Genomic DNA, 72089 nt, shown 5'->3' with positions numbered 1-72089 from the left:
GTATTCAACTTTATCTTCTATGAAAAAACACTTCGCCATCTTGGCAACGAGTGTGTGTATTTTTAGGGTATCAAAGGCCTCCCATACATGCTTCAAATGCTCATCCTTGGACTTGCTGTAGATAAGGATATCATCAAAGAATACAAGGACTATTTTGAATAAGAATGCCTACAATATTTTGATCATAAGGGCTTGAAAAGTAGCAAGTACATTGAAAAGCCCAAAAATCATAACCAAGAAGTGATATAATAATCTTCTTTTAGTCCAAAAGACTATTTTGAACTCATCTCATTTCTTCATTCCACTTTGATGGTAACCCGAATAGATATCTATTTTAGTGAAGACTTTTGTATCCTTAAGATCATCCAAAAGATCGTCCATGAGGGGAATAAGATACATATCCTTAACCATGTACTTGGTTCAAATCCTTATAATCCGTACACATATAAAATGATCCATCTTTCTTCTTTACCAAGAGCACGAGAGAGGAAAATGCTGATTGACTTGGTTGAATTTTTGAGCATCTTTTTCCAATTGTAAAACATTTCTTGTTTGAGGTTTCCACCTCCCACCATCCATTAAGGGTGCGTACTCTTTGGCCACCATGGCATTGGGTGGATGTTAACCCTCAAACGAACGAAGGTGGAAAATCTGGAAAAGCTAAAGCAGAAGACAAAGACAAAGGCCAAGGCAAAGAGAAACGGAAGACAAAGACGCACAAGGAGAAGAGTCCTAAATAAGGGAGAAATGCGCACAAGGAAAAGCGCAAGTCAAAACTTTTGTAAAAGAGCGCAAGCGCATCATGGTTTAATTCAAGGAGCGCGGGCTCTCACCCGTGCAAATTGTAAATATAGACGGGCGGTGGAAAGGAATCTAGGAAGATAGAAGGACAATGGGAAAAATAGCCTAGGCTACGGCCGGCCATGTAAAAAGGGGAAAAGGGGATGACCGCCCAAAAGGGATTTAGGGTTTTGTATATAAAGTTGAAAAGTGAATGAGGAGCTCATTCTTGTGTGTGGCCAAAAGTAGCTCTCCTCTTCTTCTTCTTCTTCTTGTTCTTGCTTGCTTGAGCTTGTGCTTGAGAGAGGGAGTGTGAGAGTGTGAAAGAGTGAGTGTGTGAGGGTGAGGGATCGAGGAGGAGAAGCTCTCCATCTTCTCCTCTCTTCTTCTCTTCTTTTCTCTTCTCTTGTCTTGCTCGTGGACATGGAGCTTGAAGTGTGGAGCTTGAGGATGGAGCTTGCTTGAAGCTTGCACTTGGATCGTGGAGCTACCGGAGTGCGCGGGAGAGGAGGTAACTCGAATGGCATCAAAGTAAGCTCACTACACCCCTAAGGTAGGCATTGCGCATTGGCTATGTGAGAGGTAGCCATTAGTGCTCGGCTTGGAACGCTTGAAACAATAAGCGGTCCGAGGGTCTTGGTGGTTGAGTGAAAGCTCCCACATTTTGGTTCCGTTGCCGGGACCAACGGATTCAAGCCTTGAGCATTTGCGCGCTTCGAATCGAGCATTGGAGTAGGGTTTTCCCCGAACCGGTGCTTGAGGTAGATAGGTAGGAAGTGAGGGGGTTGAAGAGGGTATTCGATCTCCTTGGCAAGTAGGTTTTTTACTTTCTTGAGATTTATGTTGTGGAATGAAGTAGTGTAGGTATTTACTTTGTGATTTGTATGCATTTAAGGTAGGAAAAAAAACAAAGAAAAAGAAGCAAATAGTAGGGTTTTTTGTTGCTGTATAACAGGCTGAACAGGAAAATAGGGGCAGAGATCCTTGGAGTGCCGCTCGATTCGAGCACCATAGTGATTCCAGGCCTGTCTGGCACTTCCTGGTAGTGTTTTGTACATATCTAGAAGGCACTAGCCGATTCGGTGTAGTAGATGTTAGTCTACAAGCATCGCGTGCAACTCGCGGGCCGTTGGCCGCGTCGTAAGACTTTGCTGTTCGAGTCCCAGAATCGGACCACTCAAAATCGAACCAGGCCTTCCAAGCCCCACAATCGGACCAGTTCAGAATCAGACCAGTCCAAGAATCGGACAATCCGATCGAATGTACCACGTGGCACTCGGACCAACCATGATTGGACCACCTAGAATCGGACCAGGCCATTCGAACCCCAAAATCGGACCAGGCCGTCCGAGTCCCAGAATTGGACCACTCAGAATCAGACTAGGCCGTCCGAGTCCCAGAATCGGACCACTTTTTTGATCCGATTTCCAGAATCAGACCACTGGGCCGATCGGACACCCAGAATCGGGCGTCTGATTTTGATAATTGGACTCCTAAAAATCAGACATCTGAGAATTAGACAGAAAACTGTCAAAATCGGACAGATATCTAGAACACAAATTCTGATGCTTTTAAACCCCAAGATTGACCCTAAAGGCTACGTAGAGCTAAAGGCACATCACAGATCCATCACTGGGCTAAAATTTAGAGCACGTGGCTCAAAATTTGGCTATAAATGGTCCTCCAAATTGTGCATGGCTTTTACCGTAACGGCCCTGCGGGCCGGGGGGGACTGCCCCCCCTGGACCCCCCCGCAGAGGGGGCTCTGCCCCCTCTGCACCTCCCCCAAGTAGGTTGGAGGGAAAATGCACGTCATGATAGGTCCTCCAAATTAGACCCTAGTGTAGTAATGGCTCTACATGAGCATGGATCCTCACTTGTAAAAGAGCAACCAAAAGCCCATACTCGAACAGAGAGAAACAGAGACCCTAGAACCTCAATGGGCCAATCTAGCCATCTAGGGCAAAGAGGCCACACCACAAGAACACATGTACATTGTGTTCAAACTGCATCTAGTCAAAGCAGAATGCAACATCATCAAGATATCAATGCAAGGATGACTAGACATGACAGTCCTGATGATAGATGTACCTTGAGCAGTGCTGCACAAACGACCCAATACCTCAGTAGCGAATCCACGTCTGACTATGCAGTTAGGGACTCAAAGGCATCCGTCAGAAGGCTTAAATTTACAAGCCAAGACCCGGAAGATGAAGACATAATACCACATGCTTATCTTAGGGTCAAACTCACCGCTAAAAGAGAGCATATTATTGATGCTCTGATTGATGAAGAAGGATATTTCAATATCTTGACCTATGAATCATGGACCATGCTAGGCCAACCAGAGCTCACACCGACTAGTGCAACTCTTAGCCCTTATGGGGGACACCCACAAGCACTCATAGGGAAGTGCAAAATCCTTCCGACAATTGAAACGGAAAGCTTGCCTATCCTATTTCATGTTCCCCCAAACAGTGCTAGCTGCGGGAAAGAAACCCTTCTAGGAAGGCCTTTCAAAAGGGCGACCAAATGTGAGGCTGACTATGTAGCACAGAGGATACACCTGACACTACCGGGTGTGAGGATAGTCATGACCTTTAGCAAGGGTGACCTCATCGAACCTCGAGGGAAAGGCAAGCAAGGTGCTGACATAACAGTCAAGCCTACGGACGAGAGCAAGGACTTGTTGAAAGAGTTAATACAAGCGTAGGTCAAACAACGAGAACTAGTGAGTGAGGCCATGCCGGAAACAAGAAGGTCAGGAGACAATGCCAAGGACGGCCTTTTGACTTACAAATATCGTAGAAGACCCCAAAAGAAGCCCAAGCCTTATAGACGAAGGCATCGATGGAGGGTCAGCACAACGTTGCAATGGATATCCAAAGCGTTGCTACGTGCTCAAGGGTATTATGCAGGCAACTGATGGATTTGGGTACCAAAACCCCCTATTAAACCTCCTTTGTCGACTGAAGGCCAGGACGTACCAAGAGCAAAGAAGTGTAGGAGGACATCTAAACGAAAAACCAAGTCCCAAGCCAAAAACAGTGGAGAGACCAAGCCTCTCATGGTCAAAATCAAGAAACCCAATGGGAATAATTGGAGGGTAGATCCTCAGCCTAGTGTGCTTGACAAGCAGACATCAGATGTAATCGTTGAGGATACGCAAAAGCCACTAGTGCCCAAGGAGCCTTTGATTCCCCAAGAGGATAGCAGGCATCATAGGCACAACATTGCTCATAGCAAGGTTAAATGCTCAACAAAGCAAATAGCAAAATCATCTAACAGCCACGAGCAAATCGCCCAGCCAGAGTCAAAACCACTTAGGAGTCCCAAGTCTCCTACACCCTCTTCTCCTAAACGGACACAAGAAGCACAACAAGTGTCAAGTGTAGCTACTCGATCCCAATCTCTACCTACATCAAAGCTTCCAAATGTCCAAGAGGTAGGACATGACACTAGCCATAGCTCTCGGCCCAAGGATATGCATGTGCAACCTAATGCGACTAGATCAACTCATGCTAGATCTACACAAATGAATGCTCAAAGGGCAACAAAAGACACGACCACTTTTGATCGCCCCAGGGACCTCACACCACAATCCACTAAGAGTAGCCAGCCCACTGGACTAGCCGCTACTACTTCCACTCAGGGATCCCAGCAGTCACAGCCCTTGGCTATGACAATGCCCCTTGCAGAACATGTCCTTAGTAGTCTACCTGTGGAGGAGGTGTTGCAACTGGCTTCCTTGACAACTCCAGCACTTCCAAAGTGCCTAAATCCTAGGCTGGAGGAGTTAAACTCAAGGGAGTTGGCTGAAAAGCTAGACTCTTCGAAAAGGGAGGTAGTTGTGCTCTCACGATCTAGCGACGCTATTCAGCATGCCACGACTAGGTCCCATGAGGACCCCTAGGGAAGGGGAATGCTGAAGCCCAACCAAGCACATCAATGGGTGACCTAGCCCAAGGTCTTGAGTCGCTGAGAGATGCACCTTCACTGATCAAGAAAAAGAGGAGAAAACAACGAAGACAACAGCAATCATAGGTGGTTGTAGACCCCAAGAGCATTGAGACCAAGAGTGAGGGAGAGCTAATGAATAAAGCATCAAGTCCATCCACCAATGAACCCATAGATGTCTCCCCTAATAGCGGTGAAACCTCAGACACATCCGTGTGCTCTGAAAAATCAAAGCAGTTGTTGCCATCAACAGTTGCTTTCAACGCTCAATCCACTGATAATAAAACCCACATCGACCAATCAAGAGTGGATACAACACGGTCACAACAAGGCGATGAACTCACACTAGTCACATCTAAGAAGAACCATAACACAACAACAAAGCCCCTAGAGAAACATGGAAACCCCAAGGGCATGAGCAATCCCAATGTTGACCAATCTTGCTCATCTAGGCCTGCGCCCCCAGCTATGCTAAAGCCCAGACAAACTCCTAGAACCTTGCATGAGATGGCAATCGAGCAAGCCCTCACTGAACATAGAAGTGTCGTAGAATGCTTAACTGAGTTGGATGCTAAGCTCAAAGTGTTCGCACGTATCTACGTCCTTGCGGACATGGGCACATGCCCTAAGGAACAACTTGAAGAATACTTGCCATTCCCCTTATCTTGGGAAGAGCAAGAACATCTTGACGAGCACTATAACAAGCTCTTACATGAACGCATGCAACTCATCTCTGATGAGGAGGCTAACACACTGCGCTTAACCGTCACATTCAATGAAGTGCTCTGCCGACCGAATCTCATAGACATAGAGCAACTAAAGAGACTAATAGAGGGCCAAAGTCAATTTGAACAGCGTTGGTGTGAACGCTGCGTTGCAATGACCGAACTAGGGGCTCAGATCATGACAATCTCTGAGGAGCGATTGGCCAAATGGCGATCCCAAAGGGACCCAACATATGTGGCACCAACTTCCCTTCGAGTGCTGACTGCCATTCGGGGTACGGACTTAGCTAGAACTAGCCCAGAGAGCCCTTTGCGTGATAAGGTTCTCACTGAGGAGGAGTTACATGTTGCCAGTAGACTCGGACAAGGGTCCATGCTGCTCGATGTGGCAAAATATCTATTGGTACTAAGTAAGCTACCACGAGTGCTGGATGCATGTGCCACGCTCCAGTACAATCCTGAGTTCTACAATTGGTTTTTATCGTCACGGAGTGACATGGTTTCATGAACATGTACATAAATAAACAACGTGTTTTGTGACTGTGTAAATAATACCAAAAGAAGCAAAGGCCAACACACCCCATGAGCGATGATGACCAAGTGCAGGCGATATGCATCAAGTCAAAACTAAGGGATTCGGGTTGGCGATGTCTTGTTTAGCTAGACATTTTCATTATGGTTGAAGCATGTGACTTCCATGTACTCTCACGCCTTTCCAAGTGAATGCAGAATGACACAGGTCAATGTTTAGAGGCGTTTAAGATCCAAGTCACCACAAGACCACCAACCCCATAAAGAACCATTATGGAGGAAGTGATAGGAATACCAAAAAAACAAAAGCCATGATGGAAATGCCACTAGATGAGAACCCAAGGACACCTCTGCAGAAAGCACATATTGCAACTGAGCATGGTCGAAGCATAATCATCGATTACCTCCTCCTTCTTGGCCAAACTCTATGTTCGGGCACGAGCCACGCTCTCAACAAGGGCTAACGTCTCTTCATCATCCAGGATTCAATTCACAAGATGCTCTGCCCTTGTCCATGTGCAGCTCACTCCAAGTGCTACCTCGATTGTTCGAAGTCTCACATGTTACAAAGGGGATTGTAAATCTCTAGTGTATCTCTTCATCTCGACAATAGTTCCTCTAGCATCAAGGCTGGTGACACAATCATCTCTGTAATATCCATTCTTCATAGCCTTTGGATCCCAACATTTCTCAATCCAAATGAAAGGCTAACAGTCTCAATGTATGGCATTGATTGTATTCACTTTTCCCACAAAAAAAAAGGAAAAAAGAAAAGAAACGAAAAGAAAAAAGAAAGAAAGAAAGAAAGAAAGAAAAAGAAAAAGAAAAAGAAAAAAGAAAAAAAAAAGCACACACGATCACAGCACTGCACCTAGGGGTCCTCAAATTAGGTACGTTCAGTGACCTTGGTCGGCTGGCTCCGTCCCTAATCCCCTAGCCCTTTGTATGTCCCCCACAATTGTTCAGGGCACATTAAGGGCAGGACATACCTAGGGAGCTCGCCTCGCCTATGGTTAGGCCTGTCACCCTGAACCACTTGCACAATTCTTTTGCACTTATCTCAATGCCATTACAATCAACAGTGGTAAGCAAGGCATGAAAGACACTGGAAAAGTACACCATACTTTTCAAGCACTATGAGTAGCCACTAGCTACCAAAAGCTAAGACATCACAGAGCTTAATTGTCTTGCATTGCCTTGACAAGACCATAATGATTCTCAAGCAATCTTCAAGTGTACTCCTCGTCTTCATCGACAAATTTTTCCATCAACTAAGCCCTTGCTTCACTGACCCATTGCTATACAAGGAACCAGGCCGACAGTCTTCTAACTAAGTAATATCTAAGTATACACAAGCACTCACATAATATCTGCACCAAAGTATATACACAGTTTGGGTCCTCAAGTGCAGGACAATACTCTTAGCTTGCTTAGAGTTCGACCTGTCTCCCAAACTAATTGCACTATCTCTTGTGCACAATAGAGAAGACTAGCACTACCCTTAGGGAGAGACCACATGAGAGGTTTTCAATTGCAGGTGTTGAAGAATCCAATGAAAGTGTCGTTCGCTCTTTATCAACACCCAACTCTGAATGCTTATCCCTTACCATCCGACAAGTCCGCAAAGAATCGTCCTGTGCAGAATCCCTAACGAACCAACACTTGTGCTGGCCATCAATGCAATCCCCAACACAGAATAGCCCTACCACCAACTCCAACAACCTTCCACCAACCACCTTGGCCACCAACAGGCCCCCAGGACCTTCTGCCACACTACCACCAACACTGCTCCACGTAAACCACAGGTATCCTTGTCACCCACGTCTTCAGTGCATGCTACAGCCTGCTACCTACGACGGTGAGTGCCATGGGACTAGCACTCGTCTAGGAGGGGGGTAATGTTAACCCTCAAATGAACGAAGGTGGAAAATCCGGAAAAGCTAAAGCAGAAGACAAAGACAAAGGCCAAGGCAAAGAGAAACGGAAGACAAAGACGCACAAGGAGAAGAGTCCTAAATAAGGGAGAAAGGCGCACAAGGAAAAGCGCAAGCCAAAACTTTTGTAAAAGAGCGCAAGCGCATCATGGTTTAATTCAAGGAGCACCGGGCTCTCACCCGTGCAAATTGTAAATATAGACGGGTGGTGGAAAGGAATCTAGGAAGATAGAAGGACAATGGGAAAAATGGCGCCGGCCATGTAAAAAGGGGAAAAGGGGATGACCGCCCAAAAGGGATTTAGGGTTTTGTATATAAAGTTGAAAAGTGAATGAGGAGCTCATTCTTGTGTGTGGCCAAAAGTAGCTCTTCTCTTCTTCTTCTTCTTCTTGTTCTTGCTTGCTTGAGCTTGTGCTTGAGAGAGGGAGTGTGAGAGTGTGAAAGAGTGAGTGTGTGAGGGTGAGGGACCGAGGAGGAGAAGCTCTCCATCTTCTCCTCTCTTCTTCTCTTCTCTTCTCTTGTCTTGTCTTGCTCGCGGACATGGAGCTTGAAGTGTGGAGCTTGAGGATGCACTTGGATCGTGGAGCTATCGGAGTGCGCGGGAGAGGAGGTAACTCGAACGGCATCAAGGTAAGCTCACTACACCCGTAAGGTAGGCATTGCGCGTCGGCTATGTGAGAGGTAGCCATTAGTGCTCGGCTTGGAATGCTTGAAACAATAAGCGGTCCGAGGGTCTCAACGGTTGAGTGAAAGCTCCCACAGTGGATTTCATGCCCCTCCATAGCATGATGAGGGTTTTATGTTGTAGCCTCTTATGAATGATTCTCAGCCTTTGTATCGAGTAGTAACATGATTCATGGTAGCCTAGCTACTTTAGCTATGGCTTTCTTGGTATTTTAGTGTATTTATTTTATTTTCAGTATTTTAGCTTGCTATGGAAAATACATTCTTATAGCTTCTTTACAATGACTTGCAATAAAGCAAAATAATACGTTAGCTAATATTTAGCCTTAGGTAGATCTAGGGTTAGATATAAAAGGCTAAGTTGTAACTTGCCAAGAATCTTTTGTCAATTGTAAAACATTTATTATTTGAGGTTTCCACCTCCCACTATCCATTGAGGGTGCATAATCTTCGGCCACCATGGCATTGGGGTGGATTCCATGCCTCTCTATAGCATGAGGAGAATATCATACTATAGCCTCTCATGAATGATTCTCAGCCTTTGTGTCAAGAGGTAATATGATTCATGGCAACCTAGCTGCCTTGGCTATGGCTTTCTTGGCATTTTAGTGTATTTCCTTTATTTTTAGTATTTTAGCTTGCTATGGGAAATAACTTCTTATAGCTTCTTTACAATGGTATCATAGCCTTGAATTTGATTCTTGGCAAGTTTTTTTTTCAAGTCTAGATCTAGTTACTAGCACCATTCCGAGTAATTGAGTTTAATAATATTTGGTTACACGACTTGGTACAATACAATTTGTGACTAGTTGAGATTTCCTACAATTAGTATTGACTAATTTTAGAGCTCTTGGAGAATATCTGAAGAAGAAATGGCAAATTATTGGACATTTTGGCAGCTCTTGATCAAGAAGAGGCCCATTTTGGAGGTTTTTTGTATAACTGGGGTTCATAAAGATTAGGAAAAAGCTTAAACAAGGATTACTTTTATTCAATCAAGGATTTTTCTTCTTTCTCTTAGCTTGTTCTCAAGCTTCTATTGAGCAATATCCTGATCATATCTTCTTTTCTTGGCTTTTAGCATCAAAGAGGCTTACCTAGCTTGATTCTTGACCTTCTTCCCAACACAACAAGCACCATACTATGGGGGATTGATGCCATGTGGACCCTAGGCTGATCAATGTGAATTACACCACAAATCTTGAGTTGTTTACTACTCAACTTCTCAAGGTTTGATCTCACTCTTGGTGACTAATAATTGTCCTTGGGGACTTTCTAAAGATTCTTTCATAGGTAAATGATATTCTTCCAAGAGTTCCTCAAGTTTCAAGGTTAGCCATGGATTCTCTCTCCTCTTCTTTGTTGAATACTTAGGACAACATTGAATTTCTTCAATATTATATGGGGCTTTTACTCTTTTAAGCTCCCAAAAGCATTCTCTTAATCTTGTAGAGATTGAATCATTCCTTCTCATCAAGCTTCTTCAAAACCCTAGCTATAACATATTCAAGACAACAAGTATATGTTGACCATATCTTGACGATTTGAGAGGGCTTTTGTACTCCTTGCCTTAGGACGTTGAAGACAAGCATGTAATTCATCATGGAATTGAGATTGGAGCTTCTTGGTAGGATCTAAAGCAATTTATTCATTCCAATTCGGGAAAAAATAGGGCAGCCACAAAATTCTTCAAATTATAGCTTCAATGAGGCTCAATCCATGGAGCTTATGATATATTCAACTCAAGAAAGGTAGGAGCAAAGCTATACCATCAAGATTTGATCAACATTGAAGCATATAATCAAGATTGGTAGCATTTTCACTCTCTTGGATACTTGAATGTATGGTATCTTCATCAATTCTTGATCTCCATCAAGAATTAGTGATTCTTTATTGCTTAAAGGGCTCTTCTCCTATAGTGATTGAAGTCTTTTACTTAAGCATGAATTTTTATTGGAGCACTCTTTATTACTAGAAGCTGAAGACATATTTGGGAAAGCATTATGGGATCAAATTTTGATTAAAGCTAAAACTGTGGCACTCAATCTTGATCAGTTTGAGGATGAATTATGTGGGGATTGATCAATTGAAGCCCATTCAATACTCTTCATCAGCACAACAAGAGGTATTCTTATTACTTAATGCTTTTAATCTCTCTTATTATCCCATTGTAAAGCTAATCCTATTGCTAAAAGAGGAAGATTAAGAGAAATTGATAATCAAGCTTGATATTGAAGAGCATATAAAGCCTAACATAGGGCTAATTGTGAGACTGTTTTATATTTCTTTATCCTATGTACTCAAGATTAGTGTCAAAATTGGTTTGCAAGCATTGATTCATTGCCTACATTTTGTACCTAACATAGAATTTGATTTGTTGGCTAATCATTGATGCTACATGACTAAAAATATTAGTGAAAATGGTAAGTGGGATACATGTAATGTAGTGAGTCATTGCAAGGGATAATACTCTATCCTTAACTAATGTCAATTTAGTCAATTCCTATTTCCACTTGCATTTCATTAAAGGATTCAAAGAGTTTTTCAGTCAATGCATAGCATCACTATTTTCTTAGCCAAGTAGCATTCCAATGCTCATTCATACGAGGAAAAAGAAGATGCTAGGCGAGTCAAGAAGACAATAGAGAGGTGACCCTCCCTTCTTAATTATGACATTGAAGGGGTGCATCAACCGGCTTGAGGAGAGACTTGGCACACCCATCAAGTCTCATAACCCATATAAATTTCATGTTTAGGTGTAGGTACATCATCTTTGGTAGTGGTTGATAGTTGTACAACAATATCTCAACCCATTTAGACATTACAACAAATAGGGGAAGAGGAGCAGGGTATTTCTTGCTCGCTTAACACCTACAAGTTCCTATAGGTCTTATAGATTTATACAATAGGTGTACCCATTATTTTACAAGTCTAATTTGATCCCCACAGGTGCCCCATAACCCTTTTCAAGCTCCTACATGTGTTTGAAGGATGTGTTGTATCCAAGGAGTTCTTACAGGTCCAAATAGGGCATTTACAAATAGTAGATAGGGTGCAGAAAGGAATATCTTATTATAATTTTTTTTTTGTTGTATTAATCCATAAATGGATCTTGATAGCTTGATATGTAAAGGGGATACTCAAATCCATTTTGAGTCAAAAATCTCATCGATCTGATATTGGGAGCTCAAGATATTTCAGCTTTACTGTTGATAGGAGGTACAATGGGACAACACCTGGACAACATAACATGATAACACCATTTGACATTATTTCACCTAGGCCTTCGAAGATGAAACCTCTTTAAATCTGCTATATCCCCACCTCATAAGCTTCCCATTGAGCTATAGTGTACTTGGATTGGGGCTATACTTAAGGTTTTATTGATAGGCAGTCCACTATTACAACACTCTTCTTTCAATGGCCAAGAATAAGAAGGATCTTGTTTTAGAAGCAATGAATGATGATATTGGAGAGTTTCATGAGGGAGACTCAAAATCATGAGCAAGAGGATAAAGACATTAGTGTAGGACGAGTTGCATACAACATGCATCAAAGGATTAAAGCTACTCATGAGCCACATGCAATCAATAAAGACTTGTTATTATCCAAAGAGTTGGGCCATATGAATGAAGGTATTTCTAATGACTTGAATAAATTAAATGAAGGTTTGACACAAATGAATGATGGGTTGACTCAAGGAGTAGCACAAATGAATAAGGGGATTATTGAGCTACAACAAATCTCGATGTGAAGAACTTATTTTAGCAATAAGAAATATGGACAATAAATCACAAAGAGAATCCCAACCTATTGGTGACCTTCACAGAGTCTCTTGTGATTTCAATCCATATTATCCCAAACAATAAGGAAAGTACTCAGCATGTTATGCCTACTTTTGAAAGAGCTGAACCATCAAAAGTGAAGGGTAACTTCTTTTCATCACAAGCTCATGGTAATTATACTTCAAAACCTTAGTTCAGCAGCCCTAAATATGATCATAGACATGTAGATGAACAAGATGGCATTGGAATGGATGAAGATTATCATGGATGTGACATATTTTATCAAGTGGTAACCTGATTCATGGCAGCCTAACTACCTTGGCTCTGGCTTTCTTGGCATTTTAGTGTATTTCTTTTATTTTAAGTATTTTAGCTTGCTATGGAAAATAGCTTCTTATAGCTTCTTTACAATGGTATCAGAGTCTTGAACTTGATTCTTGGCAAGGTCATTTTCAAGTCCCAGATTTGGTTACTAGCACCATTCCGAGTAATTGGATTCAAGATTTGGGTAGATGACTTAGTATAGTTCAAACTATGACTAGTCGAGGTCTCCTACAATTTGCCTTCACTAATTTTAGAGCTCCTAGAGAAGATTTGAAGAAGAAATGGTAGGTTCTTAGACATTTTGGTAGCTCATGATCAAGAAGAGGCTCATTTTGGAGGTTCTTGGTATAACTAAGATTAATGAAGATTAGAAAAAAGCTTAAACACAAATTATTTTTGTTAAAAAAAGGGTTTTTCTTCTTTCTCTCAGCTTGTTCTCAAGCTTCTACGGATCAATACTGATCATACCTTCTTTTCTTGGCTTCTAGCATCATAGAGGCTTACCTAGCTTGATTCTTGATCTTCTTTCAAGCACAACAAGCACCATACTATGGGGGAATTGATGCCATGTGGATCCCAGACTGATCAACGTGAATTATGCCACAAATCTTGAGCTATTTACTCCTCAACTTCTCGAGCTTTAATCTCACTCTTGGTAACTAATAATTGTGCTTTGGGAATTTCTAAAGCTTCTTTCATGGGTAAATGACATTCTTCCAAGAGTTCTTCAAGTTTCAAGGTCGGCCATGGATTCTCTCTTCTCTTCTTGCTAAATACTTAGGACAACATTGAATTTCTTCAATATTCTATGGGGCTTTCACTCTTTTAAGCTCTCAGAAGCATTCTCTTACTTAATCCTACATAGATTAAATCATTCCTTCTCTTCAAGTGTCTTTCAAACCCTAGCTCTGGCAGATTTAGGACAACAAGCATAGTTTGACCACTTCTTGAAGATTTGAGAGGGCTTTTGTGCTCCTGGGCCTCACAAAGTTGAAGACAAGCATGTACATTCATCATTGAGTTAACATTAGAGATTCTTGGCAAGATTGAAAGCAATTTCTTCATTCCAATTTGGGAAAAATAGAGTAGCCATGAAATTCTTTAAATTATAGCTTCAATGAGGCTTAATCCATGGGCCTTATGATATATTGAACTCAAGAAAGGTGAGAGCAAAGATATACCATCAAGATTTGACCAACATTGAAGTATATCATTAAGATTTGTGGCATTTTCACTCTCTTGATACTTGAATGTATGATATCTTCATCAATTCTTGATCTCCATCAAGAATTAGTGATTCTTTATTGCTTAAAAGGCTCTTCTCCCACAATGATTGAAGTCTTTTGCTCAAGCATGGATTTTTAATAACCCATTGGAGCACTCTTTATTACTAGAATCTGAAGACATATTTGGGTAAGCATTATGGGACCGAATTTTGATTAAAGATGAACCTGTGGCACTCAATCTTGATCAGTTTGAGGATGAATTATGTGGGGGATTGATAGGTTAAAGCCCATTCAATACTCTTCATTAACAATAAGAGATATTACTATTAATTAATGATTTTAATCTCTCTTATTATACAATTTTTGAGCTAATCCTATTGTTGAAAAAGGGAGATTAAGAGTAATTGATAATCAAGCTTGATATTGAAGAGCATATAAAGCCTAACATAGGGCTGATTGTGACTGTTTTATATTTCTTTATCCTATCCACTCAAGATCAATGTCAAAATTGATTGCAAGCATTGATTCATTTCTTACATTTTATACCTAGCATAGAATTTGATTTGTTGGCTAATCATTGATGCTACATAATTGAAAATATTAGTGAAAATGGTAAGTGGGATACATGTAATACAAGTCATCATTGCAAAGGATAATACCCTATCCTTAGCTCATGTCAATTCAATCAATCCCTATTTTCCACTTGCATTTCATTAAAGGATTCAAAAAAATTCTTTAGTCAATATATACCATCACTATTTTCTTAGCCAACAAGTAGCAGTACTTGCCATGTTCATTTCTGTGAGAAAAAAGCGGATACTAGGCGAGATAGGAAGACAATAAAGCAAGTGCATCAATCGACTTGAGGAGGAACTTGGCATACCCCTCAAGTCTTGGAACACACACATATTTCAAGTTTCAATATGGTACATCATCTTTGGCAATGGTTGACAGTGGTACAACAATATCTCAGCCCATTCAGACATTGAAACAAATAGTGGAAGAAGAGCATGGGTATTTCTTACTCTCTTGATACACCTACATGTTTACACAAAAGGCACCCATCATTTAATAGGTCTAATTCGATCCCCATAGGTGTCATATAATTGTTTTTAGGCCCCTATAGGTGTTTGCAAGGTTTATTGTACCTAGGGAGTTCTTACAGGTCCAAATAGGGCATTTACATGTAGTAGACAAGGTGTTAAAAACTTTTGTACATCAATGAAGATCTTATTACAAATTTTTTTGTACTGATCCATAATTGGAGCTTCATAGCTCTATACATAAAAGGGCTACTTAGCTCCATTTTGAATAAAAAATCTAATCGATCCGATATTGAATGCCCAAGTTATTTCAATTTTACTGATAGGAGGTATAGTGGGACATCACTTGGAGAGCATAACATGGTAACACTATTTGACATTATTTCACCTAGGCCTCCCAAGTTTGAAACCTCTTTAAATATCATATATCGCCACCTCATAAGCTCCCCATTGAGCTATAGTATACTTGGATTGGAGCTATACTTGGGAAGAAACTAAGGATTTACTAACAGACAGTCCATTATTACAACATACTCTTCTTTCAATGGCCAAGAAAAATAAGGATATTGTTTTAGAAGCAATGAATGATAATGTCAGAGATTTTCACGAGGGACAAAATTACACTAATGAGACTCAAAATCATGAGCAGGAGGATAAAGACATTAGTGTAGGAGTTGCCAAAAGCATGCATCAAAGGATTAAAGCTACTCATAAGCCACATGCAATCAATGACTGCTTGTTATTACTCAAAGAGTTGGGTCATATGAATGAAGGGATTTTTAATGACTTGAAGAAATTGATTGAAGGTTTGACACAAATGAATGATGGGTTGAATCAAGGAGCGGCACAAATGAATAAGGGGAGGATTGAGCTATAGCAAAGTAACAAATCTCTATTTGAAGAACCTATTTCAGCCATAAGAAATATGGACAACAAATCACAAAGAGAATCCTAACCTATTGGTGACCTTCATAGAGTCTCTTGCGATTTCAATTTATCCCATCCTAATAATAAGGAAAGTAGTTAGCATGTTATGCCTACCATTAGAGTCAAAAATGCTTCAAAAAAAGTACTTGTAAGAAAATGATTAAGTTGCTAAATTAGTTGAGATTTTGAAAGAATGAAACTACCAAATTTGATTGTCATTAATGAGAGATTACTTGCTTCATTGAAGAGGTCGGCCATTAATTACCCTCATCTTTTAATTTATGTTAGGGTCCCCTTTTTAGCCCTTTTTGTCTTGAAACTTGAGAGATTTTGTATTTTTGAGATATGTGTACCAAAATCACATTCATCTTCTCCTACATCTTCTTTGCACACACCAACTACTCTTTCACCATTCTCTTCTTTGTGCTCACTTTCTTATCACAGTGAGATTCATTTGTGGTTGATATGCTAAAATATTGAACAATACCTCTTCAAGTAATATATATGCGAGTACATGCAAGTACAAACTTACCATCCAACTAGATCCAATTTATACATCATCCTGGAGAAGTATACATTATTGAGTACTAATAAATGAGATGAAGGCTAATAGATTTGTGAGCACAAGGGAAGAAACATATAGATTTGTGGGTGATGGGAAATATTTATCCCAAGGATCCTTCTCCATAGGTAAACCTCCTAATTTTTAAAATATTCATGACTACATAAGATATGTTAGGGAAGGTTATAACCGGAAGCTTGGCTATTGTACAAGGTTATGATCTACATCTTGCATATACATGACTCAAATGTACAAAATGAGAAAAGCATTTTTAATTGCCCAAATAAGCATTTTTGAGCTAACAAATAAGATTGACATTCTGGAAAGTGCTAATAATTCATTACAAGACAAGCTAGCATGCTTGAAGGAAACTCCAATAGGATTCAAAGAGAGGAAGAGACCATTAAGAAATATAACTAGCGTGTGCAAGAGAGTAAAGAAAAGAAGACTAAATCTTGCAAAGAAATATGTCTCTAACAAATCGTACATTAATATTCGAGAAACTAAGGATAGAATCAATCTTTAAAAGAGACTATGAATAAGAAATATGTTTTGAGGATTCTTAAGTTACCTTAAAATGTGGATTTGGGAAGCCCAACTCTCACAGAATTGGTAAAGGACTCAAAGAATATAGTAAAACCAAACGAAATTGTAGAGACATGTGATATTATGGGTATTAGTCAAAAAGGTTATCGTGCTCTCTCTAGATTATGGTTTAAAAATCTTAAATCTAATAGAATAAGTACATTTGGATTGCCTTGGGCCCTTGCACTATCGGTTGCAAAGTTGCAAAAGGATTGTTATAAATCGTAAGATTCCACACATTTTTGGGAAATACATTTATATTGAAGGGCCTATGCCATATGAAAAGACAAAAAGAAAATCTAGTTTTGAATATAATGCATTTAACAATATATGGGTTGATGTAAGAAGAGTGCAGATTGCAATGGTTCACATGTATAGATTCACAGTAGAGTAATGTCATGGTGTTTTGAAGTTTGCCTTGAAGTTAGATGAAGCATAGATTCAAAAAGGACAAAAGATAAAAAGAGTTAGCATTTGCATCGTGAATAGGGTATTGGACTACAACAAAAGGGGCGGTCAAGCACCAATGAATAAGTTCCAGTCTAAGATGGAGATTTGGTGAGTTGGTGTAGCTCAAGTACCAATTGAGAATCATCAAATATTGAAATGGTTGTTCACTCATACATGTATTTCAAACATTATTAAGTCTCAAAGTGAAGGAGAAATACTAATGGTTGATGGGGTTACTAATTTTAATGTGGAATGGCATATGAGTGCCAACTTAGAAACTATTAAATGCATGCTTAGAATATATAATGGGGCAAATGCAAAATATCTTATATTTATTGCATGGAAAGTGTCGAGTTTAAAGATTGGAGCAACTTGCATCTTGCAAGAAGAGCCCCAACTAGAGACTCTGTAGATTTGAGTAAATTTAAAAACAAAGAAGACATATGGGATCCCATTCTTTCAATTTCTCTTAGTAATGCTCATATTTGTACTTTGCATGTAGAGATTAGAATAATTGACAAACTTCTTAGGTTGCATCTTGTTTATGTATACTCAATTAAGCACTTGTCTTTATTAGATGAGTGTATTGATGACAAATGTGAGGCATTACTCTCAAAAATGGATTTTAATGGAAATTAAGTTCACTTAAGAAAAGATCCAACACTTTTAGGGAAAACAAGAGATGTCTTAGCTGATGTCTCAATGGGAGGCTCAAAAGTCAAACTTTTAGGAAACCATACAAGAAAATAGGTGAGCATTATTTGGGAGTATTGGAGAGAGCTGTGTGGGATAATGACAAATGTTGCAAGCATATCGCAACTTGAATTTCTAAGGATGGAGGTTTGGAGACACTTCGATGTCTTTCTAAAGCTCCTCAAGCAACAAAAGACAACATACACATATCCAAAAGAGTTTAAATGTTCGATTACAAATCTAGTTCAAGCAATAAAGTAGGCATGGGAGAAAAGGATATCACATTTTATTTGGTAAGAGAGAATATTTAATCCAATTTTTCTTTGATAAAATTTCCAATGGTGTAAAATGATTGTTACTCTCTTATATTTGTAGCATATCCTTCATATCCATGGTCCTTGCTTTGGGGAGGAGCAAGGGCCCCTAACAACTTATAGTGGCCAAGGCATGGAAAAATCTCACTATCAAGCACATATAAGTTTTTTGTGATGGACAAGACATGCAAAGGAGTTATGAAAAGCAATGCTCTTGAGAGCTATTCAATTGGTTTTTTCGATGATAGCTTCAAAGAATAAATACTAAAGATGACAATGAAACTTAAGAATTCACAATATTTTTCAAGATAAAAAAGTACCAAGCTATCTCTCAAGAGCCTTTACATCTTCCTCCTTCTCATGGATCTTTCCTCTATAATGCATAAATTTTATTCTCTTGTAGTTAACTATGGATTTTATATCAGTTCGATTTGCTGCAAAGCATAAGATGAGAGGGCCAAAAAGTATCCCACTCTAGAACCATAACCAAAAATCCTAATTTTTATTGTCTTCTCCAAAAGCATCACCTTGTGTGCATTATATTGTAACCCAGAGAAACCAAGTAGCCTTGTAAGTGCCTTAATACATAGTGTAGGCCATGTTGCTTCCCTTGAGAAGATATTATGGAATATTAAGAAAACATGAGAATCAAATCTTGCTAAGTAATGGCCAAGTGTAACATCTTTGAATGAACTATCACCAGCTCTCGACCCTTTTTCATGTCCCAAGAAGTTATCAAAATATTCAATCTCCAACTGCAAAAAAGGTGAATATCAAATGAAAGTTGAAAGCAAACATATTAATGTATCTTAAAAAATTGGAGATAATAGTACAAATTGATTTTCATCACTCTCTAGCTTAGTTGGATTCCATATATTAATTGATGATGATGTCTCATTGGTATCTTGCAATTCTTTTACATACTCCAACTACTCTCTTCCAAAATTGGAAATTCCAATTCGTCTTGAAGGCAATCAAACTCCTCATCAGTAATCCCCAACTCTTTCTTATCATGCTTTGCCTTGTTGAAACAAAGAGAAAGGGCATCCTTTGCATCAATAAACTTGTCATCTATAATTTCAGTGTGTCCAGTTTAAGTAACTCTTCTTTCGATTATTTTTGACATCAACTATGCCATTTTTACCATTAGAAAACTCTAAAATGATCCCTAAATAATAATCCTCCTTGAGATTAAAGAGCCTTTAGATGTATGATAAAGTAGTATGTATCCCTTGTCCTTAATAGGAAAAGTTGAAAGAGAAGGAACGATGTAGAAAGAAGGGGAGTCAGACACAATATCTACATTTACATGGCTTTCTTCAATAATTGACTTAGCTTTGAATTGGGTGACATCTAGTTTATCAGTAATATATGCTTCTTGTTGAGGGTCCAAACATTCCTTTGCATCCTTCTCATTTGTCACCTCATCCAAAAGGCATAAGCTAGAAGATTTTACTGCCTCGAATTGTTCAAGATTTGACATTATATTTAACAAGAGTATATACAATGAATGTAGCTGCTTTTGGCACAAGTCTACATTTCCTAGAATGAGTAGAACAAAACACATTTGGTGCACAAAACCTATCAAGAGAATGACCTCCACACTTGTGAATAGTGACTTCTCACAAGGTGAGCTCCCAATAGGTATATGAACATATTCCTTTGTATTCTTTTCAACCATAGGCAATGGAAAACTTTCAAACTCAACAAACTCCTCCACAATTTTTTTTTTTTTGCAAGAATTCACAACATGGTCAACGTCCCAATCAAGGTTGAAAATATTCTTTGCACTTGCATAGTAAGATAACTCCATGCCATTCTGAAAAAGAAAGTCTAGGAGCCTTTTTGAGGAGAAACCTATGTGATTTGAGATAATCCAAGAATCCTCAATGGTAACTTACCTTTGCTTAGAGATTTTGAAATGGCAAGCTCAATAGGTGCAGACATTGATGATGGACCACCTGGCTAGATGGGTCCACACGTTTACACTTAGCACGTTGGTGGTCATTATGATACTCACATGGCCACTGACTTATCACTTATTATATTTAGTTTGTTACAACTACCTATAGCTGGCAAAGATATAGCACTAACACTCAATTAGTGTAGTTTGTTATGCACTGTTTGACTTAATAGGCCACTTTTCTTTATGTTGGATCTTATCTATACTTTGTGTACATTGTATAGTGTGTGGAAGAAGAAGAAGAAATCGGCAAGAAAACATTTTTGGCCTCCATCTCTCTTCTTGTGTTCTTGAGTGAGCTTTCTCTTGTGTATATAGTGTGTGTTTAGCGCAGTGGCTCAAGCAAGTCTCCCCACTACACAATTCTTGACATGGTATTAGAGTGGTGCCACTGAGAGAGGCTGATTTTGAAGGCTGAAGTGAAGGAAAAGAAGCAAGGTTCGAGTAAGCAAGCAACAAGTAAGAAGCTCTCCCATTCTTCTACTCTTTATCTTAGATAGTGCCTATGGAGGGTAGAGTGAAAATCTTAGATTGCTCTGCATCAGAAGTAGGGTAGAGTGAAAATCTTAGATTGCTGTGAGATTTTGTGTGCGAGCAAAGCACTATATATTTCGCAGGTAAGCCCTTTATGAATTAAAGGCATGGAAATAATGGATTGCAAAAGACACAAAGGTGATGTACTGGCTATCTGCAATCATCGATAATACTATGATGGGACATATCAAGAATGTAGAAACTTCACATGCTACTTGGACAATTTTTGAGAAAATGTTTTCAGTGAATACAAAGGTGCGAAAGATTAAACTCAAAAAATAGTTGAATATCTTGAAGAAAGGAAAAATGTCTGTCAATGAGTATGTTTTGAAGGTGAGGAGCATTGCAGGTGCTTTAGCAGTTTGATGCAATGCTTGATGATGATGATTTGGTTTCATCCACTTTGAGTGTCCTTAATAATGAGAAGACATGGAAATCATTTGTTACTTTAGTATATGTACAAAAGCCATTTCCAGATTTTGATGAGTTTGTCTCTCTCATGATTACCAAAGAGATCAATATGCAGGGTGACTCATTTGAAAGAAATGGTGAATATGTCCAAGTATTTACTCAAGTTCAGGAAGAGGACGTGGTAGATCCTCTTCGAGAGGCCATGGTATGGGACGTGCTAGCGATAATTAGCAAAATAGGTTCAATCAACAATTTGGTGAAATGCAGGTTTTAGGAGGCCAAGGAAACACTAGAGGCAGGGGGAGCTCTAAAGGAAGAACTGGATGGCAGAATAGAGGTTTTGGAAATTTTGCTATTGTTTGCCATTATTTTTGCAAAATAGGTCATATTGCAACCCATTTTTATGCTAAGAAGGATGATATTTGCAGTGGTAAATTGAAAAGGAAACTATGCATAATCTTCACGACAGAATGAAGACAAAAATGAGCTTTTGCTTGTTATGGAGCATATGATGAATGCAATTATAGGAAAGGGGACACATGATGATGTATGGTATGTCAATTTAGGTGCATCTAATCATATGACTAGTCATGTTGAATGGTTTGGAGAGATGCAGGATTTGCAAAATCCATGTTGTGTGCAGATGGGTTATGATTCATGCCACCCAATTTCACACGTTGAAAATGTTCCCTTGTCCTTGCATGATGGCCAGACAAAGAGTCTGACAGATGTATTATACATGTGCCATCAATCACAAAGAATCTAGTGTTTGTTGGCCAAATGGTAGAGCAAGGGCTGTAGGTTCGATTCAATGCAAAAGGTTTTTTTGTAGAAGATTTTAATGATAAGTGTAGGTTGGTTGCAAAAGGAAGTAAAGTTGGCCACATGTTCACTTTAGATGCTAGAATTCCTGCAAATAGATGTTGCTATATATGTAAAGGAAAATGAGTGGTTACAGAGATTGAAATATGGCATAACCGTATTGGATATGCAAATGTCCAAAGGCCAAAATTAATGCAGTCTAGAGGATTGGTTATAGGGTTGCCTTCTTTTCGAGTTGCAGAATTTTGTAAAGTTTGTCAAGCATGCCAATTCGGTAAGTAGGCGAGACAACCCTTCTCACATGATAGAGAGGCGAGCAAGAATATACTTGATGTAGTGCATACAGATGTTTGGGGGCCTACACAAAATGTATCTCTTTTTGGTAGTAGCAAATACTTTGTCACATTTATTGATGACTATTCAAGGAAGCTATGGGTATGTTTCATGAAGGCAAAGAGTGATGTATTTGAGTACTTCAAATCTTTCAAGGCAGCTGTTGAAATAGAAACATGCTTGAAAGTGAAGTGCTTGAGATCAGATGGAGGGAAAGAGTACCTCTCTAATGAGTTTAGTGGCTTCTTGAGGACTCATGGGATAAAGAGGCAATTTACTTGTAGGTATACCCCACAGCAAAATGGGGTTGTAGAAAGAAAAAATAGGCATATTGCAGAAGTTGCACAGGCATAAATGGTTGAAAAGAATATGGACAAACATTTTCAGTTTGAAGCTGTCCATACTACTGTCTATATTATGAACAAAACTCCCATAGCTGCAGTTCATGGGATGACTCCTGAAGAATGCTTTACTGGTAAGAAGTCCGATTATCACACTTGAAGGTATTTGGTTATGTTGTATATGTTCATGTGCTAGATGAGCTGTACATTAATATGACCAATGCGTTTATGCCAGATATCAATATCTGCAACTACACCGGTCCCATGTGCAAACATTGCTGCACTCAATTCAGACATGTCTGCATCCAACGTAAACATTCTGCCCTTCTTCTTTCCTTTTGCTATCAAGCGACCTTTATTTTTCATATCCTCAACAAAGCATCCATGAGGATTAAATCTGACCTGCAAGCCCTGCTCAACCATTTGACCAATAGAAACCAGATTCTTGGTGATATTCGGGACATGAAATACATCGGATAGGTATTTCTTTTTTCCATCCTGCATATACAAAGGAAATTTTCCAATTTGCACAATAGGATGTGCAGTATCATCACCAGTCTCCACAAATCCTGGTTTTTCCATTTTTCTTGCATCCTCCATCCATTGTGCATGACCTGTCATGTGGTTTGATGCACCTGAGTCAACATACCATACATCATTGCTTTCTTCTGCACTTGTCACAGAATTGTTCATGTGCTGCACCATAAACAAATGCTCATTTCTGTCATCACCTTGTCTACTAGAAGATGCATAATTCCCTTGTTGCAATTTTCCATTCGTGATGTCATTCTGCTTTTTATAGCAGTCTTTAGCCATATGACCCATTTTACCACAGTAGTAGCATTCAACATTGCTGTTTGCATTTTGGCCTCTTTGCCATCCACCATGACCTCTTTGGCTCCCCCTGCCTCTAGAGTTACCACGGCCTCCTCTATAGGACTGGTTTTCTTGAGTTTGCTGCATATTTTGATTTCTACCACGGCCTCCAGATCGGCCTCCTCTACCTCTGCCTCTACCTCTTCCAGCATTTGAGTAGAAGACAGCTTCTTTTGAAGTTCCTCCTGAAGAAGATACACCACCATTTCTCTACTCCTTAGAAATTAGAAGAGCAATCAACTCCTCAAAATCAGGAAATCTTTCACGGACGAAAATGGATGTTCAGAACTGTGCATAATCCTTTCCTAGACCATTCAAGGTCATAAAAACTAAATCATCATCTTCCACTGGTGACCCAATGGAAGCAAGTGCATCTGCAATCTTCTTCACCTTCATGTGGTAGTCATTGATGCTCATATTTTCTCTTTGCACATTGTGCAACTCTTGCTTGAGCTGGATTTTCCTGGCTTGTGTATTTGTGCTATACATTTTTGACAAAGTATCCCATGCCTCCTTTGGTGTACTTGCATCTTGAATATGCACAATCATAGAGTCTGAAATGCTGATAGACAGCCAGTACATAACTTTCCTGGCTCTCTCTAGCCATGCTTTAAATGCCTGCATTTGCTGTTGATTGGGAACATCAGGAATAACTGGTTCTTCTTCATTTCTTGCAACAAATTCCCAATATCCTTTTCCCATAAGGAAATTCGTCATTCTAAACTTCCATGCTTGGAAGTTGTTCTTGTCAAGCTTTTCAGTGACAATCTGTGAAAGAGAATCAGACGCCATTACAGAACACTGCAAAAAATTCTGTCACTGCAAAGAACACAACTTCAGCCTCACAAGGGCAAATCTACAAAACTGACGAAAGTGGTATTTGACCACACAGTCACTTCTTAGTGACGATTTTGCATCAATAGGCAACAAGGATGATTCTGTAACTCCCAATGTCTTTGCGCACAGGCATACGATGCAATTTCTATAGTAACTTTTCATCGACTTGTAGAACAGTGGCTGCACAACATAAAACTGGGCCTTTTCTTGAGTGCGTGCAGAAAACTTCCGCCTCCAAAACAGGCCCTGAAATGGCCTCAAATCAAAAAAATAGGGTCACCAAGGGCTAAAGCCCTTACCATAGCATATATTGCTCTCTTGCTTCACCGCGAAAGACGTCTCAACCTGAGACAATGCACTCTTGCAATTTCCGGCTGTGCTACCTGCAGAGATCTGCTCCCAAAACAAAAAATAAAAGCAACACTGCTCCTCTTACCAGAACACCGCGAGCTTGGCTTGCTTTCTTGAGCTCCTTACCACGAACAAGGCTCTAATACCATGTCAAGATTGTGGGAGAGAAGGAAGGAGTCTCACTTGTAGCTTTCTTGCTTGCACAATGGGGGAATATACACAAAGGTGGAGGTTGAAAACAGTATTCCTCTTCTTAGTTGTGTAAGCCAAAAGAACTCTCATACAAAGAAATAAAAAAACCCTATATATGGATCTCAAACCAAACTCAACTAACTAAGGTGGCATACTAACTGAGCCACGAACTAGAGTTGATAAGGATAGCTGTCATGTAGCTATTATTCATGGGCGGTGTACCAACCACATCTGCAACTGACAAATCGGTGACATAAATGCACAACGGTCACCCTGGCATATCACGAGTGGAGCTCGATATCTCAACACAGGTTTAGTAGGATCACATACCCTATTAAAAGATTTGGTTTTGAAGGTTATGCATCTCACCATTATACTTATATGGTGAAACTAGTTGAGGATGTTGAGCCCACTTATTTTGAGGATGCTGCTGGTCATGCTCATTGGGATGCAGCAATGGATGAGGAGATGGCTGCATTAGAAGCCAATAAGACTTGGGATTTAGTACCCTTGCCTAAGGGTGAGAAAGCTATTAGCTGTAAGTGGGTTTACAAAGTCAAGCATAATGCAAATGGTTTCGTTAGCAGGTATAATGCTAGGCTGGTTACAAAAGGCTATGCTCAAACGTATGGCATAGATTATGAAGATACATTCAGTCCAATTGCTAGGATATCAACTGTTAGATGTGTGATTGCCTTGGTAGCAGCCAAAGGTTGGAGTTTGCAGCAAACTGGTGTTAAGAATTCCTTCTTGCATGGTGAATTGCAAGAAGAAGTGTATATGGAGCAGCCAGCAGGTTATGAGCATTTAGGGCATTCCTCATATGTGTGCAGGTTAAAGAAGGCGCTCTATGGGCTGAAGCAAGCACCTAGAGCATGGTCTGACAAAATCAAAGAGTATCTTATCAATATTAGATTTTGTATTTTTGATGCTGATCACTCACTTTATGTGAGAAAGGAAGATGTAGGTTTGGTCATCATAGTCATCTATGTGGATGACTTGATTATTACACGTGACAATGACAATGGGATTGTTGAAGTTAAGGACTTCTTGAAGAAGAAGTTTGAGATGAAGGATTTGGGTGAGTTGAGATACTTTCTTGGTATTGAGGTGATCAGATATAATGATGGTATATGGCTATCCCAAAGGTAGTATGGCTTGGATATGTTATCCAAGTATGGTATGATAGCATGTAAGCCTCTTTCAGTACCATTGGAGCAAAATGTGAAGTTGAGCGTTGATGTTGGGGATGAGATAGAAGACCCTACTATGTTCAGGAGGATAGTAGGGAGCTTGATTTACACTTGAGCTATGTTGTTGGCCTTGTTAGTCAGTTTATGCAGATGCCTAGAAAGCCTTATTTGGATGCAGTTAGACTTATATGAGATATGTGAAGTCCACTTTAAATTATGGACTTTTTTATGAGGCAGGTAAGGATGTACAGGTCTTTGGATACACAGATGTAGATTGGATTGCTAGCATGTCAGACAGAAGATCTACTAGTGGATTCATGTTTTCCCTTGGTAGTGCAATAGTTACATAAAGCAACAAAAAGCAACCTACAGTTGCTTTATCGAGTACAGAGGTTGAGTATAGAGGTGCTGCTATGGTAGAATGAGAGGTGGTATGGTTGCAAAAGTCATTAGGTGATTTGGATGTGCAAGGAGATGGTCCATTTGTCATTCATTGTGACAACATGAGCAGCATACAACTAGTTAGGAATCCAGTGTTCCATGTTAGGGTAAAACACATTGAGGTGTACTACCACTTCGTGAGAGAGAAGGTACTTGTAGGAGAGATTGAATTGGTATATGTCAGCACAGAGGATCAGATAGTTGACATTTTCACAAAGGCATTGGGTGCAAAGAAGCTTCAAAAGTTTCGAAGCTTACTTGGCTTTGGAGAGATAGGGTTGAGCTTGAGGGGGAGTGTTGAGATGGCAAGCTCAACACGTGCAGACATTGATGATGGACGGCCTGGCTAGATGGGTCTGCACGTCTACACTTAGCATGTTGGTGGTCATTATGATACTCACATGGCCACTGACTTATCACTTATTATATTTAGTTTGTTACACCTACGTACAGATATAACGCCAGTCCATTAGTGTAGTTTGTTATGCATTGTTTTACTTAGTAGGCCACTTTTCTTTATGTTGTATTATCTATACTTTGTGTACATTGTATAGTGTGTGGAAGAAGAAGAAGAAATCAACAAGAAAATGCTTTTGGCCTCTATCTCTCTTCTTCTGTTTTTGAGTGAGCTTTCTCTTGTGTATACAGTGTGTGTTTGGCACAACAGCTCAAGCAAGTCCCCCCACTGTGCGAATCTTGATAGCAGATTTTTTAGGAATTCCCACACTTGCTACTACTGAGCATGAAGAAGAAGAAGTGGGAATTTTAGGAGAAAAGGCAGCACAACTTGAACCCCTTGACCATGAAGAGAATCTTCTTCTTTTCCTCTTTGGAGTGACCACATTTGGGGAGCCTTGAATATATTTTCGTTCAGACATCGTAGGGTTCACGATATGGGGCAAATAGATAAAGTCAACCATACAAAAAATGCATCCTTGCTTCATATTGTAAAATGTCAATACGACATGAAAATAAACTCATGCACCTAATGAACTGCACTCCTCACTTTGTATCTTGCTTTCTACAACAATTGAAAGGAAATAGCACCTAAAATAATAAAACAAACTCGAAAATAGCTTTAGAACCTAAAACAATTAGAGTGTATGATTTGATAAAAAAAGTAAGAAAAAGCCTTGTTATATGTATTTAACAAAATCAGGGAATTTGCCATGTGGACGGCCACCTAGATGGCCATGGCAAACCCTAGCCAATTATATAATGCCACGTGTCACAAGCCACACCAAGTATTTAAGATTGACCTTGGCTTACATGGCTCATTTTAGTCATCAACCATATGACGCGAGGAACAACCCTTTGCAGCTTCACCTCTCTTGTCTCTTGCACTGCATCCACTCTACTTTGCGCATGCTTGTTTGCTTCTCCACAATATGGAGTGAGGATGATACCTGTCGAGATAATGATTTTCCATTGTCACACAATATTAGCTGCTCCATGATACAAAGCGAGGACAACTCTTTCTAGGATAATGCTTTGCTATACTTGCATCGTATCAGTTGTGTATGATATAGAGCGAAAGGGTCCTATCGAGATTATGCGTTTTTGCCCTCATGCTATATCAGTAGCTCCATGATATGACATAAATAGAGCCTTGTAGAGATTCGCGGCTTCGCTTCTCTCATGCTGTATCAACTTATACTCTATGCATCGTATCGATGATACCTCTTGCAAATAGTTTTTGATTGGTCTTCTTGCCATTTTCTATTAGGTGATGGCAAGGACAAATAAGATAGTAAGGAAAGTTTATATAGAGAGCAAGGGTAGTAAAGAAGAGACAAGGACATCAGAGGTTCCACAAGCTTTCCCTCCTAAGATCCCTCCTACCCCTGGTTTTCCCTAATCTCCTGCCATGCAATCAAATTAATCAAGTGTAGAGATTGTGTCTTCTCCTCCTAACCAAGGCAAGGTCCATGTGGTTAATGACCAACCCTATGATCTTGTTGGACTGTCCTCTCCTACAACTGCCAAGGTCCCAACCTCCCCTAGAGCACTTGATCAACCACAACAAATCAACCTGGACCCTCTTTTGATCTAGGAAGTGAGCCTTCCAACCCAAGGAGAAAGAGAAGGTCTAGATTTTACTATATCCAAAAGTTTTTTAGTGAGATAAGAAAGGCCTAGAGTTGTCAAGTATATATTTGATAGATTATCAAGAGAAGCATTTCTTTTAGTAGGCCAATTTACAAAAAGAAATGCCAGCTTGCAATGATTCTTTGTCTTCAGGAGGCAACTAAAGAATTTGTTATTGACTTTATGAATGATGCTTACATTGCTATTTCTCATGCTCATAGGATTACCTTGATAAATAAAGATTTTAGTATGGTCAATAGAATCAGGTATAGGTTTGATAAGGTGATGAGGCCCTTGCCCACAACTACTAATAAAAAAGCCTTTGATATCCTTAGCATTCCCCCAAAATTGTCCATGAAAGAAAAAGGGCCAAAGATCAAGGATGTGACACACCTATACCAAACACGGACTGCATCCCAACAAGAGTTTTTTAAAGAAGAAAAACCGCAAGAGGTCATAGAAACCAAGGATGATGTTTGCAAGAGAAAAATCGATGTTCTTGGCCTTGTTAATTATAAGAGAATGGGTAAGGTGTACGGACAAATGGTTGTCAATGTTTCTTGCACTTCTAAGGAAGAGGACTATCTTAGCATATCTCTTGAGGACAAGTCCATGCTAGTCAAAAAAGATATTCAATTGTCAAATTCTATAGTTTATTAATTGTATAAGATAAGGCATTTCAACTTTCAAAAATTTTAGTACATGGAATGATTATGTTGTTCATTGCAAATAACATTCCTTTATTTTTGCTATTGGATTTAGGGCATTGATTGCTTCTCTTAGCCAAGAAATATCTACAAATATATTTATTGTTGATCCAGTATTATCGATGGAATTATTTTTGAGATGTGGTTCAAACATAGCAATATTTTTTAAAGCTTTTGATTTCATCACAAACTACCATATTTTTTTCCTTATATCAAAAGATATGAAATTTTCTAAAAGGGTTAACATATACTTTTTTGTTGTATTTATTACTTATTAACATTTCACTTTGTAGAGGAGATTGGAGTCTTATATATATCTTGATATACTCACAAGAGAAATTATCATCATGAACTCTCTAAGTGGTATCCATGATGGTGGCCAAGCAAAAATGTGCGTTGAATGGAATACTAGCTTTTTGGCTAATTATTTATTTTATTTGATTATCTATTTTAGTTACATGTTTCCATTTGCAGTGTTGGCAAGTTCATGACTACCTTCTTAGACACCTCATATGAGGATATTGCTGATCTTGAAAAGCTATATAACTTTCTCCAATAAGAAGTACCATTGCAAAGTGATACACATACTTGTGGTGGAGAGTGATTTCAAATGTCTGTAAGACAATAGATTCAAAGTTACTCGTTTGTTTTTTCAGTTTACCCACTTGTTACATTTTTTTCTCGTAGTGTTGAGATTACTTGGACTCATATATGTGGTGGATAAGGGAGTGATGTATTGAGTTAATTTTGGATAGGGCAATCACACTAGTCGAATCTCGACTCCCCTCCACAAAAATCTTCAACTAAGAGTAAGGGCAAGGGCAATGGAAAGTCATTTGGAAAGACTGATAAGGTGAACTCCAAAAAGAAAGGAATGCCAATACTTTTCCCTATGAAGTCTTATCCATCTCCTCTTTAGCCTTAAAAGAAAAGAGTCCTTGTGAAAGCCAAATTCTTCCAGAAACCAAAGAAAAAAGCCACTATAAGGAGACTAGAGATATTTGCAGAAAGCGATGAAGAAGTTACAATCCCAAAGAATGAGAAGGTATCAGAGATAAAAGAAGATAAATAGATGCAAACGAAAACTTGGAGGTATCTCCTTTGTTACTTTGCATCCTTGTATATTTTCACTTTAATTTTGTAACTCTTGATTTAATGAAAACCTTTTTATCCTATGTAAATGTAATAATTGTTTTCATATTTATGGCTCAAAACTTACAATTGTGGGAGGCAAACAACACATACAAGAGAAAGAGAGTTCAACACTTTTCCTAATTATTTTACCATTGACTTTGAACTTATATCCAGGGGATGCACTGTCTTATCCCTTATATCCATTAAAATCCAACTGGAAGTGAAATTTACCTCATTTTCTTTCTCATGTGCTATAACTTGTACCTTATATTTGAAAGGCATGAAATCTGTATCAGAATCCAAGGGAAATCCAAATGCCTAGTTTAAGTTTGTATATCTGATAATCAAAGCTCAAAGTAAGAGTCATGCGATGTTATAACTACAAAGACAAGGATTGGGGGTATATAATACACCTCATGTTATCACCCTTATGGTCATACTCTCTAGATTTCCCAAGCATTCCTATAATGTTTTCCAATTCCTCTTTGGCAAAATTTCTACTTAGCCAAGATACCTTTGTCCTTTGTAAATGTGCTATTTTGAAGCATGCCACAAAGATATGCAAGGGTATAAACCATGATAGGTGTATTCTTCTTGAGATCCTTGTAGCCATCATGGACTTTTGAATATATCGACATATTTTGAATTTAAAATTGTGCATCATTGCCTTATCAAGAATCTCCCAATTTAAAGACGAAAGACTTGGCAATGGCAAATCCTTGATATGTCCATATGTACCTTCTTTATACTGAACCACACACTATGCATAATTTATAGAAACCCTTTCCTTACTAAAAGAACCCACGGTCTGATCAGCATAGATAATACATGCTGTAGACACCTTATGAATCGCATGGAAGATTCCATTTAAGCTTTCCACAAGTTGCCATTCAGTACTTGTTGGACGAAAATATATTCACAACCAAGAATTCGTTATTACTAATTGCTTAAATAAAAAAAAATTACATACTTTATGAACTCAATACTTACAATGTGTTTGTTGGAAAACATGTTTGTTTTTTGGAGACAAATGTATATCCTTGGGCATGTAAACATGTTGCACTTTGACAGACCACCCTTCATGCATAATTTTGAAAGCAATGATATGTCCCTTCTAGTGATGTTTTATATCCTCTCATTTTCTTCTTTTCACCTTGTGAGAGCCCTTGTAAGAGGGCAATATGGCAACACAATCGTTTATGCTAAAGGTTTTTGGCTCTCAATTTCCCTCACCTCTCTAGCTATAAACGGTGCACGAGTTTACTAAATGAGAAGGGCATCTTCTAAATGCCATACTTAGACTGAATTCACAGAGAAAAAAGCTCATTGAGAAAGGTGAATGAACTAAAAAGAATATTAAGAAGACTAATAAAAATATATTGGGCACAAAAAATTTCACAGTTTTCAAACAATTCATTATTAACTTCATGATAAAGATTTATCATGTCCTTTGTCAGATTTTATAAGTAAATAAGGACTTTGAGACTACTAAAATATATAAGACCTTAGAGATTTTGGCTAAAAAGGAGGAAAGAATCACGAAGTAGGCTTTCCTATCTCCAAAAAAGAGGAGACAAGAATATCATATTCTTGCACATGTGGCAACCTCGTTTTGGCTCTTTTCTTAATCATGTGATTAACAAAAGTGCATTTTTGAAGCATTTTTGACCGTAATGGGTACAAACACGTGAGGAAGGTTGGAATCAGGCACCAAATGGTAGTAGCAGATGGATGGTGCAAGCTCTAACCATGATGCCCTCTATGAAGGGAGTATGGATAGTAGAGATACAGCTCTTGAAACTTGCAAAAATGAGATTAAGGGGGAGGGTGGTGGGTTGCATGCCTATTTATAGAAAGATTGGGGCACCCAAATTAGGGTTTTGCATGTGGGACACACTAACTCTGCAAGATCACATATTTAAAAAAAAAGAGGTATTCTTCATTAATCAAGCATATTCTGGGATTGTTTAAGTCATGTTATTGTATTTTAGCTCAACACTCCCTCTCAAGCCCAAAATAGAGCCATGAGAAATAAGCCTTGAATATATATATTCTTTTACTCCAAGGCGTTCGATCCCAAAGTAGCGAGGGCATTGGGCAAAAGGTGCATGTCGGTTTCCCAATGACCTACCAACACTATAGAGACGATGGTTATCTTACCAAGGGAGCTAAGCGATCACCTTAGAGAGGCCAAGGCATTGGACCAAGGGTGCATGTTGGCTGTCACCATGGGCCTATCAAGTCCTACAAAGGGAGATGGAATTAACAATGGATTTTTTAAATAAAAAGAACATTGATGTGATTTTTTCAAAATATTTAGCATTAAGTGATGGTTACAAAATGATTTTCATCTTATTGAGTCACTGTGCCTCGAAGTATGGAAAGCCCCATGACCTTCGTACAACAAGCAAAATAATCCCACACACTACTAGGATAACTACCTAGGGATTCCTAAGTGTGTGTGTATGTGCTAATCATATTGAGCATATGTGGGGAGAAAGGAAAAATGGGGAAGCAAGCAAGACAAGCAAAGCTAGCATGTAAGCATAGGTAAAGAGTGACTTTGGAGATTGCCATGTGTAATGCCATGATTATGGAGGGTCTAGAGTTGACCACTCCAAGAGTGACAAAAAAGAGATAAATACACACAGATGCATGTTTACATGAAATAGAATGCCAATGCATGGGATAATGCAAAGGAGGATGCAAATATTCATGCTCATGCACAATGCGATGCAACGGTGCCACTTGGATAGTGCCCTCACAGGGAAATTGTTCACTTTCCCAAGCGCCCTTTTACAATCATATCATCCTGATAGTGAAGATGAAGTTACAAATGTTTAGAATACATAATAAATAAGAAATAAATGTATGAAAGTAAATAGCTGTAAACATAGTCATTGTCACTATCAAGAGAAGGAAACATCCCCTCTCAAATTGGAAGGAGAAGTAAGAGGGAAGCACTCTCTCCCTGTTGATCTAAAGAAGTATAGGAGGGTGTACCCAAACTGATCCATGGTAGAAGATATTAGAGAATTATGCCTTGGTCAAAATATCAGCAAAATTATTGCTTGATGACACAAACGTTAGGTGCAAACTTTAGGTGAATAGTGCCTAGCTGAATCTTCTCTTTGGTAAAATGGTATTGCACCTCTACGTGCCTTGTCTAAGGGGTGATGATAGGATTGCCTGCAAGGGCAATGGCACTATGGTTGTTGCAGTAGAAAATTGTAGGAAACTCACAAGGGAATTGAAGTGTAGCCAGCAAGTTCCTCAGATATAGATGGCCTCTATAGTGCCGTCAAAGAGAGCTCGATACTCTGCCTCAGCCGTGGAAGATACCACCGTCTCCTACTTACGTCGACTGGCCTAAGAAATGGGTGCCATGCCTAAGGCATAGATGTAGCCTCTATAAGAATGTCGAGTGTTAGAGTCTTCCACCCAATCAAAATTAGTATACCCCTCTAAACATAAACCATGACCATAAGTTAGTCCAAAATTATAGGTATATCATAAAGATATTAACACATGAAGACAAGTAACCCAATGAGACATTGTAGGTGCATTAAAATACTGACTAAGCAAACTAACTGAGAATGTAAGATCTAGCCTATTATGGATCAACCAAATTAATTTTCATACAATAGAATGATAGGTATGAGCATCAAAATATGGACTTGAGGCATCCTTGTGCAAATGGACAATGTGATCTAGAGGCATGGCCACTGGTGATTAGTGCAATACTGTTTCATTAGTTGTAGGGTGTACTTTTGCTATGATATAAATATAATTCCCTTGAATCTAACAATCTCCATCCCTAGGAAATAAGACAACAATCCTAAGTCTATAATCTCAAAGGTAGTGCAAAGTTGTGCCTTAATTTTTGCGAGAGTTGTAGAATTTGAGCTAGTGAGTAGTATGTCGTCAACATAAAGCAGGATATAGTTGACCCTTGTGCTAGTGGTGCACACGTATAGATTTGGATCATAGGGGGTAGAATGGTATCCATGAGTCCACAGAACTTGTCCATCTTGTGGTACTAAGATCTTAGCGCTTACTTTAGTCCATAAAGAGATTTTTGCAAGCAAAATATTTTGTCAATCTGATCAGTAGAAGAAAAGCTGGGAGACTACTCCACATTGACTTTCTCCTCCAAATAATCATTTAGAAAGGTACTTTTGACATCCATTTGATAGAACCCAACTATGGTGAGCGATGAGCTCAACCAATAGATGAAATGATGTCAACCGAGCATTAGGTAAGGTTTCTTCATATTCAATGCCGTGCTTTTACCTGAAACCTTGAACTACAAGGCGAGCCTTGTATTTGTCTAATATACCATTAGCCTTTAGCTTGATTCTAAGATTCACTTCATCCCACTGGCCTTCTTGTGAGACTAGGACAATCCACTAGGATCGAAGTCTCATTCTGGTCAATATTGCCCATTTTTTTCTCCATGGTCTCATGTCATAGAGGAACTTGGAGAGCATCACTTAGAATGTGCAACATAATCAACTGTAACAACAATGCATATGAAGCATGAGGGGCAAGCCAAGTAGACCTCTAGGGCCCTCCAAAGTGAGATACGATGGAAGGATCCCCAAATTTTACATGGTTTGTTGGTACTAATGAGGTAATGGTTATCATAAGAAGATGGGGGAGTTGAAGTATTTGCAGAAAGGGTAGTAGACCCGACTTAGGAGGTATGATCTCAAATAATGTGAGCGAAGGTGAAGACAAAGAGTCCAGTGCAGAGGACTACACAATGTCCCTCTCATCAAAGAGACATCCCTCCTAATGATCACCTTGTTCATACAAGGATGGAACAAACTGACAATACCTAGAAACAATGCCTAGCATTGCAAAACTTTTTAGCAATATTCTATACAATTGACACATTGTTACCAATTTTTCACATTAATTTAATGCAGATGCGATCGTAATTTCATCTTTGGAGGACGTGTCTCTGTAGTCTGACAAGTGGAAAATCCTAGTTCAAAGGATTTTTGTGCTAGAGGGTGGACTTAAGGAAAATACCAAATAGAATTCGATAGTTTTATCTAATCAGAAGGGATTATTTTTGATTAGTGGAACCATGAGTATTTGAGTTAATATGAGCAAGGAGGGGAAACATTTTGATAATGGCAACCTGATAGGCAAAAATGCAAGAGAGGTTAGTCGTATAATGAAGGTGGAAAAGTAGCTAACATTTTAGCTTAACAAAAAAATATTATGTAAGAGAGGATGCTAGTTGAAAGAGAAGGGGGGGTGTTCTTTTATGTGTTATGGTTCTAAAGGTTAGGAAATGAGTTAAAAAAAAAAACCATAACTAAAAGAAAAAATGTTGCATGTGGATTTGAAGAGGTTATGACCAAGGAGAGGGCGCCCTCATCCTAGGGGGCACATCATAGTGGGAGATGAAGAGAGGGAGAATGGGAAAAGACTAACTGGAAGAGGAAGAGGAAAGGGAGAGGAAGTCCAAAAGCCAATTGGAGAAGAGGAAGGGGAGGAGTTAGTGGAAGTTGAAGAGTCATGAGAAAGAGAGGAGGGGGTACCATCCTATAAAGAGGGAGAGAGAGCAAATTAAAGGAAGAGGAGGGTGCCATCATCAAGAAGGGGACACTATCATCTTGAAGGAAGTGCCATCAATTCAAGCCATCCAAGCAAGAGGATTTGAAGAAACAATTGAAGTTGGAGAGAGCAAGAAGAGAGAATTGAAGCCCATGCCTATTCCATAGCCATTACCATGTCTTCTCCTTCTACCTCCATTTTGGAGCCTTTCTCTTCTCTTCTCTCTTAGTCATCAACATAAAACCATGGAAGCTAAGCTCGTATGTTTGGGCTTAATCAAGATTAAGTCTTAAAAGAGTTACAAGTGGCTTTTCCATGGCAACAATGCAATTGACCAATTGATCTCTTAGGAGAGGGAAAATGATGAGCTCACCATTGGGAACGATTGGATAGACTCCCCTTTGCTGGACTACAAAGGACACGGCTCCCAAATACGCAATTACGAATCTCGTACTTTACGTAAGTGCCTTAACTTGTTTAACATTAAAAAAAATAATTTTACATAAATATTTCTTTAGTTTGGAATTTTTATAAAATACCTTTAAATCTCAATTTCAACTCTGGATAGTTTTTAGAATTTATGTAGGTTTTATTTTATTTTAAAAATAAAACACTTTTAAAAATATTTTAAATGGCTTAAAAATGATATAGATAAATTTTTATGAAATATTTGGTTAAACAATTATGAGATGTGATATTTTTTGATAAATTATGTATTTTTGGAAGTATTTTTAAATTTTTCTAGAATTTTTGAAAACTGATTACTATATCTTAAAAATAAAAAATAGTTATTTTTGGATGAACATTACATTATTTTTTGATAAAAATCATGTTTTTAATTCAACCAAAAATTAGGATCTTCTATAGGAAACCTAAGAATATAGTTTTGGCTATTTTATGAAAAGTTCTTAGGGTTAGAGAAAAATAAAATTAATTTGATGTTATCTGTTTGTTTGAACATTATTAATATAAAAGATGATGTGTCTAACTTTATGCAAATTAAAAGTGTTGACGAGGTATTAAGTTATATCAACATTAGAATTTTTTTTTTTGTAAAAATAAAATTAGAGTTTATGGGATTAAGGGATGTTAGTTGATATGATAATAAAAGGAATGAGAAAGAACTATAGGGTTTATGCTTTGAAGTTAATTCGCGAAGGCATTAAAATCCTAGGGTTAGTATTTAAGCGTCCAGTATAGAAATAGAGATGAAGAGCAAGATTAAGCAAACTTTTTGAGTTTTCGATATTGAGGAAGGCTAGTACAAATCATAGAAATTAGTTATCAATATCACCTATTCAGTGCAACAACTCCTAGGAGTTGGCTTGACATCCGGGTTAAAAGTGGCTTGTCTTTGGCCAGTTACAAACAATAGGCTTTTGCTTCATAAGAATAGCCCTAAAAAATCAAGAGAGGGGTGAGGTTTTCTATCTTGTCATCAAGAGTGTACATATAAGCACATTATTGAAAAATGTAAAGTGAGAAATAACAAGCCAAGAGACAAAGAAAGTCGGCATCGATTGAGGATGTATACTAAAGTGTTGATAGCCTCGATCCAAAGGTGCTCAAGGCCCCCTCAGGGAGCTTTGCTGCGAACAACATAGAGTATGCCATGTTTAGGATAGTCTGGTTCCCACGCTCTCTACAACTCCATTTTGTATAGGAGAGTTGGTAGAGGTGAGCTAGCATACAATGCTTTTCTCTTGTAGAAACTCAAAAAACTCATGGGAGTTAAAAAAACTACCAGAATCACTCCTCATATTACCTACACAATGACCAGTCTCATTATGAACTAGCAGTATCCAAGCACTGAAATAAGTAAAGGCACCAGACTTTGTTTGAGGAAGTACACCCACATGTATCTAGAGAAATCATCCACTATAAAAAAGAAATATACTGTGCCATTTAAGGCGGCAATGGATGTGGGACCACAAATATCTACATGAATGAGCCTAAGGGGTTGAATAGCTCCAATGATAGACTACTAAGGCACTAGGCCATGATAGCCTTGTCTAAATGTCGACTGGGGCATTATAGAATGATTGGACAGTCGATTAGATAATTCCATAGAGGCAAACTGTGGCACCGAATGATCCACACTCGAATATGTTTGGGATGCACTCTCAAAGGAATAGTCCGAAAGTGTGTATGTGGGAGGTCCATCACATGTACACCATCCGAAAATAGGTATATAGAAGTCCTAAAGGCTATGCCTAAATGTGCAAACTCCCTTGATGTGGTGTGTGGATAATGTAGCACACTTAATGGAAGCAGAAAGGAAATTGCAATGGAAGATAAGGGAGGGATGGGTGGGAGCACACATGGATTTGTGATAGATATTGTTGTGGGAAACATCGTAGGTTCCTTTTGTGCAATATAAATGCAGTAGATGAAGATGCACCTACTCCATAGTGACCATGAGAAATAAAATCATTTGAAGGGAAAGGAAGGGGTGGAAAACTTACAAGTTTTTCTTTTAGCTTCTTACCTAGTTTTGAGCTCATGAAGAAATATTTGTCTTCCTCATTACTCTCACAAACCAAAGCTTGTTTTGAAGAGTCCCTTTTTTATGAGCATCTTTCGATCCAACAAAAAATACAAAATCAATTGTGGTGCAAAATCTAAAATAATGGGGTTCAAACCTAGCATTGAAGAAAAAAAGTACTATGGAAGTGATATGCAATCCAAGCTAGGTTCACTTGTTCAGATGGCTAGTCCATAGTGGAGATTTCGAAGGTCTTGTAATATCATTAGTTCTATGCATAAAATCTAAAGGAGAAAACTCAGGCTTACATTTATCCTCCTCCTAAGCCCTATGCATAAGGATGAGGTCATACTCAACGTCAAAAAATTGATATGGTCTATGGACTCCATGGTCGTCCGATGGTTCTCCACCCATGTTAGTTCAGGTAGTAGCAAGCTAGGAGGCTCACCACTCCTAATCGTTTCTATCCATGTTTAACTATGGAGATTGGAATGGTGTTATGAATGTGTTCAAAGTCATATGATACTTTTGTTGTTCTTACTTTTACAAATGAGCTTTTTGATCAAAGCCTAAGGTTTGTAAATAGTACTTACCTCTGTTACCATGGGAAGAACTGCTCTAAATGTAGAAAAACATGAAATCAATTATATAACAAAGCATAGATTGATAAACTTAGAACATAGTTAGGATTAGGGTTAGGGTAACTTAGAGACAGTGAACCCAATGAATAATAAAGTGAATTAATAATGAATATGTAGTGCTCATAACTTTCGTTCATGTGGTAACTTCCTGACGACGGATGGCTATAGTCCTTGTTAATTCAAAAAAATGTTGGGTTACGATCCTTGGGTCATTTTGCTTGAGATCTTCTCTATTTAATGATTTGGAGTTCCAAGTCCATTTTTGCGAGAAGTTGGAAAGATTTTAAATTAAAGTTGTGATATCACATCCTCTCCCCCTTATTAGGGGAATTGAGATGTCCTCATCATTGAGATAGCAAGCTCAACACGTGCAGACATTGATGATGGATCACTTAGCTAGATGGGTTCGTACGTCTACACTTAGCATGATGGTGGTCATTATGATACTCACATGGCCATTGACATATTACTTATTATATTTAGTTTTGTTACACCTACCTACAACAGACAAAGATATAGTGCTAGTTGATTAGTGTAGTCTGTTATGCACTATTTGACTTTGTAGGCCACTTTTCTTTATGTTGTATCTTATCTATACTTTGTGTACACTGTATAGTGTGTGGAAGAAGAAGAAGAAATAGGCAAGAAAACATTCTGGCCTCCATCTCTCTTCTTGTGTTCTTGAGTGAGCTTTCTCTTATGTATACAATGTGTGTTTGGCACAACAGCTCAAGCAAGTCACCCCATCACGTGATTCTTGACATGGTATCAGAGCAATGCCACTGACAGAGACTGATTTTGAAGGCTGAAGTGAAGAAAAAGAAGCAAGGTTCGAGCAAACAAGCAATGGGTAAGAAAAAGCTCTTCCATTCTTCCACTCTTTCTCTTGGATAGTGCATGTGGAGGCATCGAAAGCAGAGTAGAGTGAAAATCTTAGATTGTTGTGAGATTTAGTGTACAAGCAGAGCATTGTATATTTTGCAAATCATCCCTTTAGGGCTCTTTGTAAATTTTTTGGGCATTTGAGGCCGTTTTAGGCCCCGTTTTAGAGCTGCAAGGTTACAGACAATAGTTTCAAGGTATATTGTGATTTTGGCTGTATTGATTGAAAGTGGATGCACAAATTACAGATTTCAAATTTGTAATTTTTGAGGTATTTTCCAGGAAGCAAACATAAGGTTTATCTACAAACATGTTACATATTACATGTACTATTGAGGAATTAGTGAAAAAGGTTGCTTGGTGTATTACTGTGCACTTGTTGTGAAAGGTTGCAGAAGACTAGCTTGTTGTGTTGTATCATTTTTTGTGATAATGGTAGACAACAGTGGAAATCCCATTATTGAGAAGCTCAATAAGAATAACTACTAAAAACATGTTCTAAAAAATTGTCCAAGCTACATGTGAAGTATCAGCATTCCTGATATGTCCCAACATTGTATTATCAATGACTACAGATAGCCAATAAATCACCTTTTTATCTTTTGCATTATATTCTTTCCACGCCTTTAATTCATCTGCAGTCGGAGGGATACTCAACTCTGGCTCCTTTTCTTCACCTGAAAGAAACTCATAAATGCCCTTTCCAAAATGAGGAAGTTCATCACAAAAACTTCCACATAGGACTAATTGTGACCATTTCACATTTCTTTATCCTATCCACTCAAGATCAATGTCAAATTTGGTTGCAAAAAGCATTGATTCATTGCCTCCATTTTGTACCTGGCATAGAATTTGATTTGTTGGTAGATCATTGATATATGCATAATTAAAAATATTAGTGAAAATGGTAAGTGGGATACATGTAATATAGTGAGTCACTGCAAAGGGTCATACCCTACTCTTAACTAATGTCAATTTAGTCAATTCCTATTTACCACTTGCATTTCATTAAAGGATTCAAAGAGTTTTTCAATCAATGCATAACATCACTATTTTCTTAGCCAAGTAGCATTTCCATGTTTACTCCCGCGAGGAAAAAGTAGATGATAGGTGAGTTAAGAAGACAACAGAGAGGTGACCCTCCCTTCTTGATTATGACCTTGAAGGGGTGCATCAACCGACTTGAGGAGAAACTTGGCACACCCCTCAAGTCTCAAAACCCACACATATTGCAAGCTTAGGTGTAGGTACATAATCTTTGGTGGTGGTTGATAGTGGTACAATAATATCTCAGCCCATTCACACATTGGAGAAAACAGTGGAAGAGGAGGAGGGTATTTCTTACTGTTTTAACACCTACAGGTTCCTATAGGGCTTATAGGTTTACACAATAGGTGCCTATTATTTTACAAGTCTATTTTGATCCCCATAGGTGTCCCATAATTCTTTTTAGGCCCCTATATAGGTGTAATATTTCCATAATGAAATATTAAACGACCCAAGACCCCACACAACCTGTGCAAAAAGCAGCCCAAAGTAATCTCCCGCAATGATAAATGTTGGTGGCTAAGTGCTCCCTCCGCGTGCATCAACGAACTCCAGTCCGTGTTGTGCATAAGAGAACGTGGCTAAAAACCCATAGCCCACGCAGGAACACCCCTTCAAGGGAGAAAAGGGATAATGAATAAATTTTTGCCAAATTTTTTAATGGATAAACTCCCTTCCCTTCAGCCGTTGCATGGCGGGGAGAGGGAGTATGAGCATGAGTATGAGCTATGTAGAGAAGAGAGGAGCATGGGGAGGGGAACATGCCACCCGCCACTTGTGTGGCTACCTCCCCCTCCCTCCTTCCACACTATAAGGCACCCCCTCCCCAAGCTTGAGGGAGGGGAGAGAGGAAGGATCACTAGGCTGCCGTGCTGCCCACCATCATTGCGCTGCTGTCGCCGCCAGGCTGCCGTTGCTGTCGCCCCCTGCCATCGTCATCATCATCATCATTACCACCTTCATCACCATCTTCATCATCATCGTCGTTTTCATCATCGTAATCTTCTTCATCCTCTCCATTACATGTCATCTGTTAGTAAACAGAAGCTTGGAAGCTTCTATTAGAAGCTTCCAATAAGGCTTCCATAAGCCTTATTCACCCAAACCTCTGGGGTTTTTAAAATCGAGTTTATAAGGCTCATTTCCTGCAAAGAGGAGTAAATTTGCAGACAGTAGAGAGTTTAAAACCGAGTTTATAAGGCTTGTTTCCTGCAAAGAGGAGTAAATTCGCGGATAGTAAAGAGTTTGAAAAATCGGATAAAGGGCAAGGGGAGTTTGCTGAGTCGAGATCTATGTCTGGCTCCTAAGCAAAAGTCACGAGGCGCACATGCAGGAGCTTCCACCCCGAGTACGCGAGTGAACAACACCCCGAATCTTAACGCCCAGGTTCCGATAAATTTCCTGCATGAAAAGGATGCATTTAAGCATGTCTTTAAATTCAATACATTAGAAAATTTATATACTTGCATTGAATTACCAAGTAAGTTGCATGACGAGTACTTGCATGGTCATGGTAGTTGCATTCTTGAATGCATATTGCATAAGTTAAAAGGTGGATTTGTCTAAAAGCATCCTTGTTGCCTCGTGAAAAGAATACGCATAATGTACTTAGGTAATAATTTCCTAGTTGTGACTCGAGTATGAGATAATCTTAGACGCCCATTGAATGATGTCCAAATGGTCCCAATTCTTGGAAAGGAAATTATGAACTTTGCAAATTGCATGCGAAGATGGTTACATTTTAGGTCAGGTTAAGTGATAAAAGGAAGGATTTAAATCAAGGATGGACTCATGGCATTTGCTCATGCATGAAGTTCTTTTATCAAAGTTTGAATGCATCTTCAATAAAAAAATTAAAGCTTTGATTTCGTTGCATCAACGTAGCATAGGGCAAGGAAAAGTAAGGATCATTGTAGAACTTATAGCTGCATAGAAGGAAAAGGTCTATAGTCTTGAAATCGCAAATTTGCATGGAATGATACGTCCCATACATCTTGCAGTTCCTTGCATCTTTTAGGGAAAAGTACTTGCTAATTTAGAAGGAAGTATTTGCATCTTTAAAAGGGATGATCGTCTCTAATCATGGGTTAGTTAATCAACTAAGTAATTTGCTTATAGTTAAGTAGCTCACATGAAAACCATAAAGGTACGATTAGATTGTATATGACGATCACCTCAAAGTGCTAGGTAGGGTTAAGTTACGCTAAAATTTTGCCTAGTATCGCACTTGGGATGCTGATTTAAGACTTTCAATCCCAAAGATCCTACTCATGTTCTTGAAAATGTTAGGGTTAGCTAAATGCCCATGCAAGAACGATCTAGGGTTCTCACCCTAAGGATCAATTGATCAAATACTAGACCTCCGTATGAATTTAGGAACCCCAGGGCCAAAGCGTTATCGGCCTAGTAGAGTTAGGGTTGGATTGGGTCAAGAGGACTCCCAAACCCTACACCTTGACCAAAGGTATTCCTGACCAAGAAATACAGTGTGATGGGAGAAATAATCCCACAAGTTAGGTGCGATACCTATCTCATGCAACGAGTTGCAACGTTGCATGGTTTTATGCCTAAATCACAAAGTAGTATTGCCACTCCTTAGAATAAGTTGGCAAGTTCTAAGTACAAGTTAAAATTTCTAGAGGATGAGTAGTCATCCTGCTACATTACCCTTCCTTGGGGTTGATTTGCCAAATTAGGGTAATTATGAATTGCCTAGTAGGAAATTGATCAATCAAGTGAGGACAACGGGATTGTCCACGAAGTATTGACCTTAATGTAAGGAAACCTAAGGTATTGACAATTTGGGGTAATAAGGTATAAACCCTAACCCAATGAAAAAGAGGGTAAACAAGCAACTCAGCTTACGAAACCTTTGGGATCTTGCCAAGTTGCGATCGATCTCGGATCGAATGTTGGATGTATTCAGAAAGAAGGATTCACACCTTAGTAGTTGGCTGTATAAACAACCACTGGAGTGCTTGTGTTTGTACACTTAGGAGCACTGTTTATTCTTCTTTGTTCAAAGAACTAATGCTGGAAAATAACTAGTTCTTCAAGTTGAAATCCTGGAGGGAGAGGCAGCATCAGTTACCCCCGACTGTCTGCCTGACCCTATCCAAGGGGGTTGTTAGCCATGCTAGGTACATGGACCGAACCCGCCACGAGAGATCTCTCCGTGGGTGCTACTTGGAGCAGGAGGACGCCTGGGTGCCAGGGGGGGCTCTGACCGTAAATTCCTTGCCTCTCGATCCTATTGACGTGACTCGAGATGGGATCTCGAGGCCCGCATACTAGTCAACGGGTGGAAACTTGGAATAGCAATCCCTGAGGATTGTTGGAATTGCCTTTGGGCGGATTATGGATTAGCCTTCGGGCTGGATTATATGATGTATTCCAAAGACTGTTAAATAAAGATGAAATGTTGAAAAGGAACTTGTTTGACATTGGTTTTCTATGTCAGTGCTTAAGTTATGTGAAGGAACCAGTGATTAATTGGTTAATTAAGGAAGCTGTTTTTGCTTGTCAAACTAAATGTGGTAGGTAATTAGATAACTAAAGCAACTTGATGAAAGTGCGGTGGATGTGACCCTTGGTCCGTCCTATGCAAGGGTGGTCCCTGTTGGCCGGGAACTTTTCTCAAAGGAAATTGGCAGCGAGGAAATAATGACCTAGAATCTATAAAGCTAGAGTCCCGATTTATGTTGTTTTAGGGGAACGGAATGGGACTGTGCCTTACAGATAGAGAGGTCAAGCTTCTCATTCCTCTTGTTTTCCATTCTCGTTGAACCAAGTGCAGTATAAATCCGCTTCGACCCTGACGTTCTACACAAGTAGTTCATTTGGAGCTCGACGCTAGTTACTTTCTAGGAACTTGACGACTAGGAAAACCCTGATTCAGGTCAGTCCTAAGTGGGAACGGCTGGAATGCTTCCGCTTCGTGGTAGACTCGGGAGGACCTAGATTGCAAAACCCGTGACATTCCTTGGGAGTGCAGGGTGGCTAGACTCTCTTCTCGATGGGCTGCTAAGACGTGTCCTACAAGTGGATAGGGGGGACACGTTATAGTTGGTATTAGAGCGAACCAACGAGGATCTAATATTTACAAGGAAACTTAATGAGGAGAAGTAGAGCAAATGTTGCTGTTAAGAACATTTCCTTACTTACTTATCAATGCTGGCCTGTAGGGTCGCGAGGCATGGAACAAATTCTTGGTGTTCCAGGTTATGTTTATGATGGCGATGCGTGCTTCAGATTATCGACAAAGGCTAGGTATGATGAATATCCTAGACCGTATCTACAATCCTTTACCCCTGTACATGGAACGGAGATGGACGGGTGATTCAGGAATTTATTACATAGCTGTCCATCGACTTGCGTATCTTCGGACCAACTTGAAGAGAATCAAGTGGATGGAGGACTTAAAGATGGTGAAGCTGTTCATCTTTGTTGAGGCTTATGCAAACGCAACCCTACATGTCGGTGGCTGAAAGGTTAAGTAGAACAAGTATCTGCACGAGAAAGTGACCCGAATAATCCCTGCCGACAGAATCAAGGTGTTGGGATGTTATGAGAATAACGGGTATCAAAGGAAGGGATATCCCAAGCTTCCTATGACCTATCGATTCCTGAAAATCCATGACCCCAATCCATATTATTACTCAGTTCCCATAGCTGAATGTAACACCATCTTATTCTCCCCAAATTAATGTATTAGCTTGTTCTATCCTCCTAAATAAATGTACTTGAAAGGGCTATGCCCATATGAATGAAATAGACTTTTTTTATCACTATCTATCTTGGCCGTAAGTGTTGATAAAGGAGTTAAGTGATTAGGTCACTTGGTTAAAAGCTGAACTGGGCATGTTAATGTAATGTGAGAAACTCTTAGCAAGTTTTTAACGTAAAGAATCTTAATGCCCAGGCACAACCTCAAGTGCAGATTCCTAGTCTGACCCCTACACCAAGCACAACTATAATCCAAGAGAAGAAGTTCCTTCTCAAGCAGATCAAACCACCTGAATTCGATGGTAAGGGAAGGACCGTCCAAATTGATGCCGAAGTCTGGATCGAATCTATGGAGGATTGCTTCGAAGCAACAGGTATTACACTCGCTAACCAAGCGATGCTCGCCAAACTGAAGCTTACCGGCAAAGCAAGGCTTTGGTGGAAACAATGGTGCAAAGACCAAGGGATCTCGAAAGGGTCAGTTACTTGGGAGAAGCTTAAAAGAGCTGTGCGAGGGAGATATCTACCACCTGCCTATCACACACAGAAGATGAACGAGTTCTATGAACTGAAGCAGCTTGGTCTATCCCTTGATGCATACTATTCAAAAATCGTCTCTCTCTTAAAGTACACGTCACAAATGGATATGACACAACAAGCTAATGCGGGATATCTTTAGGCCCTATCTTGATGACTTCGTACTCGTCTTCTTTGACGATATCCTATTCTACTCCAAACAAGAAGAAGATCATGAACCCTAGCTTTGCATCGTCCTTGAGACAATGAGGACACACAAGCTTTATGCCAAGAAGAAGAAGTGCGCATTTTTTAAGCGACAGATTGAATATTTGGGATCCATTATATCAACAGAAGGAATTTCAACAGATCCAGGACATGCTGGAGTGGCCAATACCAACAACTGTCAACACAATTGTCAAAGAAATACGTAGTTTTCTTGGATTGACAAGATGGTACACGGTCTTTATAAAAAACTATGCTTTGATTGCAACGCCTCTGACTGATCTACTAAAGAAGCAAGTATCAATTATATGGTCACCTGCTGAACAGTCTAGCTTTGACAAAATAAAGCAAAGCTTGGTATCAGCACCCATCCTGAAACTTTCGGATCTTAGTAAGAAGTTTGAAGTGATAACTGATGCTAGCACACTTGCCTTAGGATGTGTGCTTATGCAAGAAGGTCATCCCGTAGCATACTCTTCAAGGAAATTGAAGAGCCATGAAAGGAACTATGCTACCCATGATCTGGAGATGTTAGCTGTCATACATGCTCTCAAACTTTGGAAACACTACTTCCTGGGTAATAAATTTACCTTAATAACAGACCACAAGAGTCTTAAATGGATTTTTACCCAGAATGAGCTCAATATGAGGCAACACTAATGGATTAAAGTGCTGGAAAATATGATTTTGAGATCAAATACCGGCCTGGAAAGGAGAATGTAGTTGCTGATGTAGTCAGTCGCAAGGCATTTCTAAATTCTTTGATTTTGCAAGATCCATCAATAGCAAGAGCTCTAGCCACAAAGGTATCCATTCCAAACAACCCAATTCTTGAGCTAGCTAGAGAAGAGGCATGCCATGACCCAACCTATCAGAAATTGCTAAGGGAGATCCCCATCAAAGATCAAGACCTGAAGCTACAAACAAAGTATCAAGAATTCTCTATCAATAATGGACTTGTCTACTATAGAACGAGATTACGTATCCCGGCAAGCCAATCACGCAAGTAGAAGATACTTTGGGAAGCCCATGACTCCCCTTTCTCAGGACATCCTAGCTATGCCAAGACCCTCAATGCGGTCAGAAAGAGCTATTATTGGGAGAGGCTTAAAGGTGACGTTCTCAAATATGTCACTGAATGTTTGTCTTGTCAACGCATTAAGGCCGAACATGTCAAAATGCTAGGGAAATTGCAACCACTTGACATTCCCCAAATGAAATGGGAATTCATTAGTATGGACTTTGTTGTTGGCCTGCCTCAAGTTCAGGGAGGATACAACTCCATTATGGTTGTGGTAGATATGCTCACCAAGGTTGCACATCTTATCCCAGTTAAGACAAACTATAAAGCCTCAGACATTGCGAGGTTTTTCATCAAGGAAATATTCAAACTACATGGGTTACCTAGAAGAATCATTAGTGATCGTGACTCTCTCTTCACATCACACTTCTGGAGGGCTATCTTCGAGGCCATTGGGACTCAACTATGTTTCAGTACAACTTATTATCCCCAAACTAATGGTCAAACAAAACGAGTCAACCAAGTCATTGAAGATATGCTTAGGGCACACTGCTGTCGCGAACCCAAAAAGTGGATTCAATATTTGCCACTGGTTGAGTTTGCCTACAATGCTTCTTACCAACAAAGCATTCAGATGACCCCTTTTCAAGCATTGTATGGGCACGATTGTCGTAGTCCTTTAAACTTTTTGGATCCAACCTTGAGGATTGAAGCTTCAAAGCAAATGCTTGAAGACATGGGTGACCAAATCAAGTCAATAAGACAGGACATCCAAGCCACCAAGGATAGACAAAAGGCTTACGTGGACTTGAAACGTCAAGATAGATCCTTCGTTGAAGGTGATATGGTCTTCATTCACGTACATCCAAAGAAGAGTTCCCTATCCTTGGGTGAATGCAAAAAGCTAAGTTCAAGGTATTGTGGACCCTACAAGATTCTCAAGTGCCTAGGGCCTAATGCTTACAGACTGTAACTCCCTGAAAACCTAAAAGTTCATAATGTATTCCATATCAGTCTATTGAAGAAGTATGTGCCTAACCCTAGTCACATGCTTGATGATCAACAAGTTGTAATGCCTAGCCAAGGAGTCCTTGAGGTACGACCTGACAAGATCTTAGATGTTAGGGAGAGGCATTTGAGATCCAGGAACTTGAGAGAATACCTCATCCAGTGGAAAGATTATCCCAAACAGGATGCCACCTGGATGGATGAAAGTACTCTCAACCAACAATACCCCCAGTTCTTCTCGAGATGAGGACATCTTGATTCCTCTAAGGGGGAGAGAATGTAATATTTCTGTAATGAAATATTAAATGACCCTAGATCCCACACACCCTGCTCAAAAAGCATCCCAAAGTAATCTCCCGAACGATAAATATTGGTGGCTAAGTGCTCCCTCCGCGTGCATCAACAAACTCCAGTCCGCGTTGTGCATAAGAGACCGTGGCTAAAAACCCATAGCCCACGCAGGAACACCCCTTCAAGGGAGAAAAATGATAATGAATAAATTTTTGGCAAATTTTTTAATGGATAAACTCCCTCCCCTTCAGCCGTTGCATGGCGGGGAGAGGGAGTATGAGCATGAGTATGAGTTATGTGGAGAAGAGAGGAGCATGGGGAGGGGAACATGCCACCCGCCACTTGTGTGGCTACCACCCCCCCTTCCACACTATAAGAACACCCCTGCCCCAAGCTTGAGGGAGGGGAGAGAGGAAGGATCACCAGGTTGTTGTGCTGCCCGCCATCATTGCGTTGCTGCCACCGCCAGGCCACGCTGCCAGGCTGCCGTTGCTGTCGCCCCCTGCCATTGTCATCATCATCATCATTATCACCATCATCACCATCTTCATCATCATCGTCATTTTCATCATTGTGATCTTCTTCATCCTCTCCATTACACGTCATCTGTCAGTAAATAGAAGCTTGGAATCTTCTATTAGAAGCTTCCAATAAGGATTCCATAAGCCTTATTCACCCATACCTCTCGGGTTTTTAAAAACGAGTTTATAAGGCTCATTTCCTGTGAAGAGGAGTAAATTCATGGAAAGTAGAGAGTTCGAAAAACTGGATAAAGGGGAAGGGGAGTTTGCTGAGTCGAGATCTACATCCTCGATGGCTCCTAAGCAAAAGTCATGAGGCGCACACGCAGGAGCTTCCAACCCAAGTACGTGAGTGAACAACACCCCGAATCTTAATGCCCAGGTTCCGATAAAATTCCTGCATGAAAAGGATGCATTTAAGCATGTCTTTAAATTCACGTAGGCAAGTTTGAATACATTAGAAAATTTATATACTCGCATCAAATTACCAAGTAAGTTGCATGAAGAGTACTTGCATGGTCATGGTAGTTGCATTCTTGAATGGATATTGCATAAGTTAAAAGGTGGATTTGTTTAAAGGCATCCTTGTTGCCTCGCGAAAAGAACAGCGCATAATGCACTTAGGTAATAATTTTCTAGTTGTGACTCGAGTATGAGATAATATTAAATGCCCATTGAATGATGTCCAAATGGTTGCAATGCTTGGAAAGGAAATTATGAACTTTGCAAATTGCATACGAAGATGGTTTTAGGTCGGGTTAAGTGATAAAAGGAAGGATTTAAATCAAGGATGGACTCATGGCATTCACTCATGCATGAAGTTCTTTTATCAAAGTTTGAATGCATCTTCATTAAAAATATTAAAGCTTTGATTTCGTTGCATCAAGGTAGCATAGGGCAAGGAAAAGTAACGATCATTGTAGATCTTATAGCTACATAGAAGGAAAAGGTCTATAGTCTTGAAATCGCAAATTTGCATGGAATGATACGTCGCATACATCTTGCAGTTCCTTGCATCTTTTAGGGAAAAGTACTTGCTAATTTAGAAGGAAGTATTTGCATCTTTAAAAGGGATGATCGTCTCTAATCGTGGGTTAGTTAATCAACTAAGTAATTCGCGTATAGTTAAGTAGCTCACATGAAAATCATAAAGGTACGATTAGATTGTATATGACAATCACCTCAAAGTGCTAGGTAGGGTTAAGTTACGCTAAAATTTTGCCTAGTATCGCACTTGGGATGTTGATTTAAGACTTTCAATCCCAAAGATCCTACCCACGTTCTTGAAAATGTTAGGGTTAGCTAAATGCCCATGCAAGAACGATCTAGGGTTCTCACCCTAAGGATCAATTGATCAAATACTAGACCTCCGTATGAATTTAGAAACTCCAGGGCCAAAGCGTTATCGGCCTAGTAGAGTTAGGGTTGGATTGGGTCAAGAGGACTCCCAAACCCTACATCTTGACCAAAGGTATTCCTGACCAAGAAATACCGTGTGATGGGAGAAATAATCCCACAAGTTAGGTGCGACACCTATCTCATGCAACGAGTTGCAATGTTGCACGGTTTTATGTCTAAATCACAAAGTAGTATTGCCACTCCTTAGAACAGGTTGGCAAGTTCTAAGTACAAGTCAAAATTTCTAGAGGATGAGTAGTCATCTTGCTACATCACCCTTCCTTGTGGCTGATTTGCCAAATTAGGGTAATTATGAATTGCCTAGTAGGAAATTGATCAATCAAGTGAGGACAACGGGATTGTCCAGGAAGTATTGACCTTAATGTAAGGAAACCGAAGGCATTGACAATTTGGGTTAACAGGGTATAAACCCTAACCCAAGGAAAGAAGGATTCACACCTTAGCAGTTGGTCGTATAAACAACCACTGGAGTGTTTGTGTTTGTACACTTAGGAGCACTGTTTATTCTTCTTTGTTCAAGGAACTAATGCTGGAAAATAACTAATTCTTCAAGTTGAAAGCCTGGAGGGAGAGACAACATCAGTTACCCCCGACTGTTTTCCTGACCCTATCCAAGGGGGTTGTTAGCCGCGCCGGGTACATGGACCAAACCCGCCGTGAGAGGTCTCTCCGTGGGTGCTACTTGGAGCAGGAGGATGCCTGGATGCCAAGGGGGCTATGACTGTACAACGGCGGAAACTTGGAATAGCGATCCCTGAGGATTGCTGGAATTGCCTTCGGGCGGATTATGGATTAGCCTTCGGGCTGGATTATATGATGTATTCCAAAGACTGATAAATAAAGATCAAATGTTGAAAAGGAACTTGTTTGACATTGCTTTTCTATGTCAGTGCTTAAGTTACGTGAAGGAACCAGTGATTAATTGGTTAATTAAGGAAGCTGTTTTTGTTTGTCAAACTAAATGTGGTAGGTAATTAGATAACTAAAGCAACCTGAGGAAAGTGCAGTGGATGTGACCCTTGGTCCGTCCTACGGAAGGGTGGTCCCGATTGGCCGGGAACTTTTCTCAAAGGAAATTAGTAGTGAGGAAACAATGACCTAGAATCTATAAAGCTAGAGTCCCGATTTATGTTGTTTTAGGGGAACGGAATACCTTATGGGTAGAGAGGTCGAGTTTCGTATCCCTCTCATTTCCCATTCTCCTTGAACCAAGTGCAGTATAAATCCGCTTCGACCCTGACGTTCTGCACAAGTAGTTCTTCTAAAGCTCGACGCTAGTTACTTTCTAGGAACTTGACCACTAGTAGGAAAACCCTGATTTAGGTTGGTCCTAAGTGGGAATGGCCGAAATGCTTCTGCTTCGTGGTAGACTCAGGAGAACCTAGATCGCAAACCTCATGACATTCCTTGGGAGTGTTGGGCGACGCTTTCTAGACTCTCTTCCCGATGGGCTGCTAAGACGTGTCCTAGAAGTGGATAGGGGGGATATGTTACAATAGGTGTTTGCAAGGTTTGTTGTGCCCAGAGAGTTCTTACAGGTCTAAACAGGGCATTTACATGTAGTAGATAGGACCCTATACAACAATGAAGATTTTATTACAAAAATTTCTATATTGATCCATAAATGTAGCTTAATAGTTGGATACATAGAGGGGATACTCAGCTCTATTTTGAATCAAAATTCTCATCCATCCGATATCAGGTGCTTAGTGTATTTCATTTTTATTAATAGGAGGTAGAATGGAACAATACCTAGACATCATAACATGATAACAATGTTTGACATTATTTCACCCAGGTATCTATCCCAAGTTGAAACTTCTTTAAATTTGGTATATCCCCACCTCATAGATTCCTATTGAGCTATATTATACTTGGATTAGAGCTATACTTGGGAAGAAACAAAGGATTTATTGATAGGTAGTCCACTATTACAACACTCTTCTTTCAATGGCCAAGAACAAGAAGGATCTTGTTTTAGAAGTAATGAATGATGATGCTAGAGAGTTTCATGAGGGAAAAAATTACACCAATGAGGCTTGAAATCATGAGAAAGAGGATGGAAATATTAGTCCCATATTAGTGTAGGAGTTGCCTACTAACATGCATCAAAGGATTGAAGCTACTCATGAGCCACATGCAGTCAATGACTACTTGTTATTTCACAAGAGTTGGGTTACATGAATGAAAGGATATCTAATGACTTGGAGAAATTGAATGAAGGTTTGAGAAAAATGAATGATGGTTTGACTCAAGGAGTGGCACAAATGAATAAGGGGATTATTGAGCTACAATAAAGCATCAAATCTCCATTTGAAGAACTTATTTCAACCATAAGAAATATGGACATCAAATCAAAGAGAGAATCCCAAACTATTGGTGACCTTCATAGAGACTCTCATGATTTCAATCCATCCCATCCTATTAAGAAAAGTACTTAGCATGTTATGTCTATATTTAAAAGAGGTGAACCATAAAAATTGAAGGGTAATGTCTTTTTATCACAAGCTCATGGTAATTATACTTCAAGACCTTAGTTCAATAGCCATAAAGATGATCATAGAGATGTAGATGAATAAGATGACATTAGGATGGATAAAGATTGTCATGGATGTGACCCCATTTATAAATCCTTTTACCATTAGACTATTAATGTGCCTAAAATGAATGCAGTTAATAACCAAGCTCATTTTGATGGGAAAAATGATGGAAGAAGATCAACCCAAGATCATTCAAGTAAAGAGTACATTTCAAATGGTTAGTCCCCTGTCAATTAGTTTTGGATAACTCTACCTTAGGAACATTCTTGGAATAAGGTTTCATGGAGAAAACACTCTTATGGACAACCAAATAACAGTTTATAACGATCACAATGACAAGGAGTACAAAGAAAAGATCAATATCACCAGCTTCAAGGGAAAAAATTCTTAACCTTTGGAGTAGGAGGAGAGGATAGATAAACTTGAGATGTATTTCAATCTCTATCCTCAAAGTGATAAAGCAAAAATTTACTTTGCAGCTCTTCACCTTGAAGGCTACACTCATACTTGGTGGTGATATATGTGCAAGGCTGGCCAACACTTTTCTACATGGGAAGAGTTCAAGCAAGCCATGCTTGATGTTTTTGTTTCCACTTTAGAAGAAAAGAAAAGACTTTAAAGAAGATGGTATGCATGGGCCCAAAGACAGATGTTTTGTTAGAGATGATTCAAATACCTATTTGAATTTCTCTATGTATATTGAGGGCATTTTGGATTTTGAAAAGATGAACAAGTATATCTTTGGTCTTGACCCCACCTTGTCATGAGAGGTGGAGCTCAATAAAGCAAAATAACACCTTACCAATATTTACCCTTAGGTCTAAGGTTAGACATAAAAGGCTAAGTTGGAACTTGCCAATAATATTTTTACCAATTAGTAAAACATTTCTTGTTTGAGGTTTTCATCTCCCACCATCCATTAAGGGTGCATACTCTTTGGCTACTATGGCATTGGGGTGGATTCTATGCCCCTCTATAGTATGAGGAGGATATCATACTGTGGCCTCTTATGAATGATTCTCAGCCTTTTGTATCAAGTGGTAACCTAATTCATGGTAGCCTAACTACCTTAGCTCTGGCTTTCTTGGCATTTTAGTGTATTTCTTTTATTTTCAGTATTTTAGCTTGCTATGGAAAATAACTTCTTACAGCTTCTTTACAATGGTATTAGAGCCTTGAACTTGATTCTTGGCAAGGTCATTTTCAAGTCTAGATCTAGTTACTAGCACCACTCCGAGTAAGCGGATTCAAGATTTGGTTATACGACTTGGTATAGTTCAAATTGTGACTAGTTGAGGTTTCCTACACTTAGCCTTGAGAAATTTTAGAGCTCTTGAAAAAGATATGAAAAAGAAATGGTGGGTTCTTGGACATTTTGGTAGTGCATGATAAAGAAGAGGCCCATTTTGGAGGTTTTTGGTATAACTAGGGTTAATGAAGATTAAGAAAAAGCTTAAATAGAGATTACTTTTGTTAAACAAGGGTTTTTCTTCTTTCTCTCAACTTGTTTTCAAGCTTCCATGGATCAATCCTGATCATATCTTCTTTTTGTCATATCTAGCATCATAGAGGCTTACCTAGCTTGATTCTTGAGCTTCTTCCAAGCACAACAAGCATCATATTGTGGAGAATTGATGCCATATGGACCCTAGTTTGATCAATGTGAAATCTCCCACAAATCTTGAGCTATTTACTACCCAGCTTTTGCAGCTTTGATCTCACTCTTGGTGACTAATATTTATCATTGGGGACTCCTTGAAGCTTATTTCATAGGTACATGGCATTCTTCCAAGAGTTCTTCAAGTTTCAAGGTCAGCCATGTCTTCTCTCTCCTCTTCTTTCATAGATACATGACATTCTTCCAAGAGTTCTTCAAGTTTTAAGGTCAACCATGGATTCTCTCTCCTCTTCTTGTTGAATACTCATGAAAATATTGAATTTCTTCAATATTCTATTAGGCTTTCACTTATTTAAGTTCCTAGAAGCATTATCTTGCTTAATTCTATAGAGATTGATTCATTCCTTCCCTTCAAGCTTCTTTCAAATCCTAGCTATGGTCGATTTAGGACATCAAGTATAGTTTGATAATTTATTGAAGATTTGGGAGGACTCTTGTGCTCCCTGGCCTTAGGAAGTTAAAGACAAGCATCTACATTCATCATTGAGTTGACATTGGAGCATCTTGGCAGGATTTAAAGCAATTTAATTATTCCAATTTGGAAAAAAATAAGGTAGCCATGAATTTCTTCAAATTATAGCTTCAATGAGGCTCAATCCATAATGTATTCAACTCAAGAAAGGTGGGAGCAAAGCTATACCACCAAGATTTGACTAACATCGAAGCATATAATTAAGATTGGTGGCATTTTCACTCTCTTGGATACTTGAATGTATGGTATCTTCATCATTTCTTAATCTCCATCAAGAATTAGTGATTTTTTATTACTCAAAGGGCTCTTCTCCTACGGTGATTGAAGTCTTTTACTCAAGCATGGATTTCTAATAATCCATTGGAGCACTCTTTATTACTAGAAGCTGAAGACATATTTGGGTAAGCATCGTGGGACCAAATTTTGATTAAAGCTAAAACTGTGGCACTCAATCTTGATCATTTGAGGATGGATTATGTGGGGGATTGATCGGTTGAAACCCATTCAATACTCTTCATTAAAAAAATGAGATATTCATATTGATTAATGCTTTTAATCTCTCTTATTATCCCATTGTTGAGCTAATCCTATTGCTAAAAAAGGGAGATTAAGAGTAATTGATAATCGAGCTTAATATTGAAGAGCATATAAAGCCTAACATAGGGTTGATTGTGATTGCTTTATATTTCTTTATCCTATCCACTCAAGATCAATGTCAAAATTAGTTGTTGCAAGCATTGATTCATTGCTTACATTTTATACCTAACATAGAATTTGATTTTTTGGCTGATCATTGATGCTACACATTGAAAATATTAGTGAAAATGGTAAGTGGATACATGTAATACAGTGAATCATTACAAAAAGGATAATACCCTATCCTTAGCTCATGTCAATTCAGTCAATCCCTATTTCCCACTTGCATTTCACTAAAGGAATAAAAAAATTCTTTAGTCAATGTATATCATCACTATTTTCTTAGCCAAGTAGCATGTACTTGCCATGTTCATTCCCATGAGGAAAAAGCAAATGCTAAGCAATTCAAGAAGACAATATAGAGGTGATGCTTCCTTCCAGATTATGACCTCGAAGGGTTGCATCAACTGGGTTGAGGAGGAACTTGGCACACCCCTCAAGTCTCAGAATCCATGCAAGTTTGAATTTTAGGTGTAGGTGCATCATCTTTGGTAGTGGCACCGTAATATGTCAGCCCATTCAGACATTGAAACAAATAGTGGAAGAGGAGTGGTATTTTTCTTGTTCTCTTGACACCTATAGGTTCCTATAGGTCTTATAGGTTTACATAACAAGTACCCATTATTTTACAGGACTACTTTGATCCCCATAGGTGTCCCATAACCCTTTTTAGGCCCCTATCGATATTTTCAGGATTTATTGTACCCAAGGAGTTCTTATAGGTTCAAACAGGGCATCTACGGGTAGTAGATAGGGTGCAGGGAACCTTTGTATAACAATGAATATCTTATTAATCAAATTTCCATATTGATCCATAATTGGATCTTGATAGCTCGATACATAGACGGGATACTCAGCTTTGTTTGAATAAAAAATCTCATCGATCCGATATCAAGCACTCAAGATTTTTCAAATTTATTGACATGAGGCATAGTGGGACAAGACTTGGATAGCATAACATAGTAACATTGCTTGACACTATGTCACGTAGGCCTTTATCCCAAGTTGAAACCTCTTTAAGTTTGGTATATCCACACCTCATAAGATTTCAATTGAGCTATAGTAAACTTGGATTGGAGATGTACTTAGAAAGAAACAAAGGATTTAGTGACATGCAGTTCACTATTACAACACTCTTCTTTCAATGGTATGATCTTATTTTAGAGGCAATGAATGATAATGTCAGAGAGTTTCATGAGGGAAAAAAATACACTAATGAGGCTCAAAATCATGAGCAAGAGGATGAAGACATTAGTGTAGGAGTTGCCTACAACATGCATCAAAGGATTGAAGCTACTCATGAGCCACATGCAATCAATGACTACTTGTTATTACCCAAAGAGTTGAGCCACATGATTGAAGGGATTTATAATGACTTGAAGAAATTAAATAAAGTTTTTACACAAATGAATAATGGGTATACTCAAGGAGTAGCATAAATGAATAAGGGGATTATGAAGCTACAAAAACCAACAAATCTCTAGTTGAACTTATTTTTATGAACAAAAAATCACAAAGAGAATCACAACCTATTTGTGACCTTCATAGAGTCTCTCATGATTTCAATCCATCCCATCCTAATAAGGAAAATAATCAGCATGTTATGCCTAGTTTTAAAAGAGATAAACTATAAAAGTAAAGGGTGACTTCTTTTCATTACAAGCTCATGGTAATTATACTTCAAGCCCTCAATTCAATAGCCCTAAGGATGACCATAGACATGTAGATGAACAAGATGACATTAGGATGGATGAAGATTATCATGTATGTGATCCCTTTTATAAATCCTTTTACCATTAGTCCATTAATGTGCTTAAAGGCAATAAAGTCAATAACCAAGCTCATGTTGATGGGAAAAATGATGGAAGAAGATCAGTCCAAGATCATTCAAGTAAAGAGCACATTTCAAATGGTAAGCCTCCATTACTTGGTTTTGGAAAATCCCACTTTAGGTAACATTCTTGGAATAAGGATTCATGGAGACAATGCTCTTATGGATAGCCAAATAACAATTTGTAACCATCATATAATGAGAAGGAGTACAAAGAAAATATCAATATTACCAACTTCAAGGGGGATAATTCTTCACCTTCAAAGTGGGAGGAGTGGATAGACAAACTTGAGATGTATTTCAATATCTATCCTCAAAGTGATGAAGCAAAAATTTATTTTATAGCTCTTCATCTTGAAGGCTATGCTCATACTTGATGGTAATATATGTGCAAGATTGGCCAACACTTTTCTACATGGGAAGAGTTCAAGCAGGCCATGCTTGATGTTTTTATTTTCCTTTTAGAAAAGGAAAGTCTTCAAAGAAGATGGTATGCATGGGCCCAAAGAGGGATGTCCATTAGATATTATTCAAATACCTATTTGAATAATCTCTTAAAAAAAGGAAATACTTCAAAGAAGATGGTATGCATGGGTCCAAAGAGGGATATTCATTAGAGATTATTCAAATACCTATTGGAATCTCTTTATGTATATTGAGGGCATTTCAAATTTTGCAAAGTTGAATAAGTATATCTTTGGTCTTGACCTTGCCTTATCATCAGATTTGGGAGTGTTGAAAACCAGAGTTGCAGCATTGGAATGTGTGCACAAGAGGGAGAAGAGAGCTCAAAGTACAAGAAAAAAATCTTGCTTACTAAGTTGCTTAGAGTACAACTTGGGTACACTCTCCCACACTTGATAGTGACCCATAGGCTATTTATATATCCTTTGCCAAGCTAGGGTTAGGGTTTCCCCTCCCCCTAGGGCTATTCACACTCATCTGCCCTTATAATCCCTTGCTTATATTGGGTTCCTATGCCTGTCTTCTAACACCCCCCCCCCTCAATGCCAGGGTGGCATGGGATTACAAGGCATGTACAATGTTCCCCCCCTTCTCGGGACACCTTTATAAATCAGGTTTACAAGAGTGTTTTAGGTAGATGATTTAAAGAGCCAAAATAGTCGATCTTTAGATGGATTGGAGGCATAGTTGGCCACCAATTCTTTGGGTATATCAAGAGTGTTGGGGAATTTACTAGTGATATGCCCTGTCTTCTTACATTTGTTACATTTCATCTTCTCGAGATACTTCTTCCAGTAGTTGTTTACAAGATGTCATTTTTTCTTATAGAAAGAACATCTAGTGAGAGCTGTATGTACCAATACTTGATCACAGGAAGTTGAAGATGCCTGACTGTTGCTGCTTTCTTTGTGGTTCCTCTTTTCTTCATCCAAACAGGATTGAATGGTACTTGCCAATGTAGGATCTGGAATGTTGGTGAGAGTGGTTACAAGAGTAGGAAACACCTGTTTTACAGCTTTTAGGAGAATAGCAATAGCATCTTCTTAATGTATTGGAGCTTGTACAGAGGCAAGCTATGCCATAAGTCCCTTCATATGAGAGATGAATTTTCCCAAATCTTCTCCTGATCGATATTCCAAGCTAAAGAATTCAATTTTAAGGAAGATTTTAGTATTTTTACTAGTGGCTCCATAGAGCTTTTCAAGGTCATCCCATTTTTCTTTAGCAGTGTTTAGTTGATCAACATGATGAATCATGGATTCATCTAAGTGTAACATTATGATTGCTTGAGCACGTTGGTCATCCTCTATATCAACCAGATTTGCAGAGTTTACAACTCTACTGCCTTGAATGAGAGGCCAATACCCTCTCTCCATCATTTTGTATTTTATAAGTACCTACCATGGGTGGAAATTTTTGCAATCAAACTTTCAAATTTGAGGACGGACATCAGCATATATTGTGGTCATTGGGAAGGTCTTACCACTTGTTAGGACAAGGGTAGTGTCTAGTCCCTTACAAATTTTCCACTGAATGTGGAAGCAAATCAGACAATTTGAAATCAAAGTTGCAATGAAGAGAAAGGCTGAAAATCATATAAATGTAATATTTCAAAGTATGACTGTGGTGGTCCTTTCTTATGTGCAAACTTCTTTCGAGGTTTAATAGTCTTTTTAGGTTTTAATAAAGTAAACCTAGACTGGACTTCAGGCTCCTCCTTGTGGTATGGCTTAGTGGATGAAGCTTGTGTTGGACAAGGTTGGTCTATGATCTCAATGCTTGTTGCTGATGATTCCGAGGAGAGTACAATGACACTCATCCTTTTGATTTCATTGACCAGTGTACTTGAAATAAGGTCACTCATGGTATGCAATACACCTCTAGTGTATGATGGTCTATGTGTTTATAATTGTACACATAACCTTACAACAATATACGAAGAGGAATAAAAAACTCACTAGATTTTAGTGAATACCCAGCAAGCAAATGATTAGATGATTCATGATTAGTGTTTAGAAACACTAATGTCAAGCTTAGTGAAATGCTTGAATGAAACCCAGTTGGAAGTCGGCTTCCCAATGCACTTAGTGATGTCCATTGAGCATGCCCAAGAGCTTTTGAATATGGAATAAGCTTCAGAGAATATGCTTCAGTGATTAGAATCACTGTTAATGAAGCTCAGAGTGAAAAAAATGACAAAATGTCAAGCTTAGAGCTTGCTGGCTATGGATTCCACAGGATACACAGTTAGGGTTTGTCAAAGATCTCTCTCTGTAGGGAAAATTTCCAGGAACCCATGTAGATGAGGATAGCCCACTAGGGGGCCTATCAAAGCCCCAAGATGATTGCTGGGATCGCGTCGCCTGCTGCGTGCACAGTAGTACGGATTTCGCGCTGTCAGAAAATTGTGCCTGTTTTGGAAACCATGTAATGCCGGGCTCAGTTGTGGACAATGTTGAGGGTAGACCTGACGAGGAGTTGCGCCCTGATGTGGGGAAGAGATTTTTAGAAGAAAGCACGAGCTGATATGGCCTCCTTTGTCCTCCCCAAGTCCTCCAATGGAGGTAGATTGCAGATAGCTATGGAGCAAAGAAGGATAAGATCAAGGAGATGATAGCTCATGTGCACTTAGTGGTAGCTGAGGGTATCGAAAGTTGAGGGGATCAGAGGAGGCTTTGATACCATGTTGCAAACCAGAGTTGCAACTTTGAAATGTGTGCACAAGAGAGAGAAGAGAGCTCAAAGTACAAGAACAAAATCTTGCTTACTAAGTTGCTTAGAGTACAACTTGGGTACACTCTCCCACAATTGATAGTGACCCATAGGCTGTTTATATAGCCTCTGCCAAGCTAGGGTTAGGGTTTCCCTTGTCCCTAGGGCTATTCACACTCATCTGCCCTTATACTCCCTTGCTTATAGTGGGTTCCTATGCCTGTCTTCTAACGGGAAGCTCAACAACCCAAAACTTTGCATGAAGCAATTTAGTTGGCTGAAAGATATTCTCATAAAATATAAGAGAGATGCAGTGAATTTTCCACAAAGAAGTTTGGAGAGTAATTCCTCAAATCAACCTACAAGATATATACAAGTTTTCAACCAATCAAGAGAGGTTTCAAGCAAGAAATCAAGGGTTTCACTAGTTTTCAAGGGTTGAAAGTGCTCCAAAAATAGCTCCAACAACAACTAACTTCTCATGAGGACAAGATTAGGGAAATGCATGCGAAAGGATTATGCTTTAAATGTGGAGAGAAGTGGTCCCAAGATCACAAGATGAAGTGTAAAGCCAAAAAGTTCAAAATCAACATGGTGATTACTCAAGATCTAAAAGTTGAAGAAGAAGATGAACAAGAGGGCAATTTACTGCGCGTTCATGCTTATCCAATAGTGGAAGAGATTCATGAAGAAGAGGTTATCATCAATGATGAATTTTATGATCCCATAGATTGAATTTAGGTGGTACTAAAAAATAAGTTTCATTTTTTAAATGTGCTATTTCACATGATACATGGATGGCGGGCTACAAAGAAAAAAATACACATAAACTCAAATGCATCATTAATTGTAAGATTGCACATATTGTTGTAGATACATGCAACACTCATAGCTTCATCAATACCAACTCCTTGAGTGGACCAAAGTTGCTACCCATGGATATGGAACCATCCCTATGGATACAAGTTGCAAATGGTGCTTATAAGTCTAGTTAAGAAGTGTGTCCATGTACTTCTATTGAATTGCCTCCTATATTTACATAATAAAAGTAGATTTGGTCACTTTGCATATGGGGCCAATTGATGTTTTTATTGGCTAATTGGCTAAAAACTCTTGGCGAATTCACTTTGAATTTGGAACAAAAACAAATGGAATTTAATTAGCAAGGGCAGCACATAGAATTGAAGGGCATTGACCACAAACACATAGAGCTCATCTCCATGAAGAAATTGTAGAAGGAAATTGATACCAAGTCATGTATTTTCAGCCTTTTGCTAGCAAAAGTAGACGAAGATCAACCATAAAATCAACCATCTTCTTCTGCAAAGAAAAGGGACCCTAAATTGGAAGAACTATTAAAGGAATATAAAGATTTGTTTTAGCCACCATTATCTTTGCCTCCTAAACAAGAGATTGACCATCCTATCAACTTGTTGCCCAACACAAAGTCTATCAACAAACCTCCTTAATGCTTATCTAAGTTTGAGAGGGAAGAGGTGGAGCATCAAGTCAGAGAATTGTTGGAAATGGGCTTAATTCAGCCAATTCAATCACCATTTTCCTCTGTTGTGCCCTTGGTCAAGAAGAAGGATGGATCATTTTGCATGTGCATTGATTATAGTGATTTGAATAAGTCAATAGTTAAGAATAGATATCCTATTCCCCACATTGACATGAGCTAAAGGCAGGCTTAAGGATGCAAAAGTCCTTACCAAAATAGATATTCGTTCGAATTACCATCAAATTTGAATGAAGGACGAAGATGAGTTAAAAATAACCTTTCGGATTGAAAGGGGATTATATCACTTCTTGGTTATAAATTTTTTCGCCTTTCCAATACACCTGGTACTTTTCAAGCTCTTATAAACAAAATATTGTAGCCATTCTTGTTGTCCTTGTATTCTTTGACAATATCTTTATCTATAACAAGTCCAAGGATGAGCATTTGAAGCATATATGAGAGGTCTTTGATAGCCTAAGAAGATATGCACTATTTGCCAAGATCACGAAGTGTTATTTCATGGAAAATGAAGTGGAATATTTAGGTCATATTATGGGAGAGCAAAGAATTGGAGTGGAACCAAACAAAGTGAAATGTGTCAAAGAACGGCCTACTCCTACGAATTCGACATCTTTGAGAGGATTCATTGGCTATTTTATATAAAGATAATGGAGACATAGCTTAAAAGAGTTGAAAGCTTGATGACAATGAGTACCAACTACATGTTTATGAGCAAGAGATGTTAGCAATATTGCATGCTATCAAAAAGTGGTATCACTATCTCTGTGCTAGCTATTTCAAAGTCAAAAGTGATCATCATGTGCTAAAACACTTTCTTTTGCAACCAAATTTGTATCTCAACCAAACAATGAAGATGGTTAGCCACTCTTAAAGAATACGACTTTGAGATATCATACATGACTAGAAAGGATAATGTGGTAGGATATGCTTTATCAAGAATGTGGGCATGTTCCATTTCTATTATTTCTACCATGCATAAAGATTGGATTTGTGACATTCAAGAAGAGTACTTGCTTGATGAGCAAGCATCTAAAATAATGAAGTAATTTTATGTAATGTGCCTGCTTATCGGCTGTCCAAACACGTTTTAGCGGTCCATCGAGAAACGAATCTAAGCGTCGCTGCCCGGCACTCCCAACGAATTTTCCAGGGTTTGTTGCCTAGGGTTTCCCGAGTTTGCCTCGCAATGGAACATTCACGGCCGAGCCCACTACTAGGATCGAACTAAAATCTAGGTTTCTAGGGCCAAGGTCTCCTAATAGCATTCTAGCATCGGGTTTTGGACATCCTACTTTATGTAAAGAACCCAATCCGAAGTAGATCTATATCGCACTTGGTTCAAAGAGAATGGAAAATTAGAGGGATGTGCTGCTCAACCTCTCTGCCCGTAGGACATAGACCCATTCCGGTCCCCTAAAATGGCATGAATCGGGTTCTAACTTAACAATGCCTAAAGTCGAACAGTGATAAATCCTTGTGAGAAGCCTCCTAGTTCTCTGGGACCATCGTGCCATAGGACGGACCCCTCGGGGATTCTGTCCACCCGCTTTCCTTGATAGCTTTATTTTTTAAATGAGGTCCTACCACATTTATGTGTGACATTTAAAATCAGCTTCATTAATTAAGCCTTTAAGGGTACATGTTTCTTTCGCATAATTTATAGCACAGACACGAAAACAAAACAAGCAGTGCTTTTTGACAAACAAGTTCCTTAACTTATCTTCAAGTTAATCTTTGCCTCTTGCCCATACAGGAGAATTATGTATCCCTTTTGTCCAACAGAAGTACCCAGTCTAAATCACATGGCACAAAAAATTCCATCCTTTATCTAGAATAGGATATTCCAATGCCCTAGACGTTGGGCTCACGTCAGTCCATAGCTCCATTTCGGACTCGGAAAGGGGTGTCCAGAGCTCCATTGATTCCAAGCGACCTAGGAGTGAGACACACTTTCTGTGGTTGGCCATTTCACCACTTGACCTTCGGCCCGTAAATCAAGTAGTGCCTTCTCGAGGTAATCTGCGGTGTGATTTTGGAGATGATCCACCCATACAAATATCCTTCCTTAATTAACCAATTATGAATCAAGCATAATCAAGGCAATCGGCCTAATATCATCTTCTAGGAAAACATTTCTTTATTCCCATAGCAACTTGTCATTATAGACTCTTGCCATACACTTGCCATCAATACAAGCCTTGGAATATTGATCCAAATTACAATGCAACAATCAATTAATTGAAAGAAAAACATTTAGGGTATTGTTCAATCAACCAACAAAACTAATTGTATTTTTTCCAAACAATACACGAATAGACACGATAATAATTCCATCACATATTCGCTCTCCCCCTTGGGATCAAAGAGTGATTCTATGCAAAAATTATTTAATACTTGCATGCACAATTTTTAATGTCATGATTATGCCATTCATAACCCTTGACCTATTCCTCCTTGTAATTTCTCTATCAACAAACAAGCCATATGCAACTAGGTGCAATTAACTTCCCTTGATACATGCACTTTGCAAGCTTGATCTTTTGAATACGTGAGATGAAATTTATCCCTTATGATGACCTATACTCGTGCATCATAGTATGGGGCCTAACGTGTCTCATACGAGAATCAAAACAAGCATCTATCCATTTAGAAACATATTACTTATGATCGGAATCGCAGTTGGATTGATAGTGATGCCTTTGTCCGAAGCTTCGTTCTGGTTATAGGGTTGCCATCCGCACCCGACATTCTTTGCTTGGAGACCATCATTCACAAGTAGACTCAAGAGATTAAGAAGGTGGAATAGATTTGAGATGGGAGATTGTAAGAGAAGATGGTTAAGTCGAGGATCTAGATAGAGGGAATTGTGCAGCCTCTTGGGGTAACTCTTCTCTCTCTCTCTCTCTCTCTCTCTCTCTTTCTCTCTCTCAAGCTCTCTCTCACAATATCTTGGAGGGGTATCCTTCTCTTTAGCTCTCTCTTGTAGCCTCTCGGGGTCTCCTTATGCTCCCTTGTGCCTCCCCATGCATCATATTTATAATGAATTAGAGAGGAGCTGATGAGGTTGAGAACAAGAGTTCTTGGTGGAGGGACTCTTGGAAAACTCAGTGATCTGATGCTTAACTCATAAATTTGATGGTTTCATTGACTTCAAAAGGGGGGTAAAACAACAAGACACTTGGATGGAAAGCTCTCAGTTCTCTCCTTTTTCTTTTCTTTGTTCAAAGTGCTGTCAACTGCTTGTAGACTATGATCGTAGTGCGTGTGATTTCGCTAATCACTTTTCTTTATTTTTTTCTTTTTATAAAATCTCCAAAACTAACTAAAATATCACTTGTCTTTTCTTTTAAATGACATCCAGTTCTATCTTTTTAGGAAAATATCTAAAATATACTAGTTTTTTTGCCCAAAAATCTAATATCTTTGGACCGTCCATATTATACACATTAACATTAATGATTAATATGGCTCATCACTCTCGTTCACGTTGTAACTTCCGTTGAAGGGTGGCTATGTTCCTTGTTAATTCGAGGAAAATATCAGATTTATGACTTCTATTTTTTAAAATAAAATATTGTAATTAAATAAAAATTGTTAGTTATTAATGTTAGTTAGTTTTTACCTTAGTTAGTCTTTAGTTAGTAATCTTACTAACTTATTAATTGACTAACTAACTTTCAAACTAACCAACTAACTTTTATTGCATGGAAATATTACATTTTAGCTTGGAAAAGGAGAAGAGTATCCAAATTATATATGGCATCATGGTCTTCTTTTGTATCATGGACGGGTCCATTTGACTCCTCATTCATATTTCAAAGACCATATTTTGCAAGAGATGCACTCTTTACCTTTAGTAGGCCATCATGATTTGTTCAAGACATTTGACAATATCTATAAGAGCTTTTATTGGAAAGGTATTTAGGGAGATGTTAACGATTATGTCACGAGATGCCTTCCATGTGAACAAAATAAGGATTCTACACTTCAACGCATTTGGATTGCTTTAGCTACTATCTATTCCTCATGGGAAGTGGACTGACATTAGCATGGATTTTATTTTAGGATTGCCTACAATGAAGCATGGGTGGAATAGCATGTATATAGTTATAGACCAATTGACTAAATCAGCCCATTTCATCCCAACAAAGGTTCAATTTATAGCAAAGCAAGTGGTTGATCAATTTATGAAAAGCATCTTAAAAAATCATGGGATGCCAATGGAGATTGTGTTTGAGGATGACACTAAATTTATGGAATTTTTTTGAAAGAGTTTGTTCTCTTTTATGGAGACTATTTTGACTCCTAGCATCACTTATCATCCACAACTAAATCGAAAGGGCTAATAAATGGATAGTGGTCTATTTATGGCACTTTTGCCATGATACACAAAATGCATGGGATCATTGGCTTCACCTTGCGGAGTTTTGCTATAATATTACTCATCACATAAGTATTGTAATGTCTCCTTTCAAAGCATTGTATGGTTACAAAGTTCAAGTGCCTTTCATGTTGCTTCATGATGATGTGAGTTCTCATGCTCGTGAAGAGTTAGAAAAAATGGAGACTCTCATGAAGCAATGCAAAAACAGTATTCGAACATGAAGATTCCAAGATCCCATTATGGTTATCTTAAGGGAGGGCATAATAAACTTGCCCATCGCTTTTATGGTCCATACAAAATAATCAAGAAAGTTGGGGATCTTGCATATCGACTTGATTTGCTTTCAACTTCTCGTATCCAAAATGTTTTCCATATATCTCAACTTAAGAAGTATGTAGGCCCTGAAATTCAAGTTCTTGAAGAACAACCTCCCCTTGATGAAGATTGTTCGATTATTTATGAACCCAAAAAGATTATTGTCAAGCGGGAGAAGGTTTTAAAAAACCAGATTGATGGACCTAAAAACAGGCCGGCACTGGCTCATGCACTAGCCGGGCCTCGTCACTACGCACAAGACAACCCCTCGGCCTCGCGGCCAGGAGCGTCTATCAAAATCTCTGCCTTCCTAAACATTGCGTTTGTAATACGTTGTAGTCCAACTGATCCTAACCCAATATTACTCCTCAGAGGGAGTCCCTTTCACATAGCCAAAAGGCTCGAATCACATACACATGGGGTTCCTCCTACGGTTGAATGCCGTCACCCTCTGCGACTCTCCTACACCTTGGGGATTGGCCCCTCGATGCGTCACTCAACATATACACATTTCGCACAAAATCCGCTCAAGGTACCATTTAATCGTATACAGGAATGTACCATTGTCCTTACTTCTCTTTTTCCTAGACCCCACGACTAGCCTATGGCTTAGGGTGTCCTGTCTCTCACTCAACGTGGGTCAATGTCCTAATGAAAACAATTGCTGTGCATCCAGGATTTCTGATACTTTTAAATATTTTCATGATTTATGTATAGTGTGGATGCCAAGTGCTCAAACAGTTATGAAATCAATATTGTGCACATGTGGAAAACATCCTTTCAATGATTTTCAACTACCGTTCGTACTTCGCTGCATGGGCTTAGCACCGAGGTGATCCTCGTGCTACTAAGCTCTTAATTTTAATTATTATCCGTCCTAAAATGCTATGCATAGGAATCAACAACTTTTCCATCATCCCACACGGAATTTAGACATATTTCAACCACTCTACCCTCCCATCAATCAAATGTTGCATTGTTGTATAGATTTATAGGGCATTTTGCCATCATTTTATGTATAAAAAGCGAGAAAAACCACAATAGAACAAGAAGGTGGGGTTGAACTGAGGAAAATCCTCATGCTTCAGTCCCCACAAACATTCACAAACATTGCTTTTAATTTTCACTAATTTTCCGCACCCAAAATGCATTTTTCTTCTATTTTTAGTGATTTTTCTCTATTTCCCTTGTATTTTCCCTTATTTTCTGCATTATTTTATTACTAAAAATTCAAGATAGGTTATGGGCTGTGGCCCTTAGTTCCTTCTTGCAGAAAAAATGAAAGTTTAGTTGGTGTTCCTATTCATTTTCCCATTTTTATGCCCACAATATCATTTTTCCTTGATTTTCCATATTTTACGTGGTTTAGTGTATTATTTTGAACCACAAGATGCATATTTTTCTGATTTTCTGATTATGACCAGCAAGAACTCATGGAAAACAGCAACATAAACAATTTTTAGCCCACATGAACAACATTTTATCAATCAAAAGCCATGAAATCTCAAATTTCCTTTGAAAATTTTGAATTACCGCTTATTTACGTGTTTCGGGTTTCATGTCCATGGCTGCAAATTTGAAAATCAGCAGCACTTCATGTCCAGCACAATCACAAATCACCATTTCCAGCCCATGGAGCAATCCGATCCATGCCGGACAAGACTCCATCATTCTTTCTTCTTCCTTCTTCTTCCCACATGAACTTGCCTTTAGAAGAGAGAGAGGGAGGAGAGAGAAAGACTGAAATCAGAGATCTTCAAAGAGGGCATCATTGCGCGAGCGAAGGGCGGCGATAGAGTCAGAGTTCAGAGGGGAATCAATGCCCAATGTCGATTGGGGGGGTTGCTCACAGGCAAGAGATGGCTCCTCCATCATCATGGCGAAAAAATCGGGCGCAGTATGGCGCCTTCTTCTCCACGATTTTGCATCTCTCTAATGCATGAAACTTTCATGCTACATTTAAATTTTTGGGCTCCCAAAGGTCACTTGCCCATTTTGGCCAAATTTTGTCCACCCCTTCGTATCTTGATCGGTTTCTTGGCCATTTCCCCGTCGGGACTCGGAATCGAGCTTTGAAAAATCCTGGGCGTCCGGCTTAGCATCCCGCATTGGCCAGTAGCTCGTGTCAACCCGCACGACTGTCTGAAAAATTATGAAAAATCAACAAGTGTCGCTCGGGCGCCTTTAAAGCACTTTGGCGCTTAAGAGCCGCCGCCTTTGACGGTGAATATTTTTCCCTTGATATTCATAATTTTTAGCTATTTTTAAGCACTTCCCGTCACCTAAATTCCGCTCTCATTGGCGACCACGGGATAGGGCGACTCAGCCCGTCGAATCCACGAACATATCTGCACATAAACAACCAAAGAAGCATCAAACTGATACAAAACGAATGTATAATAAACCTCAGCACAATGCTCTCCCTACCCCTGGACAAAACCAAGGCATGACATCCACAAGGAGTATGCCTAGCATCATCCAATAAAAGATCCGAAGTGAGTCACTGACCAGCTGCTCCAACACAGCCAAACTAAAAAAACTATCAAAGAGGTTGCCCTAAGTGGTAGTCTGCACTACTTACCAACTAAAGACAATGCAACTAGGAGCTCCTACAAGGCGAGGACTCCTATAGCCTGATCAAAGAGTATTTTCTTTCAGTATATGTCTTCGTTTAGGGTTTGTATTGGATGAACATACTTAGGCATGTAAAAAGGAGGGAGCTGAGCGTAGTGACCCAAGGAGAACAGGGCATCGGCCTCAGGACCTGTCTCGGCACCCAAGAACCTACCAAGCCCTCGCAAGGCGACACTTAATCCTCTTCTAATGCTCACTTTTATTTTCGCTCCAACCTTCCTTGTTTTGGTATTATATTTGGCAAGAAGCCACCCCTAGGAAGACAAGGTATCGGGCCCAGGTCTGATTCTTCCCCAGGAACCTACCAGGCCCTCGCAAGGCAATGATCAACTGCTTATATATTTTCATTCCTTTTCTTTTCTTTGATAGGGGTTAGAACCCCTTTTTACACACCTTTGTATTTATATTCATATTTTAGGATGTACAGAGTTTATGGGCATCATCTTTATTATCTTCTAGCAGGCTTCTCTAACTGCCTCACTACTAACAAGAACTCCTAGAACGGCTGCCTAGCGGGTTAGCAGAATAGGGCCACTAGGACTTCCTTCTAAAATAGGTCTTTCAATGTCTGACAATGTCTTTACAGGAGGCAATAACTACTCTGACCTCCCTCAAACATACTCAACCTAAACTTGGGACTTCATGCCTCGGTTGCCGGTCCCCAACAAAAATGTGTCCCCTCGACAAGTACAAATACACATATAACAGGAAAGAAAGGTACTCGTAAAGGAGAGATATCACCTGGATTGGCCACAAAAAGCTTCCATCACAGCAAAGGCTCCTCCAGGCTCCACCAAAGTCCACGAACCACGAAATCTGTCCAGCACAACACTTAAAACAAAAACCCGATTAAACGCACCCGCACTAGACAGGGAAATGGCCCTCTTGGCCTAATGAAAGCAGACCTGACTTTGCTACAAAACTGAATCGGCCCTCTTGGCCTAATGAAATCAAACAATACTACGCATAACATCCTCCTGAAAACAACCATGATAGACATCTAAGCATACCATTCCCAGGGGAACAGGGCTTGTAGCCCTAAACTAGGTGCATTAAATTATGACATATCCCTCCTGCGTATATCGCAAGAGGTGTGCGCATCACATGTCGTCTAATCAGTCTATGGGTCCAAGATAATAAAGGCAGATGAGTCTCGCTTACCCTCTGCATCACCCAAATCAACCATCGTCTGCCAAAGAGGGCATGTTCAGAAAGCATACCCCACAAACGACCAGGTCCTGTCTCACCATCAATAGATATATCAGGGCAAGTGCCACAATTAAAGAAGAGGTCTTCTTACACAAAATTAGCCAATGAATCGGCAAACTGATTCCAATTCCGTGGAATCAGCTGAAAAGACACTCTATCGAATTCGTCTAGCAGGGCTATGGCAGTTTGATGGTACATACAAAGGATGGGGTTTCGTACCATGTATGTCCCATTGAGTTGATTTAAAACCAACTGAGAGTCCCCTTTCACCAATAACTGATGGATACCACCCTTCTTTGCAATATTCAAACCCATTATCAGGGCTTTGTATTCTACCATATTATTGGTAAAATTCGCCCCGAGATAAGCAGCTAACTTCATGACAATGCGTCGTCGGGGGTCTCGGATGACAACTCCTATACTTCCTTTTTTGCATGCACCCCTGGACGCCCCATCAAAGTACAAAGTGTATGTCCATAAAGGGTTTACATATCCCGCCATCTGGAACTCTACTCGTAATTATGGTAATCGAAATT

This window comes from Lygodium microphyllum, chromosome 30 (assembly GCF_053477565.2).
Source record: "Lygodium microphyllum isolate KBCC chromosome 30, Lygodium_microphyllum_v1.1.10, whole genome shotgun sequence".
In the NCBI taxonomy this organism is placed as follows: Eukaryota; Viridiplantae; Streptophyta; class Polypodiopsida; order Schizaeales; family Lygodiaceae; genus Lygodium; species Lygodium microphyllum.
The sequence above is the reverse complement of the archived record's forward strand: the minus strand, read 5'-3'. Positions refer to the sequence as shown.